Raw genomic sequence first — 70,352 nt, 5'->3', positions numbered from 1 at the left:
ATGTGCAAAGCACTGTTCTAAGCGCTGGGGAGGTTACAAGGTGACCAGGTTGTCCCACAGGGGGGCTCACAGTCTTCATCCCCATTTTACAGATGAGGGAACTGAGGCACAGAGAAGTGAAGCAAGCACATAGTACAGTGCTCTGCACACAGTAAGCGCTCAATAAATAAATACGATTGATGAAGCGACTCACCCAAAGTCACGCAGCTGACAATTGGCGGAGCCGGGAGCAGCGCTTAGAGCAGTGCACATAGTAAGTGCTTAATAAATGCCATTATTATTATTATTATTTGAACCCCTGACCTCTGACTCCAAAGCCCGGGCTCTTGCCACTGAGCCACGCTGCTTCCTCTCTGGGCCTCGAGGTCTCCTGCTGTAAAATGGGCTAGAAAGAGACCTCAAAGCAAGTAGCGAGGCAGCCAGCCCCCAGAGGCAGGGGGGCTGGGAGAGGTGTCGTCCCTCCTCCCCGTCCCACCCCTCTCCCCAGGAGGGAGAGATCTCCAGGCCAGGGAAAGACCTCTGTCCGTCTCCCTGCCCTTCCGGGTCGCTTGCTTTTAGACTGTGAGCCCACTGTTGGGTCGGGACTGTCTCTATGTGATGCCAATTTGTACTTCCCAAGCGCTTAGTACAGTGCTCTGCACATAGTAAGCGCTCAATAAATACGATCGATTGATTGATTGATTGATTGATGAAGGCAATATGAACTTTCTCTCCCTCTGGGGTCAGCCATCCAGGTCCGGTCCGGCTGGGGATTGGGGGGTCCCCGCCTCTTCGGGGTCCTTCCTCCCTCCCGCCCCTTCCCACCCCGTCTTCCCGCAGGGTGGAGAGGGGAGGGCGGCGGGACACTGTTCGCAATCGCGGTGCTGAAACGGTTCCTCCCGGTTGCCCAGCTCGGTGGGGGCACTGCCAGGGGGCAAGGAGGTGTCGAGGCAGCCACCCAAGCCCCTCTGGGGGTCGGGGGCTTGTGAGGGGTGAGGATGGGGAGGTCTCAGGACCAAGTCACGTCTCTGTCTCCTCTGGCCGCCCCATCTCTCCCCCAGGGAGCTGTTTGGCCTCCACCCGCAGGCTGAGCACGACCCCCTTCTCTCCCTGCCCTAACCCACTCCCCAGATGCCCCCCACGACCCCCGGGAGCTTCACAGGGGCGCCGCAGTCTTGGTGCGGTCTGCCCTCCCTTCCAGCTGGGAGTCTCAGCAGGAGCCAGGAGAGATGCCGATGGAGATGCGGCCAGGCAGCCCGTCCTCCCCGGAGCCCCCCACCCATTTGCCCCCCGTCTCCTTCCACCCCCCAAAAAAAACCGCGCCTTCCTCTCCCGCTGCCACCGTCACTTGCCTGGAGTCGAACCACCAGCCAGGAGGAGGAAGAGGAGGAGAAGGAGGAGGAGGAGGAAGGGGTTGGGGGGAGGGCGGTGGGCGGTGGCGTTGCTCTGAGGAGGGGGCCCAGCGAGGTCAAGGGTGACGAGGGCCTGAGCAGTCAGGGGACAGCTCCAATGGTGAAAACTTTGGTGGGGAGGGTCTGGGGGCGAGGGGAAAGGGTTAAGTCTCTTTGGAGTTTGGAGAGGGGCGAGGGAGGGGTAGCTGGGCCAGCCCCGAGGCCGAGTGGAGTCCAGTTGGGAGGCAGGTGGGGTCACTGCGAAGTCCTCCGGCCTCTTGGAGATCTCTCTTGGCTGGACTTGTCGGTCCTTGGAGAAGATCAGCCGGAGACACTCCGCGCCTGGTCATCCGCACCCCTTCTGCCCAGCCCCGGGCCCCTGAAAGGGCGTTTAGGGGGGCTGGAGCCTGGGCAGACGGTCCGGGGGGATCCAAGCCGAGAGGAAGGGACACCTGCTCATAGAGGGGGAGCGGGAGAGACGGGGAGAGGGTGGAATGTAGGGGAGAGGGTGGGAAGAACAGAGGGAGAGAGAAAAAGAGAGGGAGAGAGACCCTGATCTTTCTCCGCCCCTCACAGCAACCAGAGTGGGGAGGGGCCGCCTGTGAGGGAAGGAAAAGGGGGCACAGAGAGACACTGTAGCCCCCCACCCCCCTCTTTCCCAACTCACCCCCCCACTTCTCTCTCCAGGGCCTCTTACTTCAACCCGGAATTTTTTTCCCTCCCATCTCTCCTCCAGGGCTTTCGAGCAGCCTTGAAAAGAAATACCAGGCCGGATTAATCCCGGCGGGGCGACGGGGTGGGGTGGGGGGCCGGGGAGAGATCATGCTAGCTGGGCCGTTTTGGTTTTCACCCTCTGCCGGGCTGGGCAGCTCGTATTGCCGGGCCTCGGTGTAGCCTTCTGCAAAATGGGGATGCGGAGGGGAGAGTCAGAGGTGTTGGAAGGTCTTGGGAGAATCGGGGATGGAGAGGGGAGGGTCGGGGGGTGTTGGGTGGTCCAAGCTGGGTCGTCAGGGGAGAGTCAGGGATGGAGGGGGGGGGAGTCAGGAGGGTTGGGTGGTCCATGCTGGGGCGCCAGGGGAGAGTCAGGGATGGAGAGGGGGGAGTCAGGAGGGTTGGGTGGTCCATGCTGGGGCGCCAGGGGAGAGTCAGGGATGGAGAGGGGGGAGTCAGGAGGGTTGGGTGGTCCATGCTGGGGCGCCAGGGGAGAGTCAGGGATGGAGAGGGGGGAGTCAGGAGGGTTGGGTGGTCCATGCTGGGGCGCCAGGGGAGAGTCAGGGATGGAGAGGGGGGAGTCAGGAGGGTTGGGTGGTCCATGCTGGGGCGCCAGGGGAGAGTCAGGGATGGAGAGGGGGGAGTCAGGAGGGTTGGGTGGTCCATGCTGGGGCGCCAGGGGAGAGTCAGGGATGGAGAGGGGGGAGTCAGGAGGGTTGGGTGGTCCATGCTGGGGCGCCAGGGGAGAGTCAGGGATGGAGAGGGGGGAGTCAGGAGGGTTGGGTGGTCCATGCTGGGGCGCCAGGGGAGAGTCAGGGATGGAGAGGGGGGAGTCAGGAGGGTTGGGTGGTCCATGCTGGGGCGCCAGGGGAGAGTCAGGGATGGAGAGGGGGGAGTCAGGAGGGTTGGGTGGTCCATGCTGGGGCGCCAGGGGAGAGTCAGGGATGGAGAGGGGGGAGTCAGGAGGGTTGGGTGGTCCATGCTGGGGCGCCAGGGGAGAGTCAGGGATGGAGAGGGGGGAGTCAGGAGGGTTGGGTGGTCCATGCTGGGGCGCCAGGGGAGAGTCAGGGATGGAGAGGGGGGAGTCAGGAGGGTTGGGTGGTCCATGCTGGGGCGCCAGGGGAGAGTCAGGGATGGAGAGGGGGGAGTCAGGAGGGTTGGGTGGTCCATGCTGGGGCGCCAGGGGAGAGTCAGGGATGGAGAGGGGGGAGTCAGGAGGGTTGGGTGGTCCATGCTGGGGCGCCAGGGGAGAGTCAGGGATGGAGAGGGGGGAGTCAGGAGGGTTGGGTGGTCCATGCTGGGGCGCCAGGGGAGAGTCAGGGATGGAGAGGGGGGAATCAGGAGGGTTGGGTGGTCCGTGCTGGGTCCTTGGGGACAGTCCATCTCCAACCATGAGGGGGGCTGGAACCTGGCCAGACGGTCCGGGGGGGAGCCAAGAGGAGAGGAAGGGACACCTGCTCATAGAGGGGGAGCAGGAGAGATGGGGAGAAGGTGGAATATAGGGGAAAAGGTGGGAAGAACAGAGGCATCCAGTTGTAGTAATTGCACAAGCTTTCTTCCAGCATCCCGGTGGGCTAGAGATGAGATAATTGGGTTGGACATAGGCCCTGCCCCGCATGGGGCTCAGTCGTAATCCCCATTTTACAAATGAGGTAACTGAGGTACAGAGAAATTAAGTAATAATTCTGGACCGTGAGCCCGCTGTTGGGTAGGGACCGTCTCTAGATGTTGCCAGCTTGTACTTCCCAAGCGCTTAGTACAGTGCTCTGCACACAGTAAGCGCTCAATAAATACGATTGAATGAATGAATGAAAGGAGTCCTGGGCTGGACAGTCCCGGGGAGAAAGAGGAATCCCATCCCTCCCCGCCGGACTGAGCCCACGGAGCCCTGAAACATGGCCTGGGCTCCACCCGGGGCTGAGGTGGAAGGGGTCCAAGACGTAGCGACTCTTCTTCCCCAAGGAAGCATCCTCCCAAGGGCGAGGTCCAACACCCTCTCCCAGGGTCGGTCCAGGGAAGACGGCTCTGGAGAGCAGGATGAGGCCGGGAAAGGGACGAGTGGTGTTACCTTTTGAGCAGGATTCTCCCCCCAGGAGCCAAATCGAAGCAGCACGGCTCAGTGGAAAGAGCCCGGGCTTTGGAGTCAGAAGTCATGGGTTCTAATCCCGACTCCGCCACTTGTCAGCTGTGTGACTTTCGGTCACTTGACTTCTCTGGGCCTCGGTGACCTCATCTGTAAAATGGGGATGAAAGACTGTGAGCCCCATGTGGGACAACCTGATTGCCTTGTAGCCCCCCTCCCAGTGCTTAAAACAGTGCTTGGCACATAGTACGTGCTTAACGAACGCCATCATCGTTATTATTAGAGAAGCAGCGTGGCTCAGTGGAAAGAACACGGGCTTTGGAGTCGGAGGTCATGGGTTCAAATCCCACCTCTGCCACTCGTCAGCTGTGTGACTGGGCAAGTCGCTTAACTTCTCTGCAGCGTGGCTCTGGGTAAAGAGCACGGGCTTTGGAGTCAGAGGTCATGGGTTCAAATCCCGGCTCCGACAATTGTCAGCTGGGTAACTTTGGGCAAGTCACTTCACTTCTCTGGGCCTCAGTGACCTCATCTGTAAAATGGGGATGAAGACTGTGAGCCCCCCGTGGGACAACCTGATCACCTTGTAACCCCACCGCTTAGAACAGTGCTTTGCACATAGTAAGCGCTTAATAAATGCCATTATTATTATTATTATTAGAACAGTGCTTTGCACAAAGTAAGGGCTTGATAAATGCCATCATTATTATTCTCTGGGCCTCAGTTCCCTCATCTGTAACATGGGGATTAAGACTGTGAGCCCCCCACCCCCACCCCGTGGGACAACTTGATCACCTTGTAACCTCCCCCAGAGCTTAGAACAGTGCTTTGCACATAGTAAGCGCTTAATAAATGCCATCGTTATTATTATCAGCGTGGCTCAGTGGAAGGAGGACGGGCTTTGGAGTCAGAGATCATGGGTTCAAATCCCGGCTCTGCCAACTGTCAGCTGTGTGACTTTGGGCAAATCACTTCACTTCTCTGTGCCTCAGCTACCTCGCCTGTGAAATGGGGATTAAAACCGTGAGCCCCCTGTGGGACAACTTGATCATCTTGTAACTTCCCCCAGCGCTTAGAACAGTGCTTTGCACATAGTGAGCGCTTAACAAATGCCATCATCATCATCATTAAATCCCTCCCTTTGGGTCAAATGAGACGCGCGGAGATGAAGTACCTAGTTGAGACCACAAGGGGGAGATGGCGCGCAGGACGCTGTCCTGCCGCACTGCCCCCTAGTGGTTAGAAAGAGGGACTGCAACTCCGCTCACACCGCTCTGTCAGATAAGCGATTGGGATATTCAATCAATCAATCAATCAATCATATTTATTGAGCGCTTACTATGTGCAGAGCACTGTACTAAGCGCTTGGGAAGTACAAATTGGCAACATATAGAGACAGTCCCTACCCAACATTGGGCTCACAGTCTAAAAGGGGGAGACAGAGGAAAAAAAAAACCAAACATACTAACAAAATAAAATAAATAGAATAGATATGTACAAGTAAAATAAATAAATAAATAAATAAATAGAGTGATAAATATGTACAAACATATATACATATATACAGGTGCTGTGGGGAAGGGAAGGAGGTAAGATGGGGGGATGGAGAGGGGGACGAGGGGGGAGAGGAAGGAAGGGGGATTCACTCATTCATTCATTCCATCGTATTTATTGAGCGCTTACTGTGTGCAGAGCACTATACTAAGCGCTTGGGAAGCACAAGCTGGCAGCAGATAGAGAAGGTCCTTCCCCACCAACGGGCTCACAGTCTAGAAGAGGGAGACAGACAACTGTGCATATTTATTCTAACTATTTTATTTTGTTAACATGTTTTGTTCTCTGTCTCCCCCTTCTAGACTGTGAGTCCACTGCTGGGTAGGGACCGTCTCTAGATGTTGCCAACTTGGACTTCCCAAGCGCTTAGTACAGTGCTCTGCACACAGTAAGCGCTCAATAAATACGATGGAATGAATGAATGAACCCTGAGCCCACTTTGCCACTGGGCACAGCGTCATTTATGCCACCCTCTGTGGGCAAGCCTAACGCATCATGCCGGGTCACTGGGGGAGAGTCAGCTCCCCCTCCCCATTACCCCGGCCTTACCTCCTTCCCCTCCCCACAGCACCTGTATATATGTACATATTTGTATTAATTTATTACTCTATTTTATTTGTGCATATTTACTCTATTGAATTTATTTTGTTAATATGTTTTGTTTTGTTCTCTGTCTCCCCCTTCTAGACTGTGAGCCCACTGTTGGGTAGGGACTGTCCCTATATGTTGCCAACTTGTACTTCCCAAGCGCTTAGTACAGTGCTCTGCACATAGTAAGCGCTCAATAAATACGATTGAATGAATGAACAAAGCAAAACATGTAGACAGTTGTCAAAGTCATCAGAACAAATAATAATAATAATAATGATGGCATTTATTAAGCGCTTACTATGTGCAAAGCACTGTACTAAGCACTGGGGAGGTTACAAGGTGATCAGGTTGTCCCATGGGGGGGGCTCACAGTCTTACTCCCCGTTTTACAGATGCGGTAACTGAGGCCCAGAGAAGTGAAGTGACTTGCCCAAAGTCACACAGCTGACAGTTGGTGGAGCCTGGATTTGAACCCATGATCTCTGACTCCAAAGCTCGAGCTCTTTCCACTGCGCCACGCTGTTTCTCTTAACAAACAGAATTAAAGATAAATGCACATCACTAACAAAATAGAATATAGTAAATATGTACAAGTAAAATAGAGTAATAAATCTGTACAAATTCCATAGTATTTATTGAGCGCTTACTGTGTGCACAGCACCATACTAAGCGCTTGGGAGAGTAAATTACAACAATAAACATATACATTTCCTGACCACCACGATCTTACAGTCTAGAGAGCCCCCTTTTCCCTCTCCTCCTCCCTCCGTCCTGCCCCCTTCCCCTCCCCATAGCACTAGTATATATTTGTACATATTTATTACTCTATATATTTTACTTGTACATATTTACTACTCGATTTTATTAATGATGTACATATAGCTAGAATTCTATTTATTCTGACGGTTTTGACACCTGTCTACTTGTTTGGTTTTGTCATCTACCTCATCTGTAAAGTGGGGATTAAGACTGTGAGCCCATAGTGGGACAACCTGATCACCTTGTATCCTCCCCAGCGCTTAGAACAGTGCTTTGCACATAGTAAGTGCTTAACAAATGACATCATTATTATTATTATTATTATCTGTCTCCCCCTTCTAGACTGTGAGCCCGTTTTTGGGCAGGGACCGTCTCTATATGTCGCCGACTTGTACTTCCAAAGCACTTAGTACAGTGCTCTGCACACAGTAAGCGCTCAATAAATATGATTGAATGAATGAATGGAGAGGGGAAGACAGACATGTTGCCGATTTGTACTTCCCAAGCGCTTAGTACAGTGCTCTGCACACAGTAAGTGCTCAATAAATACGAATGAATGAATGAATGAATGTTAAGGAAGCAGCATGGCCTAGTGGAAAGAGCCCGAGCTGGGGAGCTGGAGGATCTGGGTTCTAATCCGGCTCCGCCACTTGTCTGCTGTGTGACCTTGGGAAAGTAATAATAATAATAATAATAATAATAATAATAATAATAGTTGTGATATCTGTCAAGTGCTTACTTTGTGCCAGGCAGTGCATTAAACACTGGAGTAGCTACCAGATAATCGGGTCAGACACAGTCCCTGTCCCACATGGGGCCCACAGTCTTAATCCCCATTTTACAGATGAGGTAACTGAGGCACAGTGAAGATAAGTGATTTGCCCGAAGTCACACAGCAGACAAGTGGTAGAGCCGGGATTAGAACCCAGATCCTTCTGAATCCCAGGCCCATGCTCTATCCATTATGCCACACTGCTTGTCACTTAACTTGCTGCTTCAGTTCCTTCATCTATAAAATGGGGATTAAGACTGTGAACCCCATGTGGGATGTGGACTGTATCCAACCTGATTAGCTTGTATCTCCCCCAGAGCTTGGTACATTGCGTGGCACATAGTAAGCGCCTAAAGATAAAAAAGTTCAAAAAGTTCAGTGATTCAACATTATTTATTTATTTATTTTACTTGTACATATATATCCTATTTATTTTATTTTGTTAGTATGTTTGGTTTTGTTCTCTGTCTCCCCCTTTTAGACTGTGAGCCCACTGTTGGGTGGGGACTGTCTCTATATGTTGCCAATTTGTACTTCCCAAGCGCTTAGTACAGTGCTCTGCACATAGTAAGCGCTCAATAAATACGATTGATGATGATGATGATGATGATGTTGGGTAGGGACCATCTCTATGTGTTGCCACCTTGTACTTCCCAAGCGCTTAGTATAGTGCTCTGCACACAGTAAGCGCTCAATAAATACAATTGAATGATTGATTGATTGATTGATTGATTGATTGAAAGCCTACAGAAGAACACAGAGAAGCCCCAGGTTTTCGGGGGACAACATCAGCTCTTTCGAGGATCCGGAAAAAACCCCGGGCGATGTGGGATAAGGCCATGACGCCCCACCTGGATCCCCGGAATCTCACCATTCTGCGGCTGCAGCTCAACCACCGGGCTTGAGCCTTTCGAGACTCTGACTCACTGTGGCCACGCTCGGCACGTGGTTTTCCAGGCCTGGGAAGAGAGGCGGGGAGAAGGACGCGGACAGAGAGAAAGACGGGGAGCAGTTTGGAGGAGAGTCTTTCTAGGACAGGAAAACAGGTATTGACTTCCCAAACCAGCTGCCTGGAGTGGCCTGGCTCCAAGCTCAAAGGGGCCGGGTCACACCACACCCTGCGTGTCCCCCTCTACTCCCTCTCCTCCGCGACCGCTGACCTCTCCATGGTCAGTCAATTGTATCCTCAAAAATCTCCAGTGGCTACCAATCAATCTGCACATCAGGCAGAAACTCCTCACCCTGGGCTTCAAGGCTGTCCATCCCATCGCCCCCTCCTACCTCACCTCCCTTCTCTCCTTCTCCAGCCCACCCTGCACCCTCTGCTCCTCCGCCGCTAATCTCCTCCCCGTACCTCGTTCTCCCCTGTCCCGCCATCGACCCCTGGCCCACATCCTCCCCCGGGCCTGGAATGCCCTCCCTCTGCCCATCCGCCAAGCTAGCTCTCTTCCTCCCTTCAAGGCCCTGCTGAGAGCTCACCTCCTCCAGGAGGCCTTCCCAGACTGAGTTCCTTCCTTCCTCTCCCTCTCGTCCCCCTCTCCATCCCCCCATTTTACCTCCTTCCCTTCCCCACAGCACCTGTATATATGTATATATGTTTGTATATATTTATTACTCTATTTATTTTACTAGTACATATCTATTCTATTTATTTTATTTTGTTAGTATGTTTGGTTTTGTTCTCTGTCTCCCCCTTTTAGACTGTGAGCCCACTGTTGGGTAGGGACTGTCTCTATATGTTGCCAACTTGTACTTCCCAAGTGCTTAGTACAGTGCTCTGCACACAATAAGCACTCAATAAATACGATTGATTGCTTGATTGCTTGATTGATTGATTAAGTGCTTACTGTGTGCAGAGCACTGAACAGACTCTATCTCACCACCAACCTCTGGCCTGGAATGTCCTCCCTCCTCACATCTGACAAACAATTACTCTCCCCCCTTCAAAGCTTATTGAGAGCATATCTCCTCCAAGAGGTCTTCCCTGACTAAGCCCTCTTTTTCTTCTCTTCCACTCCCTTCTCATTTGCATTTATTTTGTTAATGATGCACCTCTAGCTCTGCCTCTATTTATTCTGATGACTTGACACCCCCGTCTACCTGTTTTGTTTTGTTGTCTTTCTCCCCCTTCTAGACTGTGAGCCCGTTGTCGGCTAGGGACCGTCTCTATAAGTTGCCAACTTGGACTTTGTGAGCGCCTAGTACAGTGCTCTGCACACAGTAAGCACTCAATAAATACGATTGAATGAATGAACGAATTTGTGGTTGAAGTGCGGTCTTGATAGACCAGGCAAAGTGGATTAACTCACTTCCAAGTGACTTGGATTCATGCTGAGGGGATTAGTCCTTTTAGACCGTGAGCCCACTGCTGGGTAGGGACTGTCTCTGTATGTTGCCAACTCGTACTTCCCAAGCGCTTAGTACAGTGCTCCGCACACAGTAAGCACTCAATAAATACGATTGATTGATTGATTGCTGTGCACACAGTAAGCACTCAGTAAATACGATTGAATGAATGAATAAATTTGTGGTTGAAGTGCGGTCTTGATAGACCAGGCAAAGTGGATTAACTCACTTCCAAGTGACTTGGATTCATCCTGAGATGATTAGTCCTTTTAGACTGTAAACCCACTGTTGGGTAGGGACTGTCTCTGTATGTTGCACTTAGTACAGTGCTCTGCACACAGTGAGCGCTCAATAAATACGATTGATTGATTGATTGATTAGTCCCAGGGACCTTTCGAGGAGGGGGTCTTCATGCCCCCGGGCCAATTTGGACCTCACTCCCCTCTCCCCATCTCTCTTCCCCCTACCCAGTCCTTCAGAGACAGAAGTAGGGGCTGGGACCCCCAAGTCCGTGGCCTTCTTACACTGCTTACCTTCTCTCCTTGGCCCCACTGGAGAAGGGGTCGACCCTGGACCCCCTCCGGTCTGAGGGTGGATGCGTAGGTTGCCTGAAAGGGGAAGCAACTAGTCAAGCCCCTGGGCTTTTGGGAGAGGAGGAGGGACCCCCAAATCATCTTCACTCGTGGATCCTCCACCCAGATGTCCCGGAGTCTGGCCCGCTCAACGAGGGTTCTGGCTCTCCCACAAGGCCAGGGGAGATCCCGACTGTGAGCCCGCTGTTGGGTAGGGACCGTCTCTAGATGTTGCCAACTTGGACTTCCCAAGCGCTTAGTCCAGTGCTCTGCACACAGTAAGCGCTCAATAAATACGATTGAATGAATGTTGGGTAGGGACCATCTCTCTATGTTGCCAACTTGGACTTCCCAAGCGCTTAGTCCATGGCTCTGCACACAGTAAGCGCTCAATAAATACAATTGAATGAATGTTGGGTAGGGACCGTCTCTAGATGTTGCCAACTTGGACTTCCCAAGCGCTTAGTCCAGTGCTCTGCACACAGTAAGCGCTCAATAAATACGATTGAATAAATGTTGGGTAGGGACTGTCTCTATATGTTGCCAACTTGGACTTCTCAAGCACTTAGTCCACTGCTCTGCAAACAGTAAGCGCTCAATAAATATGATCGAATGAATGAATTTAGTGCCAGCTGTGAAGGCTGGTCCCTGCCCTAGAGCGTTCCCCAGGCTGTGCCTGAAGTCCGTGGGCCACCTCTCCTGGGAATTAATCAATCAATCAATCAATTGTATTTATTGAGCACTTACTGTGTGCAGAGCATTGTACTAAGCGCTTGGGAAGTACAAGTTGGCAACATATAGAGACAGTCCCTACGCAACAGTGGGATCACAGTCTAGAAGAGGGAGACAGAGAACAAAACCAAACATATTAACAAAATAAAATAAATAGAATAGATATGTACAAGTAAAATAAATAAATAAATAGAGTAATAAATATGTACAAACATAAATACATATATACAGGTGCTGTGGGGAAGGGAAGGAGGTAAGATGGGGGATGGAGAGGGGGACGAGGGGGAGGGGAAAGAAGGGGCTCAGTCTGGGAAAAATATGGAATGCTTCATGAATTTGCGGAAGCCCTCTGGGAAGCCCTCTGAGAAGCAGCGTGGCTCAGTGGAAAGAGCCCGGGCTTTGGAGTCAGAGGTCATGGGTTCGAATCCCGGCTCCACCACATGTCTGCTGTGTGACCTTGGGCAAGTCACTTAACTTCTCTGAGCCTCAGTTACCTCATCCGTAAAATGGGGATTAAGATTGTGAGCCCCACGTGGGACAACTTGATCACCTTGTATCCCCCCCAGCGCTTAGAACAGTGCTCTGCACATAGTAAGCGCTTAACAAATGCCATCATTATTATTATTCAGTGCAAGGGACCACCCCCTGAGTTGTTCCAGTCCATCCAGTCCCACCTGCCCCAAACCCTCAGGAGAGATGGTGTGGAGAGTTAGCCCTCCCCGCCATCACCCCTCAACTCAATTGGCTCCCCACAATACCACACTGACCCTCTCCAGGGAATTCCCTTCCCTCAGCCCCTCCCGGAGCTCCTTCAGAGAGAGGGACGTAAGAGAGACTGCAAGGGGCCTCAAGGGATCATCTCTTCCCTCCCCCTCCCTCCAAGCAGATCTCCAGAGAAGACGACTCAACCCTGCTCTGCCACGTCTGCTGTGTGACCTTGGGAAGTCACTTCACTTCTCTGTGCCTCAGTTACCTCTTCCGTAAAATGAGGGTTGAGACTATGAGCCCCACGTGGGACAGGGACTCTGTCCAACCCGATTTGCTAGTATTCACCCCAGCGCTTAGTGCAGCACTTGGCACATAGTAAGCGCTTAACAGATACCATCATCGTTATTATTATTGCCATTACTAATAATCATCATCAATCGTATTTATTGAGCGCTTACTATGTGCAGAGCACTGTACTAAGCGCTTGGGAAGTACAAATTGGCAACATATAGAGACAGTCCCTACCCAACAGTGGGCTCACAGTCTAAAAGGGGGAGACAGAGAACAAAGCCAAACATACTAACAAAATAAAATAAATAGAATAGATATGTACAAGTAAAATAAATAGAGTAATAAATATGTACAAACATATATACATATATACAGGTGCTGTGGGGAAGGGAAGGAGGTAAGATGGGGGGGATGGAGAGGGGGACGAGGGGGAGAGGAAGGAAGGGGCTCAGTCCTTCCCACTCTCCCCCGCCCCCAGCACTGTTAGGAAAGCTTCTCTGACTTTTTAGACTGTGAGCCCACTGTTGGGTAGGGACTGTCTCTATATGTTGCCAACTTGTACTTCCCAAGCGCTTAGTACAGTGCTCTGCACACAGTAAGCGCTCAATAAATACGATTGATTGATTGATTCTCTGTCATCTACCTTAAATCCCTCCCACTACAGGTGAAGTGGCCATGCCCTCCTAGCTTCTCCTCAGGCCAGAAGGAAGAGGACTTGGAAAGGAAATCCCATTTCCTCTCCACTGCCGGTGGTCAATGGTGGAAAGTAACAAGTGCTGGGAGATGAAGGGGAGAGGGAGGGGAGGAAGGAAGGAGGGGAGAGAGGGGCCGCGCTCTGCGAGCGAGTCAGGGTCACCCTGGACTTTCCCAAATGACACAAGAGCATCTCCAGCAGGGCCAAGTCCTCGCTGGGCAGCCTGGACACTTGCAGCCATGGCAACGGCTGTACCTAGCAACAGCCACACATGCGCATGTACACAGGCACACACACACACACACACACACACACACACACACACACACACACACACACACAATTCCGGATCACTCAAACAACTCCCAAGCCCCAAAGTGGCTGTGAGAAGCCATTCATTCATTCATTCAATCGTATTTATTGAGCGCTTACTGTGTGCAGAGCACCGTACCAAGCGCTTGGGAAGTACAAGTCACAGAGAGACGGTCCCTACCCAACAACTGGCTCACAGTCTAGAACGGGGAGACAGATAATAAAACATGTGGACAGGCGTCGTCAAATCATTAGAACAAATAGAATTAAAGCTAAATTCATTCATTCAAGCCAGGTGACCTAGTGGTTAGAGCCAGGACCTGGGTTCTAATCCCGCTCCGCCGCTCCTCGGCTGTTACCTTGGGCAAGTCACTTCACTTCTCTGGGCCTCAGTGGCCTCATCTGTAAAATGGGGATGAAGAGCAGGAGCCCCACGTGGGACTGGGACTGTGTCCAACCTGATTACCTTGTATCTATTCCAGTGTTTAGAACAGTGCCTGGCACATGGCAAGTGCTTAACAAATACCATTACAAGAAAGAAGGAAAGAAAGGTGGTGGTCCTAAATGAGGTCTTCTAGTGGCTTGTTCTCGCTTGTCTCGTCGTCGACCCCCGGCCCACGTCCTCCCCCTGGCCTGGAATGCCCTCCCTCCACACATCCGCCAAGCTAGCTCTCTTCCTCCCGTCAAATCCCTACTGAGAGCTCACCTCCTCCAGGAGGCCTTCCCACACTGAGCCCCCTTTTTCCTCTCCTCCTCCCTATCCCCCCCCAGCCCTACCTCCTTCCCCTCCCCACAGTACAGATTTATTACTCTATTTTACTTGTACATATTTACTATTCTATTTATTTTGTTAATGATGTGCATTTAGCTTTAATTCTATTTATTCTGACGACTTGACACCTGTCCACGTGTTTTGTTTTGTTGTCTGTCTTCCCCTTCTAGACTGTAAGCCCGTTGTTGGGTAGGGACCGTCTCTATATGTCGCCAACTTGTACATCCCAAGCGCTTAGTACAGTGCTCTGCACACAGTAAGCGCTCAATAAATACGATTGAATGAACGAATGAATGAATGAACTCCAGCCCTCAAGCCCCCCCACTCCCCAACACGCACCCCAATCTCGCATGGTAGATCCAGACTGGCTTAACCCCTCCCTTTTTTAAAAAATGGTATTTGTTAAGTGCTTTCTATGTGCCAGGCGCTGTTCTAATCCCTAATCGGCAGCTCTTTCTACTCATTCTAGTCTCCTTGTTCCCTTCTCCTTCATCCACCCTGGAGTTTTGTCACCCTTCTGGCAGACTCATCCAAATCCCTCCTACTTTGGGAAGGAACTGTTCGTCCCCTGAATCACCCTAAATTGAGCCCCAGTGGGGAGGAAAGGTAAACAGTAATAATTTGAATAGGCCCAGCCCCCAAGGCGCTTACTATGTGCCAAGAGCTGTTCTAAGAGCTGGAGTAGATACAAGTTAATCAGGTTGGACACAGTCCCTGCCCACCATGGGGCTCAGACTCTTAATCCCCACTTTCCCGTTGAGGCAACCGAGACCCAGAGAAGTGAAGTGACTTTCCCAAGGTCACACGGCAGACAGGATTAGAACCCAGGTCCTTCTGATTCCCAGGCCTATGGTGTCACCCCTCCTGAAGGCCAGGGCAGAACAGGGAAAGGGTAATCAGCCCCCTCACCCGACTGTCTTCTCTTGGGCCCAGTTGGGGAGGAGAGGCAGCAGGAGGGACTGTCTCTATATGTTGCCAACTTGTACTTCCCAAGCGCTTAGTACAGTGCTCTGCACACAGTAAGTGCTCAATAAATACGATTGAATGAGTAAATGAATGAATGGAGGTGAGCTAACTCACCTAGGATGGGCAGGAGCTGGCGGAGGTGGGCTCTGGCCTTTACCACTGGGAAGGCGAGGAGGAAGAGTCCTGAAGGCTGGGGGCAGGGAGGGAGAGAGGGAGAGAGGGGGAGAGGGGGAGAGGGGGAGAGGGGGAGAGGGGGAGAGGGGGAGAGGGGGAGAGAGAGAGAGAAAGAGAGAGAGAGAGAGAGAGAGAGAGAGAGAGAGAGAGAGAGAGAGAGAGAGAGAGAGAGGAAAATGTTCAGGACAAGTTTCCCCATTTCTCAAAAAACTCCAGTGGTTGCCCATCCACCTCTGCATCGAACAAAAACTCCTCACCATCGCTTTAAAGCACTCAATCACCTTGATCCCTCCTACCTTACTTTGCTGCCCTCCTAATACAACCCAGTCTGCACCCATCACTCCCCTAATACTAAACTTCTCGCTGTGCCTCCATCTTGTCTATCTAATAATAATAATATTGATATTTGTTAAGCGCTTACTATGTGCCAAGCACTGTTCTAAGCGCTGGGATAGATACAAGGTAATCAGGTTGTCCCACGTGGGGCTCACAGTCTTAATCCCCATTTTACAGATGAGGGAATTGAGGCTCTGAGAAGTTAAGTGACTTGCCCAAGGTCACACAGCTGACAAGCGGCGGATTCGGGATTAGAACCCATGACCTCTAACTTCCAAGCCCGGGCTCTTGCCACTAAACCACGCTGCTTCTCTCACCACTGACCCCTCGCTCACCACCGGGCTCTGGCCTGGAACCCTCTCCGTCCTCAAATCTGACAGACAATGACTCTCCCACCCTTCTAAGGCTTGTTGAAGGTGTAACTCCTCCAAGATGCCTTCCCTAAGCCCCCCTTTCTTCTTTTCCCATCACCCTCACTTGCTCCCTTTGTTCTTCCCCCCCCTCCCAGCCCCAAAGAACTCAGGTCCATATCTGCCATTTATTTCACAGTAAGCGCTCAATAAATACGATTGATTGATTCTGTTAATGTCGGTCTCCCCTGTCTCTAGGCTGTAAGCTCACTGTGGGCAGGGAATGTGTTTACTGTTGTATTGTACTCTCCCAGGCACTTATTACAGCGCTCTGCACATAGTAAGTACTCAATAAATATGATTGAATGAACCCCAGCAGACCGTGTCTGCTGGACCAGGAGATCTCTGAGGTTTGGGTTGATATAAAAGTGGGGGTTTCCCTGCCTGGAATCTGGGGGGCCCCGGGAGGTTTCAGAGACAAGCCCCCGACCGGGCGGCTGGCCCAGAGATGAGAGATGGGCTGGGGTGTCCACACCCTGCCCCTAAGTCAGGGATCCCCATGGTCTTCAGCCGGCCATCTGAAACCCAATATGGCCCTGGGGGCAGCTTGGGGAAGGCAGGGGTCAGTTATCTGAGGGAGCCAGAGGGCAGGTATCCTGTCTTCTAATCTTTATGTATTCTCCCAAGCACTGAGTTTGGTAACCAGCACACCAAAGATGGTTAATCAATACTATTCACTGACTGACCCTGTCATTCCAGCAGCCAACATTAGCATCACACATAATAATAATAATAATAATAATAATAATAATGGCATTTATTAAGCGCTTACTATGTGCAAAGCGCTGTTCTAAGCGCTGGGGAGATTACAAGGTGATCAGGTTGTCCCATGGGGGGCTCACAGTCTTCATCCCCATTTTACAGATGAGGTAACTGAGGCCCAGAGAAGCGAAGTGACTTGCCCAAAGTCACCCAGCTGACAAGTGGTGGAGCCAGGATTTGAACCCATGACCTCTGACTCCAAAGCCCGGGCTCTTTCCACTGAGCCACGCTGCTCCTCCGAAAGCATCCTGCTCCTCCTCCTCCTGCTCATCCTTCCACATGGAAGGATTAAGACTTATTTACTCATTTCTTGCTGGTTTTTTCCCCCTCTTGTTCCCATTATAGCTATAGAGTTCATGGCTGCTTGTCTCTTCATGTGAGATTGTGGGTCTGCATTTGAAACCTTTACTGCACTCTCCCTGGCCACCATCCCCACCCAACTGCCCTGGTGCCAACCACAATTCCATCTTTCCCTCCCCAATGCCTCTTCCACCGTCCCAGTGCACCCCTCTTCATGCTTTCCCCCCCTCCTAGTTCCCCCCACCACCTGCTAATGGTCAGGTTCTCTGGTTGCTGTGGCAACAGGTTGCCGTGGAAGCCAACCTAGAAACTGAGTCTGGCAGGTATCTTTGAAGGGGTCCAGGCGGCGAAGATGCTTGTGGCGCTGCAAATTACTCGTTACTGAGCGCTCTCCTTTTCCTTGCTCATGGAGAGAAAGGAGAAAGAATAAATAGAGGCCAGTCCCGACCGCCAACCTCCCTTGCCCACAAATCGCCACCATCTCCGTTTCTGGATCCTTCCAGCCCCAGCCTGAGGGGAAACTCTGGGCACAGCTGGCTGCCGGACTGTATCCTGTGACTTTGAGTCCTCCCCCCTAAAAAAAAATAATAATAGTACTTGTTAAGCATTTACTATGTGCCAAGCACTGGTCTAAGCACGGGGGTAGATACAACTTACTCAGGTTTGACACAGTCCATCCCACACCGGGCTCACTGTTTTAATTCCCATTTTACACAGTCCCTTTTAGACTGTGAGCCCACTGTTGGGTAGGGACTGTATATGTTGCCAACTTGTACTTCCCAAGCGCTTAGTACAGTGCTCTGCACACAGTAAGCGCTCAATAAATACGATTGATGATGATGATGATGATGAAATGACTTGCGATACAACTTGCCCAGGTTGGACGCCATCCATCCCACACAGGGCTCACTGTTTTAATTCCCATTTTACAGATGAGCTCACTGAGGCTCAGAGAAGTGAAGTGACTTGCTCCAGGTCACACAGCAGACAGACGGCAGAGCCGGGACTAGGACCTAAGTCCTTCCAACTCCCAGGCCCAGGTTCTATCCACGAAGCCGTGCCGCCGGGGGCTTGACCACACAAGCTGGTCATTTGTGACCAGGACGGCCTGGTCCGCTCTCCAATCCCCTGGGGGTCTTGACCCCTCTGGACTGCTCCTGACAATGCTTGACACACAGTAAGCATTTAAATATAATAACAGTAATAATTGTAACCATAACAATGATAATAATAACGGAAATCCCCCAATGAGAACTTAAATCGTTTTTATTAAAACCAGCACAGTCTGTACTTATCCAACTGTCTCAAGGTATAAAAAAGTCTTAAATACGTTACGTGCATGAGAGGGCGAACTCACCCCCCCGGCCCTTTCGGTCACTGACAGGTCAGCAGTGCCCGGGGCCTGGGGAAGAAGTCAGACATCAGCCCTTACTTGGACTGATGGTTTTGGGGGAGGGTGTGCTTGCCCACTCTGGCTCCATCTTGTCTCTTTGAAGTCAGCGGATCCAGAACATCCGGGCGGCCCGGGGCTCCGAGTCGGCCTGGACCGGCGGACCCTAAACGGGCTGAGGTAAAATTCACGACTCCCTCTTCCAAAGCCGGGGTGAGGGGGCTCCACGAGAGAGTCGCCCCCTCGGCGCTCCTGCTCAGAACCCCGTTTTTCCCCCTGTGAATCTGAACTCCGTAGGACGGGAGCCAGAGACCGCCTCTCCGCTACCGGTTTCCTCAAGCTACGTCTTAACCGGCTCGAACGGCAGGAAGACAGCCGCGGATCTCGATACGCTGGGAATACTTTAGAGGTGGAAAAGCTCTGAAGTGTGAATTTTAAAAAATCTGCTCTACAAGATTTCAGAGGGGGATTAAAAAATTTACTTCAGCAGCGGCAACAATCAGATAAAAGGTTTAGAGGGAGACCCCCTCCACCCTACCTGGAAGCAGCCAGCTAAATACTCGATGCCTCCAGGGGTTCAGTGGGGGTCAATCGGTCTCTCCCCGGGATGTGAGGCAGTGTCTAAGCCTCCTCCGGTCTCCCTGAGTCGGACAGGGCTGAGCCCTGAGGTGGACAGTATGAGGAGGAGGGGGACAGGTGAGGGTGGGGTGGCCATTCTCCCGGGTCCAGTAGCCACTCCGCATTAGCAGCCTCACCTCAGTGACAGTTCTGCAAGGAGGGTGTGTAGGGGAGGGACTACGCCCTAGCAGGTGGGTGGGCTACCATTCCCAGGGGGAGATGGTCACCTTCCCCGCTCCGGGAGGGGAGATGCCCAACTTGGTGGATGGGGGGAAATCACAGGCCTGGGCTCCAGATGGGAATAGAGAAACGCTCCCTCCAGCCCGCTCTCCGTTCACACTGTCCGGAGCCAGGACCGGGGTCAGAGCTCTGCTTGGTCAGTGGCCCCCGGGCCCTCGTTGCGACTGGCCTGGGCCAGGGCCCGGCGTTTGGCTAGCCGGGACTTGGAGGGCGGGGAGAGCTTCATGGCGCAGAGCCCCACTGAAAGGAAGCTGTCCTGCTCCTCACTCTGCTCCTGCTCCTCATGCTGAGACAGCTGCCGGTTCAGGGCAATGGCCTCGGCGGCAAACAACGTCAGGTCTTTGGTGCTGCTGTTCCTGTGGTGGCAGGGCAGGTGGGGAGAGGAGGAGGGAGAGAAGCGGGAGGAGTTGGGAAGGAGAGGAAAAGGGGAAGGGGGGGGAAGAGGAGAGGAAGGGGGAAGAGGGAGGGAAAGGGAGAGGAGGAAAGAAGAAGAGGAGCAATGGGGGAAGAGGGAAAAGAGGAGGAAGAGGACAGGAGAGGAGGGAATGGAGGAGGAGGGGAGGGAAGAGGGGAGACAATCTGGTTGATAGGAGCTCAACCCAAACAAGTTTCCTCCTCACTACCCCGGTAGGTACTCATCCCTTCCTATTTTTATATGATGTCCAGAAGACGCCCCACTCTAGATGTAAGTTCTCTGTGGGCAGAGAACACTTCTACCAATTCTGTTTTGTATTCTCTCAAGCGCTTAGTATAGTGCTCTGCACAAAGTAAGCGCTCAATAAATACCATTGATTGAATGTGAGACCCTTCCCAGGAGAACGTTAGCTAGAAGAGAGCTACATTTTGGTTCGGGGTGATTAAAGTGCTGGAGATGTGGGATTCCCCCTACTCCAACTGGCTCACTCTTCCATTTTCCCTTCATCCTTGGAAACCCATCCACCCCATCCCAGGGCTAGATGCTGGGGCCACCCCATCTCCCCACCACAGCTCTGCAGAAATGAAGCTGCTAGTTAAAAGAGCCCAGTCCTGAGTTCTAATCCCGGTTCCGCCACTTGTCTGCTGGGTGACCTTGGGCAAATCACTTCACTTCTATCTGCCTCAGTGACCTCATCTATTCAATGGGGATGAAGACAGTGAACTCTATGTGGGACTGATCAGATTATTTTGTATCTACCCCAGTGTTTAGTACACTGCCTGACACATAGTAAGCAGTCAGCAAATGCCACAGTTATTAAAGCCATAGGCACAGGAAGCAAGATTTGACTTCTCCTGAGGGCCAAAGCCCAGTTGGAAAGATCTTGGGGAGATTTCTACGGATGAGGGAGTTATTGGAGGGGCTGAGTGTGGTCCCGGGGGGGTGGGGGGCGGGGGCTGAGGGGGAAATCAGGGGAGAAGACGGATCTTACCTTTGGAGAACTTGGGGGGTGGGTAAGCCCCGTTCAGGAGCCTGCTGCAATTGAAGGGAAAAGAGTTTTGATTAGTCCCCTGGCCTCTCTATAAACCAAGATAGCTAGAGAAGCACCATGGCTTAGTGGATAGAGCACAGGCCCGGGAGTCAGAAAGACCTAAATTCTAATCCCGGCTCTGCCAATGTTTGCTGTGTGACCTTGGGGAAGTCACTTCACTTCTCTGGACCTCAGTCCCCTCATGTGTAAAATGGGGATTAAGAAGGTGAGCTCCATGTGGGACAGGGATTGGGTCCAACCTGATTAACCCCTATCTACCCCAGAGCTCAGAACAGTGCTTGGCACATAGTAAGTGCTTAACAGGTACTACTATTATAATAATAATTATTATTATTGTTATTATTATTAAGGGACTCCTCTGCTCGGCTCACAGTTTTTGTTCCCGTTTTACAGATGAGGTCACTGAGGCAGGTGAAGTGACTTGGCGGGTGAAACAGGTACTCAATTATCTAGCTTGGCACCCAGATTATGCCGAGCAGATAATGTACAATTATAAGGGGCACCTTCAGATTCTGAGAGGGTTTGGTTCAATCTGTCAGGAAGCATCCTGAGTAGAGGGTGGTTCTGCCCAGAGTCCTGACCTCCTGCCAAAGGTGAGCAAGAGGGCAAGGAGGAGGCCCCAGGGCATCCTGCCCAATGGGCACTGAAGGGGCCCCCAGATGCTCTGTAAACTGCAAGCTGTTGTCTCCTGGCAGGGGCCTAAAGCCAGTTGGTCTCCCTATTCCCCCGAGGATCAGGCCCGAACTTGCTCTTGGTGGCTACCAACCGACCACCGAGGGCACCAGGCCTCGGGGAAGGCAGAGGGGTCCAGCCGGCCAACGCCCGTGGCCGACCCTGGGCCAGCGGCCCCAGACGACTTACCCCCTGGACCCAGGGGTGCAGGAGGACCTGGGCGGCACTGAGCCGTTGCTTGGCGTCTCGGACGAGTAGCCGGGAGATGAGGTCCTTGGCCTCCTGGGAGATGTGTGCCCAATCTTTGTCCGGAAACTCGTACTTGCCCTCCTGGATGCTCTCAAACAGCTGGTTCTGGATTGTGGGGAGGGAGAGGGGGTCACCCAAGCCCCTGCCCGGGGCACCCTGCAGACCACCCTCCCCCCTCAGTCCTCCGCTGGTCTCCCCATCCCACCCCGCGGCTCCTCACCTGGCACACCCTGCAGACCTCCCCCCGGTCCCAGCCGCAGTCGGCGCCGCAGTTGCCCACGAAAGGCGGGTAGCCGCTGAGCATGATGTACAGGATGACACCTAGGCTCCACAGGTCGCAGCGCTTGTCGTAGAAGGTGGCCTCCTCCGTGAAGACCTCCACCACCTCGGGGGCCATGTACTCCGCCGAGCCGCACTGGTTGGGGGGTGAGGAGGGGGTGGGGCCAGAGGGACAGAACCAAAGCCAAGAGGAGGGGAAACAGCAGTCAGGTGGGGAGATTGGAGTAGGGACGAGGAGGACAAGGCCGGAAGTCTAAAAATGAGTAGCCATCTCCCCCACGAGACTGGAAACTCCCCATGAGCACAGGCCTGGATTCAGATTCAGACCTGGGTTGTAATCCTGGCTCCACCACTTGTCTGCGGTTTGACCTTGGGCAAGTCACTTAACTCTCTGTGCCTCAGTTCCCTCATCTCCCATATGGGGATTAAGACCGTGAGCCCCGTGTGGGACAGGGACTGTGTCCAACCTGTCCACTTGTATCCTCGTTGTATCCACAACAAGGACGTGCCCCCACTTTACACCTGAGGAAACTGAGGCCCAGAGCTGGTTATCTAGGGGGTATCTCCCCCAAAGTGACCAGGGGCCAGTCTGTCGTGGAGTCTAAAATCAGGGTCGAGACTCTCACACCTTCACTTGAAGGCTTCTGGTATCGTTAGCTTGTATCCACCCCAGCGCTTAGTATAGTACCTGGCACATAGTAAGCACTTAAATACCGCAATTATTATTTTTATTACTAATTCAACTGTACTCTCCCAAGCATTCATTACACTGCCCTGCACAGAGTGGAGTCTACGCTCCCCTGAGGGCAAGGATCAGGTCTACTATCTCTATTGTACTCTCCCAAGTGCTCCTCACAGAGTAGTAAGATCCTTGAGGGTAGGGGCCACACTACTAACTCTATTGCATTCTTCCAAGAGCACTGTTCAATGCTCTGAGCACGGAAGGCGCTCAATAAATACTGTCAATCAATGGACCACACAGAAAGCACAATCCCTTGTGCTCCACCTTTCCATTTGGGTTTGATATTCCTTGTCTAGGAGGAGGGGGGTGGTGGCGGGGCAGTGAAAACTGATGGGGGCAATGGGGGCAATTACTCAACGCTCACTCTGTGCCAAGAAACAAGATCAGATCGGCTCCGGTCCCACAGTCTACGACGGAGGGACAATGAGGACGTGCCCCCATTTTACACCTGAGGAAACTGAGGCCCAGAGCTTGTTATCTAGGGGGTATCTCCCCCAAAGTGACCAGGGGCCAGTCTGTTGTGAGTCTAAAATCAGGGTCGAGACTCTCACACCTTCACTTGAAGCCTTCCAGTTGGCCTCTGGACCTAAGTCGGGCATCCCTCAGGGCGCCCGACAACAGGGGTAGTGGGAGGGTATTGGGGGGAAGCAGAGGTCAAGTTTCCCTACCGGCGTGGTTAACTCAGGGGTGGTTATAGGGGTGCAGGCATTATTCAGTTTCACGCCACTGCCTAGATCGAAGTCACAGATTTTCACCGGGGACACCTGCAAATGAGAATGACCGGTCACAAACGCTGCGGGTCTCAGGGCCCGCTGGCAACCGTCGAGATTGGAGAAACAACAGGCTTGGGATAGCTACCAACTACTGGAAATGTCCTTTCCCCAGCTCTTAACACAGAGCTCTGCACACTATAAGCACTCAAATACCACCGATTGATTGATTAGTTTGTGCGTGGGTGTAAACTCGTTGTGGACGGGGACTTGTACTTCCCAAGTGCTTAGTACAGTGCTCTGCACACAGTAAGCGCTCAATAAATATGACAACGAATGAATGAATGTGTCTGCTTATTGTTATATTGTACTCTCCCAAGCGCTTAGTATAGTGCAGTGCACACAGTAAGAGCTCAATAAATAAGACTGACTGACTAAAATCTTAGCCTGCTTCCCTGGAAGATGGCCAGGCCTAATGTTGGTCTTGCCTGGATTGAAAAAAAACAACACACAGGGAAGGGGCTGGAGAACAAGAGCAGAAGGAGAAAATAGGCATGAATTCAGAACCTACTTAGTGCAAAATCTCCCCCCACTTCCCCAAAACTCTCAATCAATGGCATTTATTGAACGCTTATTATGTGCATGTACTAGGAGCTTGGGAGAGCACAATACAACAGAATTTGCAGACACGATCCCTGCCCATAACGAGCTTACAGTCCAGAGAGGGAGACAGACAATATGAATAAATAGGCAATTTATAATATATAATTTAAAGATATGTACATAAGTGCCGTGGGGTAGGGGGTGGGGCGATTATCAAATGTCCAAAGGGACACAGATCTAAGCACGCAGATGACGTGGAGGGAGAATGAGCCAGGGAAAAGAAGGCTTAATCAGGGAAGGCATCTTGGAGGAGATGTGAACTTAATAATGCTTTGAAGGTGGGGAGAATGGTGGTCTGGTGTATATGGAGGAGGAAGAAGTTCCTGGCTAGGGGAAGGTTGTGGTCGGCGGTGAGATCGGAGCACAGTGAGTAAGCCGGCACTAGAGGAGCAGATCGTGAGGCTGAGATAGTAAGGAGGAAAATCCAGGCTGACTCGTAAGCTCCTTGAGGACAGGGATCATGTTTACTGGCTCTTCTGTACTGCCCTCTCCCAAGGGCTATTTACCATGTTCTGTTTACAGCAAGCATTTGAACAAAAGCACTGTTACCTTCTCTGGAGATTCGCACAATATGTTTTCTGGCTTCAGGTCCCGGTGAGCAATGCCTTGAAATGAGATGGAAAATGAAAGGTTAAACGTGTTCAGCGCTCCGCATGCAATTGCATTTTTTATTTCTCCTTATTTATTTATTTATTTTAACTGCTGCGGCTCCCAGATTAATTCCCAATCATGGTGCATTTAAAAATTCATTTCAAAAATTAATGAGCTACAGGAAAGCAAAGTTCCAGGGGCTGAACAGAAAAACCCAGTCGATTCAGCATGGTATTTTCAAGGAGGGGGTGGGGAAAAGGGACCGGAAAAGTTGGGCAAGGCCAAGGAAACTAGACAATTACACACATACACACACAGCCCACCCCACCCCTACAAAAAATCCCCCCACCAATCTGTGAGGAAAACTCAATTGGAAAGCAGAACCGACCCAGTTGAAAAGTATTACTGTTATCGAATTAATCAACTGTACTCATTGAATGCTTACTGTGTGCTGGGGACTGCACTAAGCCCTTGGGAGAGTACAATATAACACGACTCGGTAGTCTTCTTCCCTGTCTACAATGGGCTTACAGTCCAAAATGCTCAAGGGGATTCATTTCTTCACAGGAAAGACTCGGAACCACAAATATTAAATCCTCACTTCCTGACCAAAAGCAATCCAATTAGAAGAATGTATTGGATCATCAATAGCCCACAGATAAAGGAGCCAATATAGCTCCACCTTATCCCTTAGCATAATAATAATAATATTATTTTGTTAAGAGCTTACAATGTGTTCTCTTCTAAGCGTTGACGAAGATACAAATTACTCCGGTCAGACACAGTTCTTGCCCCACGGGAGGCTCACAGTCTATGTAGGATGGTATTGAATCCCAATTTTACAGTTGGGGAAACTGAAGTACAGAGAAGCGAAATGACTTGTCCAAGGTCACACAGCAGATAAGTGGAGGCACTGGGATTAGAATCCAGGTCCTCTGACTCCCAAACCCATACTCTTTCCACTAGACATGCTGCTCCTTAATCCCCCTGAAGCACTTTGCTCTTTTCTAGGTGGCTGAGGGGTAGGAGAAGCAGCATGGCTTAGTGGATAATAATAATAATGACATTTATTAAGCATTTACTATGTGCAAAGCACTGTTCTAAGCACTGGGGAGGTTACAAGGTGATCAGGTTGTCCCACGGGGGTCTCACAGTCTTAATCCCTATTTTACAGATGAGGTAACAGGCACAGAGAAGTTAAGTGCCTTGCCCAAAGTCACACAGCTGACAATTGGCAGAGCTGGGATTTAAACCCACGACCTCTGACTCCAAAGCCCCTGCTTTTCCCACTGAGCCACGCTGCTTCTCAGGCCTGAAAGTCAGAAGGCCCTGGGTTCTAATCCCGGCTCCGCCACATGTCTGCTGTGTGATCTCGGCAAGTCGCTTCACTTCTCTGGGTCAAAGCTCCCTCCTCTGTAAAATGGGGGTTAAGGCTGTGAGCCCCAGGTGGGATTACTTTGTATCTGCCCCAGAGCTTAGAACAGTGCCTGGCACATAGCGCTTAATAAATACCATAAAAAAAGAAAGAAAAAGAAAACTCTCCAGGGCTCCACCTCAGGTTGCCGAGCGGGGCTATCTCTCACTGAGCTTCACCAAAAACCCTAGCAGCAACCGGATTCTGTCAGGGCCTTGCCAACGTCCTGCTGGAAATCCTGCAGGCCCGAAGCCAATCGCCCAACTGCAGCCGCATCCGAGGTGCAAATGTCCCCAACCGTGACCCCCTCAGTGACTTCTCCCGGGTTCAGCTTGACCTGGGCCGAATGCACGGGGCTTAAAAGCACAGATTCGTCTCCCGGGCTGGCCGATGCCGGCCCGATCCATCTTTTCGGTAGGAGGCCGTCTGGGGAGAGGCAGCAATTCTGCCTGCCCTCATTTGTCATCACCTGAGTTTCCCCGGCCCTCAGTGGCCTGCCTGCCGGATGGACGGAAGGGGGTTAAACGGACCTTAGGGATCCCTAAGGTATTTACATCTCCCACCCCTTTCAGGACATTTCTGGGAAAAAAAACCAACAATCCATCGTCCTCAGCTATACACCTCCAGCAATGTGTGGCCCAGTTCTGTGGGCTGCTCCCTCCACTTGGGAAGAAGCTGAAGATTTCTGCTGGCAGGGGAAGGAAGGGAGGCGGGAGAGGACAGAGGGAGAGGAAGGAGGACGGGAGGGAAAGTAGGAAGGAAGGAAGGAGAAAAAGATGGAATAAGGAGGGAAAGAAGGAGGGAGGAAGGGAAAGAGTGAAGAAGGAAGGGAAGGAAGGGGGAAAAGGAGGAAGGCCCTGCAGTTCCATCATCCCCGTACCCGCTCCTCCTTGATCCGCCACCCGGAAGAAGCCTTGCCTCTGCCTCCCCTCCAGGAGACACAGACGGTGACTCTAAGAGAGGACCAGACTCTCACCTTTCGTGTGTAGAAAGTTTAAAGCAGAAGCAACGTCTCTGACCACCCTGCTGGCTTCCCGCTCATTGAAGTGCTTTCGCTTCTGAATATGGGCCAAAATGGAGCCTGTGGTGGGGGGAAGACAGAGGTAAAGGAGAAAAGAAACTATTTCATCAATCAATTAATCATCAGTATTTATCGAGCACCTGCTGGGGGCAGGGAACTGTACTAAGCGTTTGGGAAAGTACAAAGAATCAGTAGACCAGATTCAGGCTCTCAATGAGCTAACAATCTAGTGGGAGAGGCAGACCCATCAGTAAGTTATATATAGGAGGATGTGATAGACTGTGAGCCCACTGTTGGGTAGGGACCGCCTCTATATGTTACCAACTTGTACTTCCCAAGCGCTTAGTACAGTGCTCTGCACACAGTAAGCGCTCAATAAATACGACTGACTGACTGAATGAATGAATGAATGTGATAGAGCATGTAAAATATGTCCATGTCTACTAAATCTGTTATTTTGTACTCTCCCAAGCATTTAGTACAGTGCTCTGCATGCAATAAGAACTTAAAAAATATGACTGATTGACTGAAGTAGGGCTTTAGAGAAAGGCTATCTGGGCTAAAACTAAATGAAATTTTTGAGATGGGGGGGATCTGAGGGAGAAGAAGAGCTCTAAGTTACACAAAGTACCGAGAGACTCTCATCAGGGTGACTAGGCTATAAGTTCCTTGTGGGCGAGGATACATCTACCAACTCGATTGTACTGTGCTCTCCCAAACACTTAAAAGAGTGTTCAGCACACAGTAAGCACTCAATAAATACCACTAATTGAGAGGGACATTTCCAGTGGGGGAGGATATGTTCAAGGCATCTAAAGAGGGACCACCCCAATCTCATCAGGACCAGGGAAATGCTTATCCTCAGGGTGCTGAAGTCCTATGATCCCTTGGGATCAGGGGGAATGGGAATCCTCATGGTCCCACCCCTAATCCTGGAATCCCACTCCCCCATGGTCAGATGGAGGCTAATGGCCAAAGTCTTTTCCCTTTTTTTATGGAATTTGTTAAGTGCTTACTATGTGTCGCTGTGCCAAGTGCTGCAGTAGATACAAGTCAATTAGGTTGGACGCAGTCCCTTGTCCCACATGGGGCTCACAGTTGATGTAGGAGGAAGAACAGGAGAACTGAGGCACAGAGACGTGACTTGCCCAAAGTCACACAGCAAGCAACAAGCAGAGCCAGGATAGATCCTAGGTCCTCTGACTCCTATGCCCATGCTCTTTCCACTAAGCCATGCTGCCTCCCTTTCCTAATTGATGTGGCTTTCAATGCCCACACTCCCAAGCCTTTCCCTAAATGAATTCGGAGGAATGGTGAACCTATCAAGGCGAGAGATGACGACTATAAATGGAGACTGAATTGGTCTCTCTGTGATTTTTTTTTAATGGCACTTGTTCATTCATTCATTCATTCAATCGTATTTATTGAGCACTCACTGCATGCAGAGCACTGTACTGAGCGCTTGGGAAGTACAAGTTGGCATAGTAAGCACTTGCTAAGTGCTTACTATGGGCCAAGCACTGTAATAAGCGCTGGGGTAGATAGAAGCTAATCAGGTTGGACACAGTCCACGTCCCACATGGCCCTCACAGTCTTAATCCCCATTTTCAGATGTGGTAACTGAGGCCCAGAGAAGTAATGTGGCTTGCCCAAGGTCACACAGCAGACAAATGGCAGAGCAAGGATTAGAATCTGGGTCCTCTGACTCCCAAGCCCACGCTTTACACACTAGGCCATGCTGCTTCTTATCTATTCTAGGAAAGACACCCTCTTCGATGGGACCTCTTTTCATCTTCCCCTCTATCCTCCCCAGCCCAACTACTCCCGCCCCATCTCCTTCAATTAAGGCCTGGCTTTCTTGTTGTTTTTGAAAGTCCTTCAGCTTTTTGAACAGCTTAAATTTCTTAGGAGTCTTCCGGGCTCATGGCAGCTTACCCATTAAATCTGAATACAGCAAACGTCAACACAGAATTCACACAGTACCTCCTTGCAATTTCTCAAAGACGAGGTAAAACCGCGAGTCGTCTTCAAAGAATTCTATTAACTCCAAAATGTTCCTTAGAGAGGAGAAAATGGGGAAGTATGGGGATGGGGGGCGGTGGAATGACAAGGAGGGGGGAAATGGGTTAGCCTTTATTTATATTCATAGAAACACCCCACGAGAGTAAAGCATTTGTCAGGAATGTATTTTTTTGGTGGGGGGGTTAGCGGGGGAGGAAATCAAGGAGGGAGGTGCAGGCTCTGGAGACGTTTGAAACAGGTCACCCTTTCCAAACAGCCTCCAGAGCTTCCCATAAGGCCGTGCCGTCCAAGCTGGCCTCAGATCCAAAGGTAAAGATATCAAAAAAAGTATAAAAATCTGCTAATATTATACCGAAGGGAGAATAAACTCTGCAGTCGGCTGTAACCGATTGAGGTTAATAATATGGAATAATGTGTGTATCCTGGAGGCGCGTATAAAAATAATTAGTTGCCCTCCGTTTCTCCCATAAATCAGAGGGCAGCATTTACATTGCCGGGGGGAGCGGGAACATCTGTCACAGAGACGGGAGGCCGGGCGGGTCGGCGGGAGGCCGGGCATGGGGGAAGATCAGAGGACAGGTGAGAGGGAGGCGAAGCAGGTGAGAGGGTGGGAGACCAGGAGGGAGGGAGGCCAGGAAGGGCAGTGGGGGAGGCCTGGCAGCCTTCACTGGGAAAAATATGACACTGCTTGGTGCCTTGGTCGCTGCAAGCCCTTATGGCTTCCCGAGATGGGATCCCCCCGGCTTTTGCTTCTTCCCTCAGCACCAGGATACGGGGCCACCCCGAGCCCCAGTCAGCCCGGAGCTTTTCAAACTCTGATGGCCCACCCAGTCCGGGACTCCCATAGTGCCCCCGAAGCCCGGGCTGTCGTCGCCTCTCCTCAGCTGCCATTTCCCTCAGGTGGGTTTGTACGGCAAGGAGGGCTCGGGGTGAGCGAGCCCCAGCCCTGAGGAGGGCCTCAACAAACAGGATTTCAAGGCTACCCTGCCCACGAAACCTGTCTGCTTCCTCCTTCTCGCTAACTTAGGCCGGGGTCTCGAGGGGGCGGAGAGCGAGGAATCCCCTCACCCCCACCTGGTGGGACAAGAGCCCTCCTCTCCGAGGAAGACGAGGAGCCGTCAGTACGCACTTGTTGCCCTGGCACTGGTACAATGTTTCCACCTCTCGGAACACCCGGCTCCGACTGTGCCCGGCTTGTTTCTCAATGATCTGCGGGAGGGGGGACGAGAGACAGACGGTAATTCAATCCCACCCCAAGCTGAGGACCAGCTGAGCAACAGTGTGGCCCAGTGGATAGAGCATAGGCCTGGGAGCTGGAAGGATCTGGGTTCTAATCCCGACTCTACCATCTGTCTGCTGGTGGGACCTCGGCTGCTTCAATTCACTCCTTTGTGTCTCAGTTCTCTCATCTGTAAAATGGGGAGGCTGTGAGCCCCATGTGGGGCAGGGACTGTGGACAACCTGATTTACTTTTATCTACCCCAGCACTTACAACAGTGCTTGGCACATCGTAAGCGCTTAACAAGTACCATAATTATATTATTAATTATTATTACCAGAGCGGTCAACCATCATCCCCGCCCAGGGCCCTCCTCCCGAGGTCACACAGCAGACAAGTGGCAGAGCTCTTGTTAAGAGCCTTCTACCTGCCAAGCACTGCGCTCCACGCTGGGAGTCGTCTCCATGTGCCCATTTCAGACCCAATCGAGACCGGTTCTCACCTTGACCGCGTATTCCCTGCCGTTGTGGAGGCTCACGGCTCCTTGAACCCTGGCATGGGCTCCTTCCCCCAGCAGCTCCGAGGTCAGTTTATATAAATCTATCAGAGAGATGGAGGGCGGGGAGGGATCCATCAACCGTCCCTTCTCTGGAAACGGAGGCCCTTCCACCCTTGTGGAACTCAGCTCTGAGAGGAGGCAGGTCGACTCCTCACATCTGGGAAGGAAACTGAGCCCCAGAGGGCAAATGGAAGCCATTAACGAGACTCCTGCTTCCTCCCACTAATTGTGGCTGTTATCCGTGAGTAAAGTCAGTAGCTAGTGGGTAGAAACAAGTACCCCAGGATCCCGGAATCCTAATCCATCCTCTCCCAAATAAAGCCTCAATCAGGTTGGAATCCTCAAAGAGGATTTACGGATTTGGACACCGCCCTGTCCTCTCCTCCCCTGTCGTTTAATGAAAGAGTACCTCAGACTGACAGATCCCCTCATTGAGAAATACTCAGATTTTTACCACTCAAGCACGAGAAACATCATTAAGGCACAGCCCATTCTAGAACAGCAAACACCCAGTTGTTTACAACGGCAGAGCAAAACCAGACCCTAGCCTAAAAACTGGGTTTCTTTTTTATCCCCTCCGCCCCCATGCCCTCTCTGCTTCGCACAACCTGACAGTTTAGGGGGATAAAAGGAGTTAGTTTAAAAAGAGAAAGTTCCTATGCTTTTCGACTTCATTACTGCTGTGTCCATCTATGGTTTGAGAGAGACTCTGTGTAATTCCCAGCAGATCTGGCCATGGGGGGCAAAAGGGACTCATCTGACTGAGAAATTACCTGTTGCCTCAGGTGTCCCTCCCCTTGCAGAGCAGACCACGGCTCTCCCTGTCTTCAAAACCCCTCGGAGATCACACGCCCTCCAGGAGGCCTTCCCTGATTTAGCTCTCATCTCCCCGGGTTTCTGCCACCTCCAGCACTTTCATACACTTGAGCATTTGGGTGCTCAAACTTCATGTCAGGCAGAAGTGGAGATCTGCCACGCGTGAGGGCAGACTGTCAGTCAGTCAACTGTATTTATTGAATGCTTATTATTGTGTGTACAGCGCTCTACTAAGCGCGAGTACAACATAACAGACATATTCCCTGCCCACAACGAGCTTCCAGTTTAGAGGGGGAGGCAGAACTCATGCCTAAAACAGAAGTCTCCAAGCACGGAGAACACTGTGAGTTTGTTGTGGGAAGGGAATGTGTCTGTTCATTGTTATATTGTATTCTTCCAAATCCTTAGTACAGTGCTCTGCACACAGTAAACGCTCAATAAATATGATTGAAGATGACCCCAGGTGATTTCCCCGGCAGGCCCCGCCACCCCTCCCACAAGACGAGCCAAGCCATTTAGCAGCATTTGGACTGTAAGCTCGTTGTGGCTAGGGAATTTGCTTATTGTTCTCTTGTCTCTCCCAAGCACTTAGTACAATGCTCTGCACGTAAGTGTTCCCTCCCTCCCTCTGCCCTACCCCTTTCCCCCCCAACTGCACTTGTGCATATTTGTACATATTACTCTATTTTATTAATGATGTATATATAGCTATAATTCTATTTATTCTGATGGTACTGACACCTATTTACTTGTTTTGTTGTCTGTCTCCCCCTTCTAGACTGTGAGCCCGTTGTTGGGTAGGGACCATCTCTATAAGTTGCCAATTTGTGTTCCCCTTCCCATCGCCCTCCCTCCCTCTGCCCTACCCCTTTCCCCCCCCCCCCAACTGCACTTGTGCATATTTGTACATATTACTCTATTTTATTAATGATGTATATATAGCTATAATTCTATTTATTCTGATGGTACTGACACCTATTTACTTGTTTTGTTGTCTGTCTCCCCCTTCTAGACTGGGAGCCCGTTGTTGGGTAGGGACCATCTCTATAAGTTGCCAATTTGTGTTCCCCTTCCCATCGCCCTCCCTCCCTCTGCCCTACCCCTTTCCCCCACACTGACTGCACTTGTGTATATTTGTACATATTACTCTATTTTATTAATGATGTGCACATAGCTATAATTCTATTTATTCTCATGGTACTGACACCTATTTACTTGTTTTGTTGTCTCCCCATTCTAGACTGTGAGCCCACTCTTCTAGACAGTGAGCCCACTGTTGGGTAGGGACTGTCTCTATATGTTGCCAACTTGTACTTCCCAAGCGCTTAGTACAGTGCTCATTTGTCATCACCTGAGTTTCCCCGGCCCTCAGTGGCCTGCCTGCCGGATGGACGGAAGGCGGATGGGGGTTAAACGGACCTCAGGGATCCCTAAGGTATTTACATCTCCCACCCCTTTCAGGACATTTCTGGGAAAATGAACACAGTAAGCACCCAATAAATACGATTGATTGATTTGTACTTCCCAAGCGCTTGGTACAGTGCTCGGCACACAGTAAGCGCTCAATAAATATGATTGATTGAATGAATGAATGAATGAATAAATACAACTGCATGCCGGACGAGTTTGTGGAGGGCTCTAACTGCCCATCCCCGACACCCTCTCGCCCACGGCGCGGGCCCCTCTCAACCACGAGACGGGACCGGCTTCTCAGGATCTTTCTGGCTGGGGCCTTGACCAACCTTCAAACTTTCCGGGACAGGCGTCAGCGGGCCGGGTTCGACGTTTCTTCTTCTTCCTCTTGCCGCCATCGGCGATGGACAGGGGCTGGCTGCTCCCCATATCTGCTGGGGTGGGCAGACACAAGGCTTGCTCTCCATATGGCACCCGAGGGGAGGGGGTGCCCCGACCCTCACCCACCTCCACACACCATCCCTCGGTTTGGACCGAGAGGCAAAATCATCAATCGTATTTATTGAGCGCTTACTATGTGCAGAGCACTGTACTAAGCGCTTGGGAAGTACAAATTGGCAACATATAGAGACAGTCCCTACCCAACAGTGGGCTCACAGTCTAAAAGATAATAAATGATGGTGCTATTTGGTAAGCACTTCCTATATCCCCCCCAATCTCCCAACCCCACATCACTTATGCCCACAGCTGTCTCCCCCTCTAGACTGGAAAGTTGGACCCCGGCTCCCAGAAAATGGAAGCGGCGTGGCTCAGCGGAAAGAGGACGGACTTTGGAGTCAGAGGTCAGGGGTTCAAATCCCCGCTCCGCCAATTGTCAAGTGTGTTGGGCAAGTCACTTCACTTCTCTGTGCCTCAGTTACCTCATCTGTAAAATGGGGATGAAGACCGTGAGCCCCCCGTGGGATAACCTGATCACCTTGCAACCTCCCCAGCGGTTAGAACAGTGCTTTTAGACCGTGAGCCCACTGTCTTTTAGACTGTGAGCCCACTGTTGGGTAGGGACTGTCTCTCTATGTTGCCAACTTGTACTTCCCAAGCGCTTAGTCCAGTGCTCTGCACACAGTAAGCGCTCAATAAATACGATTGATTGATTGATTGCTTTCTGTTGACTGAATACGACTGAAAGAATACGACTGAATGAATGAATGCTTTGTACATAGTAAGCGCTTAATAAATGCCATCATCATCATCATAATTATTATTATTATTATTATTATTAAAATGGGGAGATGACATTGCAATTTCTGGTAGGAGAAGCCCACCTGGCGGTCAGGTGACAGAGAGGGGAGGTACGGTTACCTGATCTATTTTGCATGGATTTCAACGGAGGGGAGAGGTCCCGGAGCATTGAGGCGGCTGAAGATTTTCCCCCGGAAATGGATGTCTGCAACTAGAAAAGAGAAAAGCGGAAGAGAAATTGGATGCTCCAATTTGGTCAGTCGGTCGATCCTACTTATTGAGCGCTTATTGCGTGCAGATCACTGTACTACGCATATAACAGTAAGACAGACACATTCCCTGCCCACAACAAGCCTACAGTCTAGAGGGGATTTAGTACGATGACGGATCACTCTTCTTCCACATGAGACCATTTCCCTCAGACCCGATTTCTCCTTCCCTTCGTCATCGCGTACTGAGGGCCTCTGAGTACTACAGGAAGCATAATGGTCTGGTGGAAAGAGCCTGGGCATCAGAGGATGCGAGTTCTAATTCCTGCTCTGCCACATGTCTGTGGTGTGACCTTGGGCAAATCACTTCAATTCTCCATACCTCAGTTTCCTCATCCGTAAAATGGGGAGGAAGACTGTGAGCCCCATGTGGGACAGGGACTGCGTCCAACCTGATTAGTTTGTGTCTATCCCAGCACTTAGAACAGTAAGGGCTTAATAAATCAGTCAGGTGATCGGTAATCAATCAATCATCATATTTATTGAGCGCTTACTGTGTGCAGAGCACTGTACTAAGCGCTTGGGAAGTACAAGTTGGCAACATATAGAGACAGTCCCTACCCAACAGTGGGCTCACAGTCTAGGTAAATGCTACTGATGACTAAGTGAATTGATAATAATTTATTAATTGGTGTTCCTGGTGTCAATCAAGCAGCGTGGCTCAGTGGAAAGAGCACGGGCTTGGAAGTCAGAGGTCATGGGTTCAAATCCCGGCTCTGCCGCTTGTCAGCTGTGTGACTTTGGGCAAGTTGATTCACTTTTCTGTGCCTCAGTTCCCTCATCTGTAAAATGGGGATGAAGACTGTGAGCCCCCCGTGGGACAACCTGATTACCTTGTATCCTTCCCAGTGCTTAGGACAGTGCTTTGCACATAGTAAGCGTTTAACAAATGCCATTATTATTACTGTATTTATTGAGCACTTATTAGGTGCAGAGCACTGTAAAATGGGGACTAAGACTGTGAGCCCTAGGTGGGACAGGGACTGTGCCCAACCCAATTTGCTTGTATCCACCCCAGCACTTAGTACAGTGCCTGGCACATAGTAAGCGCTTAACAAATACCATTCTTATTATTACTGCTATGCGCTGGGGAAAGTACAATACAAAAGAATTAGCAGATATGCTCCCATAAAAAAAATGAAAATTTAAAAACATCCCAAAGCAATTAGCTAAGAGAGAGCACAAGACTGGAGAGAAATAATAATAATAATAACAATAATGATAATCAGGAACACATAAACAGAAAAGTGGTGTCAGTGCCAAGGGAACAGGATCAGAAAGGTGAGTGAACTCCCCCTTGGAGAGTCCCCAGTGCATACCATACCCAAGCCATGCCTACCCCAGGAATACCCATTAATAAATGAATGAACCACAATCACTATCCTAGCATCCCCAGTGTACATAATGTACACACCCCAGGAACACCAATTAAAAGTAATAAACAACAATTAATCCCCTAGGGTCCCCAGTGTACACTATACACAAAACAGGGAGGCCCCAGGAACACCAATTATGATGAATAAATAACAATACCCCAAGGTCGTCGGTGCCACAATTTATAAAATATACATACTCCAGGAATATTAAATAAACAAACAATTAATACCCACTGATCATATCCAACATACAAGCCAAGCGCACACCATGTGCACCTTTTATTCACCCCCCTCAGCCCCACAGCACTTATATACACATCCATAATTTATTTATATTAATATATGTCTCCCCCTCTAGACTCTAAGCTCGATGTGAGCAGGGAATGTGTCTACCAACTCCGTTATATTGTATTCCCCCAAGCACTTAGTACAGTGCTTTGCACAAAATAAGTGCTCAATAAATAAAATTGATTGGCACCAGGAACACCAATTAATAAATTGATATCAACTCACTTAACTGATCATCAGTAGTAATTATCAAGCCCCTAACTGCGAGCCAAGCACTGTGCTAAACACTTGGGAGAGTTCAAACACTCAACAGGCGTGACCGCTGCTCTCGAGAAGTTTACAATCTACACTCCAAAGACACCTCAGTAATATTAATCCCGGCCCCACCACTTGTCTGCTGTGTGACTTTGGGCAAGTCACTTCTCTGTGCCTCAGTTACCTTCTCTGTGATTTTATTTATTTGTATTCATTCAGTTGTATTTATTGGGTGCTTATTGCGTGTCCGTCTTAGAACAGCGCTTAGAATAGCGCCTGGCACATAGGAAGTGCTTAACAAATACCATTAAAAAACCCCAAAAAACCCTGCTCTCCTTCCTGCTTAGACTGTGAGCTTGGTATGGGACAGGGATTGCATCCAACCCGCTTCAGGGAACATGTCTACTAACTCTGTTGCATTGTACTCTTCCAAGCACTTGGCACAATCAATCAATTGTATTTATTGAGCGCTTACTGTGTGCAGAGCACTGTACTAAGCACTTGGGAAGTACAAGTTGGCAACAATGCTCTGCACACAGTAAATACCATTGATTGATTGTATCATCTGCCCCCAGAGCCTACTGCAATGCTTGGCACATAAGAAATGCTTAACAAATACCATAATTATCCTCATTATTATTATAATAATTACCCAAGGATGTCCTAATGCCCTGGGAGACTTAACGAGAGGGTTGTTTATTCTGGAAAGAGTTTTCTTCCTCTTGATTCACCATATCACTGGTTGGTAATTCTAGCGCTGGGGCAGGAAAAATTTGAATTAGGTTGTACACAGTCCCTGTCCCACATGGGGCTCACAGTCCAACAGGAGGGAGACCAGGTAACCCCATTTTACAGTTGAGGCAGCTGAGCCCCAGAGAGGTGAAGTGACTTGCCCAAGGTCACACAGCAGACAAGCGGCAGAGCCGGGATTAGAACCCAGGTCCTTCCGACCCCCAGGCCCATACTCTCTCCACTAGGCCAGGCTGCCTCTCAAAGATCGAACATATCCCAGTGAACTATATAATGCTGGCAACTTCATTCTGGCCTGAGAAGGCAAGCGTTTTTTGGATGGGACCACTAAATTGCCGGCCTGGGCTTCAATAGAGCCGGTAATTTATTCCAATCATTCCAAATCTGAATTTTAGCCAGGGACTAAAAGACAGAGCAGAATCCGTGGACTGAAGAGGAGCTACCACATACTATAGAGAAAAATAAAACCCCTGCAGAGGTGATAAATATTTGTGTCTGGCTTGTGAGCTCCTGAAAGGCAAGAACCCCAAGTACAGTGCTTGGCACACAGTGGGTGCTCTAAAAATACTGCTGATGACAGTAGCTAAATTAAGTTCTGAGGAAAATCAAAATTACGGAAAGAAGCACCATCACCTGTTGACTGTAAGCTACCCTGCAGACTATTATTAAATGTCATTTATAGATTGATGACTTCTGGGTCTTCATACCTTTGCCAAATCTCAAGCCCATGGAAACCCTGTAAAGACTCCCCTCAAATTCAATAGTAGAACACATTTTCTGCTCCGATTTTTCTTTCCCCCCCGCCAAACATACAACCGGCCCCACCTAAGATCACAGAACAACTTTTCCTGGAACAAAATGGACTAGATGTTTCCAACAGAGAAAACTTGAAGATTGTCACGACCCAGATATTACGATCCAAGTCAGGGTCTGTAATGGAAATTTTAAAAAGAGCAATAATAATAATAATAAAAACAATCAACTAACCTTCCCTAGGGTTTCCAGCTGGAAGAAATAGCCAAGGAACAAAAAGAATTCTTTTCCAAGTCAAGAGACGGAAGCAACAGGGTGTGTCTATCTCTATCTTTTCCTCCCCGTCTCCCTCCCTTTTTCCTTCTCTCCTTCCTTCTCCCTTCCTCTCCTGATTGATCCTCCTCCCTTCCTCTCCCTCTCCGTCTCCCTCCAGCCCGTCTTCCAAGGTCAGGGTAGGTTCCAATGGCTTAGATATTTTACTTTCAAAGCCCAGCAGATAATCTTAGTTCTGCAATTTGGTCTTGCTTCACCCAGCCTGGCAACTGAATGTGAAAAAGCATTTCCTGAAACAGAAAGCCAACGTCAGTCGTATTTATTGAGCGCTTACTGTGTGCAGAGCCCTGTACAAAGCGCTTGGCAGAGGACCATTCAACAATATAACAGACATATTCCCTGCCCACAATGGGCTCACATTCAACGTTTTCCCCTCTGCTGAATGACCGGAGCCGCTACGGCCGAAATCCACTTGGGCCGGGACCACGATCCTCCCATTGCAGAACCATGGATCCACTCAGATCGGCTTCCCTGCCCACGCTCCTACATTCAATGTGGCTTATTGGCTAGAACCCGGGCCTGGGAGTGAGAAGGACTTGGGTTCTAATCCTGCCTCCTTCGCCTGCCTGCTGTGTGACCCTGGGCAAAGTAGCTTAACATCTCTGGGCCTCGGTGACCTCATCTGTAAAATGGGGATGAAGAGTGTGAGCCCCATGGGGGCCAGGGACTGTGTCCAACCTGCTTAAGTCGTATCTACCCCAGTGCTTAGAACAGGGTTTGGCACACGGTAAGGGCTTAATAAGTACCATAATTATGATTATTATCTTCCAGAGCAGGTCTAAGAGATCCCATCTCGGCAGAGCAGGGGGAAGAAAGGACGTTGGATTTCAGTCTCTGGGCTGTACAGTGCTCTGCACACAGTAAGCGCTCAATAAATACGATTGAATGAATGAATGAATGAAACAGGGCAAGGTTTTGTAACCAACGTCCAAGTTTTATTCAGATGTTCGTCTTGTGACATCCGCTGCCCCGGTCATAAAGCCACACCCCAGCCGGAGAGGATCAGGCCAAAAAGCCGCTTGGCCATTTGCTTCTCTCAAAAACCCACATGCTTGCAATCAATCAATTATATTTACTGAGCACTCTACTAAGCGCTTGGGAGAGTACAACATCACGGAGTTGTTAAGACACATTCCCTGCCTACAACTTGCTTACAATCAGTGGGTGGTATTTACTGAGCGCTTACTGTGTGCAGAACACTGTACTAAGTGCTTGGGAGAGTACAACATAGAGTTGTAGACACGGTTCCCTGCCCACGATGACTTTACAATCCATCAGTCAGTGGTATTTACTGAGCGCATATGGTGTGCAGAGCACTGTACGAAGCGCCTGGGAGAGTACAATACAATGAAGTCGGTAGACACGTTCCCTGCCTGCAGCTTGCTAGGATTTTTTCTTTTATTTTTGAATCAGTCCAAGGGCTTTTCATTTCCAATTGCTCAGGAAACAAGCTTCCTAGGAGCTTGGATTCTCTCTAGCACAGGAGGAAAGCTTTATATTTTTTAAAAAACACATACATACACGCACGTAACAAAATTAAAAAAAAAAAAAACACCGTAATTCTCCTCCTTCTTTTTCAATGGCTGATTTGCAATGGCCTGTCTTTGCGTTGGTCCAGTCAGAGTCCCTGCCCAGAGCATGGTATGCCCGCTCTCTCCGCCTCTGGAACATCCTCCCTCCTCATATTCATTCATTCAGTAGTATTTATTGAGCACTTACTGTGTGCAGAGCACTGTACTGAAGTATAAACCGTCAACATAGAGACGGTCCCTACCCAACAGTGACTCTCCTCCCCTTCAAAGCCTCACTGAAGTGAGAAGCAGCGTGGCTCAGCGGAAACAGTGCGGGCTTTGGAGTCACAGGTCGTGGGTTCAAATCCCAGCTTCGCCAATTGTCAGCTGCTGTTTGACTTTGGGCAAGTCACTTAGCTTCTCTGGGCCTCAGTTACCTCGTCTGTAAAATGGGGATTAAGACTGTGAGCCCCCTGTGGGACAACCTGATCACCTTGTAACCTCCCCAGTGCTTAGAACAGTGCTTTGCACATAGTAAGCACTTAATAAATGCCATCATTATTATTATTATCTCCTCCAAAAGGCCATCCCTAAACCCCACGTTTCCTCTTCTCCCACTCCCTTCTGTGACCCTGACTCACTCCCTTTATTCATCCCCCACTTCCAGCCCCACAGCACTTACGTCCCTATACGCCATTTATTTATTTCTATTGACGTCTGCCTCCCCCTCTAGACTGTAAGCTCATTGCGGGCAGGGAATGAGTCTGTTCATTGTTTTATTGTATTCTCCCAAGTGCTTAGTGCAGTGCCCTGCACACAGTAAGCGCTCAATAAATACGATTGAATGAATGAATGTATGAACCACTTGACTAGGTGTGGGGGGGTCCGTGGGAGAGGAATCTATTCAAGACTGTGGAGTTTCAGAGAGGACGTACGTTCATTAATAACCTTCTGCATCAGCTGCATTTTACCTTGAAGTGACACCAAGTTTTTTGGTCTTGAAAAGAGAGTCAGTAAATCGATCACATTTACGGAGCGCTTACTGTGTGCAGAGCACTGTAGTAAGCACTTGGAAGCGTACAATATAATATAACAGACACATTCCCTGTGGAGCATTCAATTGTATTTGAGTGCTTACTGGTGTGCAAAGCACTTTACTAAGCGCTTGAATACTGTACTAATTGTCAAGAGTAAAAATGAACTTCTCCCACTGACAAGCGGGAACAGGTATATCATGACGCCTTCCCGTTGTCATAGAAATTCCAAGGCCATCCGCACTACCAGCTCTATAGGATATCCTCGAGAGGAAATTGATTCACTGTATGAAAGACAGCTTAATGCTAAATTATGCACACACAATGTTTGACTTCATTATGGGCAGGGAACATCTCTAGAGGCTACTTCTGTTGCAGTGAACTCTCCCAAGCACTGAGTACAGTGCTCTGCGCATAGTATACATTCAGTACATAGCACTGATTGAGTCCAGGCCACTCACGGTGGTGGTCAAAGAGGCCAAGAGGCTCGGCCACGATGGCTGTCAGTGGCCCGGAGCTGGCCGGGTGACTCTATGTCTCTCTCCTGTGGTCCCTCCCTCCACACCCCAGCCAAACCAAGTTAATTCCCAAATACCCCTCAATCTCACTTCACCCTGCTTCTCCCTCCCCGGACAGACGGACCAAACCAGACGCCCTTCGCCATCATCCAAATCCTCCTAAGCCCACTCCTCCGGGAGGCCTTCCCTGATAAGCCCCCCTCCTCCCTGTCACGCCTCATCATATTAGCCAGGTGATTAGCGCTCAGGAGCAGACGCATCTCTCCGATGGCTTACTTAATTCACTAATCGATGGTATTTATGGAGAGCTTACTGTGTGCAGAGCACTTATTAAGCGCTTGGGTGAGTGCAATAAAACAACTTTCCTGCCCACAAGGAGTGAACAGTCCGGGGGCGGGGGATAGATATTAAAATAAATCAATTACAGATATGTACAAAAGTGCTGTGGGGCTGATGAATATCAAGTGCTCAGATCCGCGGAAGGCGGAGGGACTAGGGGAAATTAGGGTTTAGTCAGGGAAGGCCTCTTGGAGGAGATGAGATTTTATTTTATTTTTATTTATTTTATTAATTTATTTTATTTTATTGGTTGGATCTACACTTTTCCTTTTTAGCCTAATACCTACTTATCTCCCTCCTCAGCTCCTTGAAGGCAGAGGGCTGCCTCTGACTTAAAGCAGCATGGTCTAGTGGGTAGAGCACCGGCTTGAAAGTTAGAAAGACCTAGGTTCTAATCCCGGCTCCGCCACTTGTCCGCTGTGTGACCTTGGGCAAGTCACCTTGCTTCTCTGAGCCTCAGTTCCCTAATCCGTAAAATGGGGATTGAGGCTGTGAGCCCTATAAGGGACCGTGTCCAACCTGATTAGCTGTTATCTACCCCAGCGCCTGGTACATAGTAAACACTTAAATACCATTAAAAAAAAATAGCATCAAGCGTCTAGACAGGGGCCGGCCAAAATCCACTTCCACGCACTCCGCCAGGGAATCTGACAGTTTAAATTTGGAGTCTGAGCTCGAAATAGGACGTCAGCAAGCAGGGAGGTGAAAGGGCGCTGATTTCCAGGAGCACTGGCGGCAGCCTGACTCCCAAAGAAATCGGAACGGCCCGGCCCCAACTTCCAAAGAAAGCCGAGCTTCAGAAAAGGCGGGCACCGGTTCGCCCTCCGTGAGGTGCCGCAGCAGGGTTGCAGTCTTTTAGACTGTGAGCCCACTGTTGGGTAGGGACTGTCTCTATATGTTGCCAATTTGTACTTCCCAAGCGCTTAGTACAGTGCTCTGCACATAGTAAGCGCTCAATAAATACGATTGATGATGATGATGATGACGAGCCCATGATGACCCTCGAGATCAGAGTCACGAGGGACAGAACGTCTCGCCACTCCTAAGCTAATCTGGCCTTGCTTGTTGCTCCGGCCTGGAAGGATCGGATTTTCCCTCAAACTTCACATCTCCTGACCCCGAATGCCGTGAAGGGGCTGACGAATGGTGGGTAACCTCCTCTAGTGTCCTGGTTCTTCGATGTGCTAAGATGGTGCAGGAAGTGGGGTTTGGTTATGTCAAACCACCATACCGCAGATCGTCTTGGGCCCTGCATCTGAGGGCTAGGGAGGACAAGTTGGAGCAGAGATAAAGAACATCATCATCAATCGTATTTATTGAGCACTTACTGTGTGCAAAGCACTGTACTAAGCACTTGGGAAGTCCAAGTTGGCAACATATAGAGACAGTCCCTACCCAACAGTGGGCTCACAGTCTAAAAGGGGGAGACAGAGAACAAAACCAAACATACTAACAAAATAAAATAAATAGAATAGATATGTACAAGTAAAATAAATAGAGTAACAAATATGTACAAACATATATACATATAAACAGGTGCTGTGGGGAAGGGAAGGAGGTAAGATGGGGGGGATGGAGGCGGGACGAGGGGGAGAGGAAGGAAGGGGCTCAGTCTGGGAAGGCCTCCTGGAGTAGGTGAGTTCTCAGTAGGGACTTGAAGGGAGGAAGAGAGCTAGCTTGGCGGATGGGCAGAGGGAGAACAGACGTGCCCATGCCAATCAGTCCAATTTTTTTTTATGGTATTTGTTAAGCACTTATTATGTGTCAAACGCTGTTCTAAATGCTGAGGTAGATACAAGTGAATTTGGTTGGACATAGCCCCGGTCCCGCATGGGGCACACAGTCTAAGTAGGGGAGAGAACAAGAAAACTGAGACCCAGAGAGGTGATTTGCCCAAGGCCACACAGCAAACACTTGAAAGAGCCGGGATTAGAACTCAGATCCTCTGACCCCCAGGCCCTCACTCTTTCCGCTAGGCAACGCTGCTCATTGAGTGCTTACCATGTGCAGAGCACTGTACTAAGTGCTCTGCTAATCACCGTCTTCATTAACCTGAAGAGCTCTCCCTCCCTTTTAAGCCATGAGCCTAAAGGGTTAACTAGCTCTCTTCCTCCCTTCAAAGCCTTACTGAGAGCTCACCTCCTCCAGGAGGCCTTCCCAGACTGAGCCCCCTCCTTCCTCTCCCCATCCCCCCCCCCGCCTCAACTCCTTCCCCTCCCGACAGCACCTGTATATACGTTTGTACATATTTAATACTCTATTTTACTTGTACATATTTACTATTTCTTTTATTTTGTTGATATGTTTTGTTTTGTTGTCTGGCTCTCCCTTCTAGACTGTGAGCCCGCTGTTGGGTAGGGACCGTTTCTATATGTTGCCAGCTTGTACTTCCCGAGCGCTTAGTACAGTGCTCTGCACACAATAAGTGCTCAATAAATACGATTGAATGAATGAATAAAGGGTGAAGAGGGGGGCTGACTTGGAACAGAAAACCGTCCCTGCCTCCCCAGTGCCAGGGAGTCGGGTGATGCAGGTTCTAGTCCTGGGTCACCCCGATGCCTCCATTTCCTCATCTGTAAAATGGGGATTAACTTCCTGTCCTTCCTCCCCCTTACACAGCCCCATGGGGGACAGGAATATATATGTTTGTACATATTTATTACTCTATTTTTTTTACTTGTACATATTTATTCTATTTATTTTATTTTGTTAATATGTTTTGTTGTCTGTCCTTCCCTTCTAGACTGTGAGCCTACTGTTTGGGTAGGGACTGGCTCTATATGTTGCCAACTTGTACTTCCCAAGCGCTTAGTACAGTGCTCTGCACACAGTAAGCGCTCAATAAATATGATTGATGATGACGATGATGAATAAATATGATTGAATGAATAAGTGCTCCTTTTTCTCCCCCTCGTTCCCCTCTCCAACCCCCACATCTTACCTCCTTCCCTTCCCCACAGCACCTGTATATATGTACATATGTTTGTACATATTAATTACTCTATTTATTTATTTATTTATTTTACTTGTACATATCTATTCTATTTATTTTATTTTGTTAGCATGTTTGGTTTTATTCTCTGTCTCCCCCTTTTAGACTGTGAGCCCACTATTGGGTAGGGACTGTCTCTATATGTTGCCAACTTGGACTTCCCAAGCGCTTAGTACAGGGCTCTGCACACAGTAAGCGCTCAATAAATACGATTGATGATGATGATGATGAATAAATACGACTGAATGAATATGTTCCTCCTCCTCCTCCTGCCCATCCCCCCCGCCTTACCTCCTTCCCCTCCCCGCAGCACCTGTATATGTTTGTACGTATTTATTACTCTATTTTACTTGTACATATTTATTTTATTTTGTTAATATGTTTTGTTTTGTTGTCTGTCTCCCCTTTCCAGACTGTGAGCCCGCTGTTGGGCTCTATATGTTCCCCCTCCTCCCCCCCCGCCCCGCCGCCGTCTACCTCCTTCCCCTCCTCACAGCACCTGTAAATATGTATATATGTTTGTACGTATTTATTACTCTATTTATTTTACTTGTACATATTTATTCTATTTATTTTATTTTAATATGTTTTGTTGTCTGTCCTCCCCTTCTAGACTGTGAGCCTGCTGGGTAGGGACCGTCTCTATATGTTGCCAACTTGGACTTCCCAAGCGTACAGTGTTCTGCACACAGTAAGCGCTCAGTAAATACGATTGAATGAAAAGGAACTGTGTCCAACCTGTTTATCTTCTCTCTTCCGCACCTAGTAAACACTAATTAAATATCTGAACCCAGTACAAAGAGCCTGAAGCCTGGTTTCTTTGAACTCTTGAAGAATCTGCCCCTAGGGTCATTAATGAACCCCAAGAGGATGTTGGAAATATCTATTAATGTCGGTGACGCTGATGAAGCAGGGGGGAATAAAGGATAAGACCTGGGCACTATAAGAGAGGAAGCTCACCAGCTTGGCCTTCAATCAATCAATCAGTCGTATTTATTGAGCGCTTACTGTGTGCAGAGCACTGTACTAAGCGCTGAGAACATCTGACTCAGTGCTCATCAAAGAAGAGGGGCAAACCTCACCCTTGGCTGGCTTTGAAGTGGAATTGGGGACCTGGGGGCCGCTTGGTATCTGGTACTAGATTAACTGTAATAAATAAGCACTGTTCTAAGCGCTGTGGAGGATACAAAGTGATCAGGTTGTCCCACGGTGGGCTCACAGTCTTCATCCCCGTTTTACAGATGAGGGAACTGAGGCTCAGAGAATAATAATGGTGGCATTCATTAAGCGCTTACTATGTGTGAAGCACTGTTCTAAGCGCTGGGGGGATACAAGGTGATCAGGTTGTCCCACATGGGGCTCACAGTCTTAACCCCCATTTTCCAGATGAGGTAACTGAGGCACAGAGAAGTTAAGTGACTTGCCCAAGATCACACAGCTGACAATGGGCAGAGCTGGGATTTGAACCCATGACCTCTGACCCCCACGCCCGTGCTCTTTCCATTGGGCCATGCTGCTTCTCATTCATTCATTCAATCGTATTTGTTGAGCGCTTACTGTGTGCAGAGCACTGTACTCAGCGCTTGGGAAGTACAAGTACGACAGGTGCTCCAGACACATTCCTTGCTTCCACTCTAACATTTGTAGAGAAGCAGCGTGGCTTGGTGGAAAGAGCCCAGGCTTTGGAGTCAGAGGTCATGGATTCAAATCCCGGCTCCACCCCTTTTCAGCTGTGTGACTTTGGGCAAGTCATTTAACTTCTCTGTGCCTCAGTTCCCTCATCTGGAAAATGGGGGTTAAGTCTGTGAGCCCCCCGTGGGACAACTTGATGACCTTATAACCTCCCCAGCGTTTAGAACAGTGCTTTGCACATAGTAAGTGCTTAATAAATGCCATCATTATTATTTTTATTTTCTGCACCTCAGTGACCTCATCTGTAAAATGGGGATTAAGACTGAGAGCTGACAGTTGGCGGTGCCGGGATTTGAGCCCACGACCTCCGACTCCAAAGCCCGGGCTCTTTCCACTCAGCCACGCTGCTTCTCAATCAATCAATCAATCGTATTTATTGAGCGCTTAGCCCACCTTCTAGACTGTGAGCCCATCATCATCATCAATCGTATTTATTGAGCCCTTACTGTGTGCAGAGCAATTGATTAATTAATTAAGTGATTGATTACTGTGTGCAGAGCAGTGGACTAAGCGCTTGGGAAGTCCAAGTTGGCAACATATAGAGACGGTCCCTACCCAACAGTGGGCTCACAGTCTAGAAGACTCCCCAGCGCTTAGAACAGTGCTTTGCACAGAGTAAGTGCTTAATAAATGTCATTACTATTATTATTATTACTTTAGAATTAGAACATAGACCCTTCTGAAGCCCAGGCCTAGGCTCTAACCACTAGGCCACGTTGGTTTCCCTGGGAGCAGCCCCTCCCTCAGGTCTCCCCCACTGAACAAAGAGTCCCCCTCCCCAAAAGAGGCGGAAGAGGACATTGCTACCCCCTCCCCATCTTCAGGGGTAGAGGGCCATCACACCCCGCATCACCCTTGCCCAGGGGCAGGACTACGGGGCCGAAGTGTGGGCGAATCGCCCACCCAGCGCGGAAGGACACGAACTTTTTGTCTCATCACCCCCTTACCTCAGCGACAGCTCGACCAAGTGGGCCGAATCTCCAGCCTCCCGGATCGCTCCGCCGACGACGCGGAGGGAAGGAGATGGGGGGGGGGGCCCGCGCGCCTGCGCCGTGCGTCCCGGCGGCGCCTCCCCGAAGGGCGAAAGAGGGCGCTCGCGGGGCCGCGCAGGCGCAATAGCGTCCACAAGAGCCCCCCCCCCCCCACACACACACACACGGGAAGACGATGACTCTAAAATGGAGGAGGTGGTTTGGTGGGGTTTGAAGCTTCTGTCTCCTTTCAGTTCAAACCCAGCCAAACTGAGGGAGACGAGAGGGCCAAGAAACTTCCAAGCCACTTCTCACAGTATAAGGGGGAGTCCAGCAGGACAGATTTTTAAGGAGACATCAAATTTTCTCTCATCTCACCTTAGTTTTGGGGGGGGCTTATTTAAGGAGACATCAAATTTTCTCTCATCTCACCTTAGTTTTGTGGGGCTTATTTTTAAGGAGACATCAAATTTTCTCTCATCTCACCTTAGTTTTGGGCGTCTTATTTTTAAGGAGACATCAAATTTTCCCTCATCTCACCTTAGTTTTGGGGGGGCTTATTTTTAAGGAGACATCAAATTTTCTCTCATCTCACCTTAGTTTGGGGGAGCTTATTTTTAAGGAAACATCAAATTTTCCCTCATCTCACCTTAGTTTGGGAGGGGCTTATTTTTTAGGAAACATCAAATTTTCCCTCATCTCACCTTAGTTTTGGGGAGTTTTATTGTATTTGTTAAGCAGTTACTGTTGTCCAAATGTCCTGTTACTAGTTACTATTGTATTTGTTAGCAGTACTGTACTAAGTGCTAAGTACATATTTATTATTCTATTTATTTTATTTTGTTAATATGTTTTGTTGTCTGTCTCCCCCTCTTAGACTGTGAGCCTGCTGTTGGGTAGGGCCCATCTCTATATGTTCAATCAATCAATCAATCGTGTTATTGAGCGCTTACTGTGTGCAGAGCACTGTACTAAGCGCTTGGGAAGTACAAGTTGGCAACATTCTATATGCTATTCTATAGCGCTTCGTACAGTGCCCCGCACACAATAAACGCTCAATAAATACAATTGAATGAATGAATAATAATAATAATAATGATAATGGTATTTGTTAAGCACTCTCCCTCCTCCCCCTCTCCATCCGGCCTTAGTACAGTGCCCTGCACACAATAAATGCTCAATAAATACAATTGAATGAATGAATAATAATAATAATAATGATAATGTTGGTATTTGTTAAGCACTCTCCCTCCTCCCCATCCCCCCGGCCTTACCTCCTTCCCCTCCCCACAGCACCTGTATATATGTATATATGTTTGTATGTACTTATTACTCTATTTTATTTGTATATATTTATTCTATTTATTTTATTCTTTTATTGTTTTGTTCTCTGTCTCCCCCTTCTAGACTGTAAGCCCACTGTTGGTAGTGACTGTGAGCCACTTCCCACAACAGGGAAGGGAAGCCAGCAGGGCAGATTTTAAGGGAATCTATCAAGTCTGGGATTGGGACCCATGTCCTTCTGGCTTCCAGGTGTGTGCTCTGGCTCTCCCACTTGTTTTCTGTGTGACCTTGGGCAAGTCACTTCCTTTGTGCCTCAGTTGCCTCATCTGTAAAATGGGGGTTAAGACTTTGAGCCCCACATGGGTCATGGACTGTGTCTGACCTGATTATATCTAGCTAGTGCTTATTACACAGCGCCTGGCACATAGTAAACATTCAACAAATACCATAAAAAAAGAAAGTTCAAGTGCCGTGAGCCCATTGTTGGGTAGGGACCGTCGCTATATGTTGCCAATTTGTACTTCCCAAGCACTTAGTACAGTGCTCTGCACACAGTAAGCGCTCAATAAATACGATTGAATGAATGAAAGTGACTTGCCCAAGGTCACACAGCAGGCCAGAAGCACAATTGGGGTTAAAAACCCAAGCCTCCCAGTCCTGTACTCCTTCCACTAGACCACACTGCCTCTGCCAGCTGTGTGACCTCCAGCAAATCACTTAACCTCTCTGAGCCTACATCTACTCATTTGTAGATGGAGATAATAGTAAAGCTGCCTCTCCCCAACTCGCAGGGATGTTGTGAGGACAAAAATGAGATAAGTACTTTGGGAATCAAATCAAGGTATAATTTAAGGGAGAGTGAATCTGCTGCCTTCAAATGAAATCAAGAAATCCCTTCTGAAACTCCCTTTATTTTCCCGGGCTTGGCACCAAATAATTAACTGTCATCTGACAAAGTGCTAACTGCTTTGTGGAGGGAGAACTCTATTCTGCAATCAGCTTCATGATCTGATTGATTCCCTTAATGACTCCTTAGTTCCTTAGCTCTCCGGAGGCATTGCAGAAATCAACATTCCTCTCAACTTGGGGCAGAAATTGAATGAGACAGAAGAAACAGGTAATTAGCAAAATTAGGTTTGTTTTTCAGGCACTTGTTCTCATTGTCCTTGCTGCTGAGCTCATTGTTTTTTGTTTTTCTTCCGGATCTTTGCCTCCAGCTGAGAAACCAGGATCAACTCAGCTGAGACCCCTTTGGTTTTTATTTGATTTTGTGTTGTTTTGATGGTATTTTTTAAACGATTACTATGAGCCAGGGACTGTTCTAAAGAGCTGGGGTAGATACAAGGACATCGGGTCGGACAGAGTCCATGTCCCATATGGGGCTCACAGTCTTAAATACCATTATTATTATTAATCCCCATTTTCCAGATGAGGTAACTGAGGCACAGAGAAGTGATTTGCCCAAGGTCACCCAGCAGACAAGTGGCAGAGATGAGATCAGCGCTTAGAACAGTGCTTTGCACATAGTAAGCGCTTAATAAATGCCATTATTATTATTATTATTAGAAATCAGGTCTTTCTGACTCCCAGTCCTGTGTTCTAGCCACTAGGCAGCAAGGATTGAGAAAAGTGACAAGCTATTTGGTTTATCATGAACCTTTTAATTTATTCAAGCTTATTTATTGAGCGCTTACTGTGGGCAGAGCACTGTACTAAGCGCTTGGGAAGTACCCAGATCTCCAGGGTTATTTCCCTTTTCTCACCTGTCTACATGTTTTGTTTTGTTGTCTATCTCCCCCTTCTAGACTGTGAGCCCATTGTTGGGGAGGGATCGTCTCTATATGTTGCCGACTTGTACTTCCCAAGCGCTCAGTACAGTGCTCTGCACACAGTAAGCGCTCAATAAATACGATTGAATGAATAATGATCTCTCCCCGTTCTCCCCAGCGCCTTCACAGCTCAAATCCCTTTAACCCCAAATTCTCGATGTGTTTCTCCCCGTCTTGGACTCCCACATTCTTCTCCCCTCCTTCATCTTTCTCACACATACCCAATCCTGGAAAAACAGTTGGAAAGATTTGGGAGGCAACGGGCCTTTGGCTTTCAACACTCACATGTTTCAACAGTCCAATCAATCTGATATTTACAGAGCATCTACTTTGGGCATAAAGAGCGCTGCATTGGGTGCCTGCTGTGTGCAGAGCACTGTACTGGATGCCCCCTGTTTGAAGAGCACTCTACAGATTGCAGAACCCTGGATTGGGTGCCTACTATGAGCAGAGCGCTGTACTAAGCTAATGGGGGATGGCAAATAGCTAACAGATTTGCTCCCTTTCCTCAAGGAACTTACAGTCTAGCTGGGGAGACAGTCCCGGCCTAATTTACAGACAGAAGGAGGAAGACCGAGACATGTAGTGAACGTCATAATCCCAGTGTGATCTGGATTCCCGCGGTCGCTTTCATCTGCGCTTCTCCAAGCGCTTCTCCAATGGTAATTAAAGCGCATTTGTCTTTCAGCCTCATAGTTACTGTCATCATTATTATAATGGTACTCCTCCCCCATTCCCCCCCCGCCCCACGTGGGAGAGGAAACCAAAAGCTGGAAAATTTCCTCCCTGGAGAAATTGCAGTGTCCTGTCCATATTCTTCAGCCCACGGGGGAAACTGAGGCACAGAGGAAGAGCCTTTGTGCTCCCAGAAATGTGGATTCTGGACAGACATCTTTGCACAGAGGAAAGCGTTGGGGATGTCAAGGCCGGGGAGAGATGAACCCTAGATGTTTTTTCCCTCTTGTCCTTCCCTCAGGGTCTCAGGCCACAGAATTTGTTTGTATCCTCAGGCTACTTTTTTTTTAATGGCATTTATTAAACACTTACTATGTGCAAAGCACTGTTCTAAGCGCTGGGGAGGTTACAAGGTGATCAGGTTGTCCCCCTGGGGGGCTCACAGTCTTAATCCCCATTTTACAGATGAGGTAACTGGGGCACAGAGAAGTTAAGTGACTTGCCCAAAGTCACACAGCTGACAATTGGCAGAGCCGGGATTTGAACCCATGACCCCCGACTCCAAAGCCCATGCTCTTTTCCACTGAGCCACGCTGCTTCACTGCACATTAATAATCGATCATATTTACTGAGTGCTTACTGTGTGTAGAGCACGGTACTGCTTGGGAGAGTCCAAGAACAGTGCTTGACACATAGTAAGTGCTTAATAAATACCATTATTATTATTGCAATAGAGTGGGTAGACATGTTCTCTGCTCACAAAGAGCTAGCAGTCTAGATTGGGGGACAGACTTTAAAATAAATTACAGATATGTACATAAGTGCCGTGGGGCCGAGGTTGGAGTGAATAAAAGGTACAAATCAAAGGGCGAGGGAGGAGCAAAAGGGGGAAGAGAGTTGGGGGAAAGAGGGTCTAATCTTTTGGAGATGTGATTTTAGGTTTATGATACTCTCCCAATAGCTCAGGACAGTGCTCTGCATTTAGTAGACTATAAACTCCTTGAGAGCAGAGATCATGTCTACTAACTGTAGTACTAACTCTATAATACTCTCCTAAGTGTTCAGTATAGTGCGCTGTCCTCGGAAGGCCCTCAATAAATATGACCCATGAGTTGGTTGTCTGCTGTGGAAAGAGGTGGAAAGCGTTGGGCAAGGTGTTTTTCTTCTCTGGACCTCAGTTTACTCATCTGTCAAAGGGCAACAGTCCAGCTATTCCCTCCCTGCCACAATCACTCCATAATAACAATAATAATAATAATAATGGCATTTATTAAACGCTTACTATGTGCAAAGCACTGTTCTAAGTGCTGTGGAGGTTACAAGGTGATCAGGTTTTTAGACTGTGAGCCCACTGTTGGGTAGGGACTGTCTCTATATGTTGCCAATTTGTACTTCCCAAGCGCTTAGTACAGTGCTCTGCACATAGTAAGCGCTCAATAAATACAATTGATGATGATGATGATGATGATCAGGTTATCCCACGGGGGGGCTCACAGTCTTAATCCTCATTTTACAGATGAGGGAACTGAGGCCCAGAGAAGTGAAGTGACTTACCCAAAGTCACACAGCTGACCGTTGGCAGAGCCGGGATTTGAACCTGTGACCTCTGACTCCAAAGCCCGGGTTCTTTTCCACTGAGCCACGCTGCTTCTCTGCCATAAATGGTATCGGCTAAAAATCCACTGTCCCCAGAACACTGTTCTAAGTGCTTGGGAGAGAAGAACAGTGACAAAATAGGGGTTCCCTGCCCTTACCATGGAATGCATTTTCAAATCAAGGGAGCAGGGAGAGGGACAAGGATATAAAGAGAGTAGTGCAAGTGGGTCAGGATAAAGTGACAGACTCAACAACTGAATATATCCTACATGATGGTTGAAAGTGGGTGTATTTAACTGTCGGGGCCAAGGGTGGATGCTTGACTGGTATGATGGGGGGGTGTTGGCAATTAATCAGGGAAGGCTTCTTGGAGAGGTGGGAACTGATGGGGAGGAGGGAGTTCCAAGCAGGGGGAATAGCCCTCACCCCGTCCTGTCCCGACTCCATCCCATCCTACCCAGCAGCCTCTCTGCTCTGGTATTCCCAGCCCTCCCCTGGGTCCGGGCCCCACCCTGCTGCTCCCAAGATCTGCCTGGACCCCCTGATCCCACCCACCCATCGATCCCACCCTCCCTACCCCCATCCCCGGGACTTTAATCGGACCGCACCCAAAGACCTACCCACGGCCTTCGACTCGGCCAGGGGCAGCACGGGGCCTTACCTCGTCTGCTCTCCGGCTTTAAAAAAAATAATTTCCTCCGCGTAATTAAAATAGATTCTCCCTCCCGTCTCCCACCCCCAACCCGGAATAAGTCCGGGAGCACCAATCGGAGCCGCGGCAGGGGCGGCAGAGTGAAAAGAACGACTGCTTCGTGGATCCTGCGCTGGCTGCCGGAGAGATCGCCGCACGGGTGCCACGGTGGCTCAGAAGCAAGGCCGTCGACTCGGCCCGAGTCTCGAGGCTCAGAAGGGTTTGGCGTCCATCACTTCTCCAGAGGGATGCGTCTCTGCGCCGTGGCTACCGCTGCAGTAGCTGTTGCCACAGTCCTGCAGCTGCGGACTCTTGCTGGCTTCTAGAACAAGCGTGCACGCGGGCCTGGGGAAACCGAGGCCGGACGTGCGTCCCGTGCCCTGCCGGTCCACCTACGGCCGGGCCCTAACACCCAGCGGTCTCCCCTTCCCCGATTCGGTCAGCCAGCCCAGAGTCAGGCAGCGACACAGGCCGCACCGCAGGGACGGATCAAGATGGCAATTCCTTCCTCCGAGCCGGCTTTGATTCTGAAATCTGCCGATCCCGAGATCCATAGGGAACGCCCCCGAGGGCGGGAGCGTTCCCGGGGGAAGGCAGATGGACCTGTCTCTGGTGAGGGAAACGGGGATCCCTCCTCTTGGCCTCGGGATATCTTCATGCAGCCCTGAAATGGCTGCTTTATCCGGTGGCGTCTCAACAGCCCAAATGGGGACTGTTGGAGCGTAGTCTCATCAATGCAAAGTGGTTTTTCCCCCCTCCACAGACGTTCAGGTGGCAAAGCAGGAGGCAGAGAGGAGGTCTGACCTCTTCCCTGATGCTCAGATGGGAGACTGAACTCCATTCGGGAGACGGGTGGCTCAGGAAGCCAAGGCACAGAACAGGAGAGATTCTTCCCCTGGCTGGAGATGGCTTGGAAGCAGGGGGATGGACCAAATGACCTCTCTAAGGTCCCCGCCCACCCTGGGACTCGGCGAGATGCTCGGAGCTCGGCTTGACCGATCAGAAACCACCCCAGTGGACTGGGGGAGGTGGCTCTTAGCCTTGGCTCTGTGTCCTCCGGTCCTGGTTTCCACAGCAATGGGGACAGGGGTTCACAGCATCACTAGTGGCTCAGTGCAGGGAAGTACGACAGGCCCGGGTAGCCCTTGGAGAAACTGGGGGGAAGACGGGGCCCCGGTCTTCGGCTGGAAACCCAGGCTTTCCCCAAATCACTACTGTTGGTCCGAACGACCAGGGCCGGCTGGCCCCCGTCTCCCACTCCGTCCACAAACCTTGGAAAAGGGGAGATTGCCCAGGGAAGGAAGAAACCCCCTGCTGTCTGTCCTCAGCGACCCCCTCGCTGCTTCAGTGAGGGCTGGGGGAGGGTGGTCCAGGGCCCTGAGGTGGGTGGGGAGAAGCTCCGACAGGTTATCCCGACTGCCCCCGGCCTCCAACCGCTTTTGGTCCTGAGGGAGGCTGGTCCGATGCCGGTGGTTGGGGGGGTCCCAGGGCTCTGTCCATGTCCAGGACGCCCCCACCCCGGGTTGCGGGGTGGGTGCTGAGGTCCCGGACCCACTCTGGATGCTCCACAGACACTGCCTCAGTGGCAGATCCTTTCCGTCATTTCTCTCTGCAAGGAGGGAGACCGACTTTTAGACTGTGAGCCCACTGTAGGGTAGGGACTGTCTCTATACGTTGCCAACTTGGACTTCCCAAGCGCTTAGTCCAGTGCTCTGCACACAGTAAGCGCTCAATACGATTGATTGATTGACTGACAGCTTGTCAGGTGGGCACCCGGCCGGCCAGAGGGTCCAAATCCGCCCGCCAGTTCCCGATCCCGGTCTCAACCGCTCCCCTCCAGGCTGTCCCAATCTTCCACCCAGGCCCCGGTGATTCCAGAAACACAGGCTCAGAGAACAGAGGGAAGAATGCCCTGTCCGCTTCAGGGAGCTGGGAACCGGAGCCGCTGTGAGCTCACTGTGGGCAAAGCCTGTTTGTCTCCCAATCAATCAATCAATCATATTTATTGAGCGCTTACTGTATGCAGAGCACTGTACTAAGCGCTTGGGAAGTCCAAGTTGGCAACATCTAGAGATAGTCCCTACCCAACAGTGGGCTCACAGTCTAAAAGGGGGAGACAGAGAACAAAACCAAACATACTAACAAAATAAAAGAAATAGAATAGATATGTACAAGTAAAATAAATAGAGTAATAAATATGTACAAACATATATACATATATGTTGCCAATTTGTACTTCCCAAGCGCTTAGTACAGTGCTCTGCACATAGTAAGCGCTCAATAAATACGATGGAATGAATGAATGAATGAATAAATACGATTGATGATGATGATGACATACAGGAGCTGGACCGATCAGAAACCACCCCAGTGGGCTGGGGGAGGTGGCTTTTAGCCGTGGCTCTGTGTCCTCCGGCCCTGGTTTCCGCAGCAAGCGCTTAGTATGGTGCTTTGCACACAGTAAGCGCTCAATAAATATGACTGAATGAGGGAATGACTGCTGCTTGCCGCCCCTCGGCTCCCCCTACTCCTCCAGGCGGGGGGCAGGACACCGGAGGAGATGTCTGTGGGGGTAGGGAGGCCATCCCGGAGGGGACAGGGCTGCTACGCTTAGCACAGTGCTCTGCACATAGTAAGCGCTCAATAAATACGATTGATGCTACGGCTTCCCCGATAGATCCATGGGCACATGGCACCGGTGTCGGGGCAGGACGAACCCGGCTGCTGCCCCGTGACCCAAGAGAGGAACCCCAAACTCCCTGGGCTCGGGGCTCGGGACGGGGGACGGGGGGGTCTCACCAGGGGCTCCAGCTCGCGGTGGTCCACCAGGCTGAACTCGCGGATGAAGTAGTAGAAGTGCTTATAGCAGGTGTTGACGTGGGCCTCAGCCCCCAAGGAGATGATGCTGTCGAAGTGGTGGATGTAGACGTGGACGAAGACACGGAAGAGGCGGGTGAGGATCTTGGTGCATACCTGCTGGAAGTTCTTGGGGAAGGGCACACCTGCGAGGGGGCGGCACCCGTCAGGGGTCCCCTCCGCCTCCTGACGCCCCCCTCCCCAAGATCCTCCGCACATCCTGGCCCTTACTAAGTACCCCCCAGAGACTGTAAGCTCGTCGTGGGCAGGGAATGTATCTGTTTATTGTTCTGTTGTGCCTTCCTAAGCGCTTAGTACAGTGCTCTCAGAGAAGCAGCTTGGCTCAGTGGAAAGAGCCCGAGCTTTGGAGTCAGCGGTCATGGGCTCAAATCCCGGCCCTGCCGCTTGTCTTCTCTGTCTCCCCCTTTTATACTGTGAGCCCACTGTTGGGTAGGGACTGTCTCTCTATGTTGCCAACTTGGACTTCCCAAGCGCTTAGTCCGGTGCTCTGCACACAGTAAGCGCTCAATAAATACGATTGATTGATTAATAATAATTGCACTACGTGCCAGCACTGGGGTGAATACAAGCTAAGCGGGTTGTACACGGTCCCCGTCCCACATGGGGCTCAAAGTCTTAATCCCCATTTTGCAGATGGGGGAACTGAGGCCCAGAGAAGTGAAATGACTTGCCCAAGGTCACACGGCAGACACGGGGCAGAGCTGGGATTGGGACTCAGGAACTTCCACTGCCAGGCCCAGGCTCTTCCAAGAGTCTACAGCCTACCTTCTAGGAGAAGCAGCGTGGCTCAGTGGGAAGAGCCTGGGCTTTGGAGTCAGAGGTCATGGGTTCAAATCCCGGCTGTGTGACTTTGGGCAAGTCACTCCGCTTCTCTGCGCCTCAGTTCCCTCATCTGTAAAATGGGGATTAAGACTATGAGCCCCCGTGGGCCAACTTGATCACTTTGTATGTGCCCCAGCACTTAGAACAGTGCTTTGCACGTAGTAAGCGCTTAATAAATACCATTTTTTTAAATCACTTTGTATCTGCCCCAGCACTTAGAACAGTGCTTTGCACGTAGTAAGCGCTTAATAAATACCATTTTTTTTTTTTACCCACTAGACCACGCTGCTTCTCAAGCAGCCACAAAGCAGGGCGAGTTATGAAAAGGACCATCTTCGCCGACCTGCAGGGCCCCTTTTCCAAGCGAGGCCATCATCATCATCATCATCAATCGTATTTATTGGGCGCTTACTGTGTGCAGAGCACTGTACTAAGCGCTTGGGAAGTACAAACTGGCAACACATAGAGACAGTCCCTACCCAACAGCGGGCTCACTGAGGCCAAAGAGCCGGGGCCCAGCCGAGCCTTATCGGAGCCGGAGAGGGGGGCTCCCACAGAAAATCGGGGGGGAGATGGGGGGAGAAGGAGGGCAGGAAAGGCTGTGGGCCTCTGATAAGATAAAGGGGACGGGTGAGGGAAGGAGGGAGGAACAGAAAAATTTCCCTGATCCAGCCCCTCTCCCCTGACACTTCCCGAAGGCATTTGTCCCCAGCCGCGCTCCGAGGCGACATTTCCGTAGGAGGGGAAAGTGCTCTCCCCGCTTTCAAGGCAGTGCGGCTCAATGGAAACAGCCCGGGCTTTGGAGTCGGAGGTCACGGGTTCAAACCCCGGCTCCGCCAGCTGTCAGCTGTGTGACTTTGGGCAAGTCACTTCTCTGGGCCTCAGTATCTCATCTGCAAAATGGGGATTACGACTGTGAGCCCCCCCGTGGGACAACCTGATCACCTTGTAACCTCCCCAGCGCTTAGAACAGTGCTTTGCAGATAGTAAGCGCTTAATAAATGCCATCATTATTATTATTATTACTACTGAAGGCTCATCTCCTCCAAGAGGCCTTCCCTGACTAAGCCCCCCTTTCCCCTTCTCCCACTCCCTTCCGCGTCACCCTGACTCGCTCCCTTTATTCATCCCTTTTAGACTGTGAGCCCACTGTTGGATAGGGACTGTCTCTATATGTTGCCAACTTGGACTTCCCAAGCGCTTAGTACAGTGCTCTGCACACAGTAAGCGCTCAATAAATATGATTGATTGATTGATTGATCCCCCTCCCAGCCCCAAAGCACTTACATCCGTATCTCTAATTCCTTTCTTTCTATTAATGTCTGCCTCCCTCTTTAGACTGCAAACTCACTGTGGGCAGGGAATGTGTCTGTTTATTGTTAGATTGTACTTTCCCAAGTGCTTAATACAGTGCTCTGCCCACTGTAAGCACTCAAGAAATACGATTGAATGAATGAATGAAAAGGGGTAGGATTTTTAGGGAGGGACTGGGATGGGACTGAGGCCGACGGGCTCCAGAAACCCGACGTGGCGTCTTTCCTCTACGGAAAGGATCACGTCTAGCAGCGTGGCTCAGTGGAAAGAGCCCGGGCTTTGGAGTCCAAGGTCATGGGTTCGAATCCCAGCTCCGCCAACTGCTAGCTGTGTGACTCTGGGCAAGTCACTTCACTTCTCTGGGCCTCAGTTCCCTCATCTGTAAAATGGGGATTAAAACCGTGAGCCCCCCGTGGGACAAGCTGATCACCTTGTAACCTCCCCAGTGCTTAGAACATAGTAAGCGCTTAACAAATACCATCATTATTATCTCCCCCTTCTAGACTGTGAGCCCGCTGTTGGGTAGGGACTGTCCCTATGTGTTGCCGACTTGTGCTTCCCAAGCGCTTAGTGCAGTGCTCTGCGCACAGTAAGCGCTCAATAAATACGACTGAATGAATGAATGAAAAGGGGTAGGATTTTTAGGGAGGGACTGGGATGGGACTGAGGCCGACGGGCTCCAGAAACCCGACGTGGCGTCTTTCCTCTACGGAAAGGATCACGTCTAGCAGCGTGGCTCAGTGGAAAGAGCCCGGGCTTTGGAGTCCGAGGTCATGGGTTCGAATCCCAGCTCCGCCAACTGCTAGCTGTGTGACTCTGGGCAAGTCACTTCACTTCTCTGGGCCTCAGTTCCCTCATCTGTAAAATGGGGATTAAAACCGTGAGCCCCCCGTGGGACAAGCTGATCACCTTGTAACCTCCCCAGTGCTTAGAACATAGTAAGCGCTTAACAAATACCATCATTATTATCTCCCCCTTCTAGACTGTGAGCCCGCTGTTGGGTAGGGACTGTCTCTATGTGTTGCCGACTTGTATTTCCCAAGCGCTTAGTGCGGTCATGGGTTCGAATCCCAGCTCCGCTAACTGCTAGCTGTGAGACTCTGGGCACGTCACTTCACTTCTCTGGGCCTCAGTTCCCTCATCTGTAAAAATGGGGATTAAAACCGTGAGCCCCCCGTGGGACAAGCTGATCACCTGGTAACCTCCCCAGTGCTTAGAACATAGTAAGCGCTTAAATACCATCATTATTCTCTCCCCCTTCTAGACTGTGAGCCTGCTGTTGGGTAGGGACTGTCTCTATGTGTTGCCGACTTGTACTTCCCAAGCGCTTAGTGCGGTCATGGGTTCGAATCCCAGCTCCGCCAACTGCTAGCTGTGTGACTCTGGGCACGTCACTTCACTTCTCTGGGCCTCAGTTCCCTCATCTGTAAAATGGGGATTAAAAGCGTGAGCCCCCCGTGGGACAAGCTGATCACCTGGTAACCTCCCCAGTGCTTAGAACATAGTAAGCGCTTAAATACCATCATTATTCTCTCCCCCTTCTAGACTGTGAGCCTGCTGTTGGGTAGGGACTGTCTCTATGTGTTGCCGACTTGTACTTCCCAAGCGCTTAGTGCGGTCATGGGTTCGAATCCCAGCTCCGCCAACTGCTAGCTGTGTGACTCTGGGCACGTCACTTCACTTCTCTGGGCCTCAGTTCCCTCATCTGTAAAATGGGGATTAAAAGCGTGAGCCCCCCGTGGGACAAGCTGATCACCTGGTAACCTCCCCAGTGCTTAGAACATAGTAAGCGCTTAAATACCATCATTATTCTCTCCCCCTTCTAGACTGTGAGCCTGCTGTTGGGTAGGGACTGTCTCTATGTGTTGCCGACTTGTACTTCCCAAGCGCTTAGTGCGGTCATGGGTTCGAATCCCAGCTCCGCCAACTGCTAGCTGTGAGACTCTGGGCACGTCACTTCACTTCTCTGGGCCTCAGTTCCCTCATCTGTAAAATGGGGATTAAAACCGTGAGCCCCCCGTGGGACAAGCTGATCACCTGGTAACCTCCCCAGTGCTTAGAACATAGTAAGCGCTTAAATACCATCATTATTCTCTCCCCCTTCTAGACTGTGAGCCTGCTGTTGGGTAGGGACTGTCTCTATGTGTTGCCGACTTGTGCTTCCCAAGCACACAGTAGGCGCTCAATAAATACGACTGATTGATTGATTATTATCACGTCTACCGCTTCCGTTGTGTGTCGCGCTCTCCCAAGTGCTCAGCACAGAGTAACCGCTCAATAAATTGCGATCGACCCCACTCTCTCGGAGCCCCTCGGGTCCCGGCCCGCGGCTTTGCCCCCCCGCGACCGACACCCGGGGGGGGTGGGGGTCTCCTCACCGACGCGGGTGGGAAAGATCTCCTCGTTGTTGATGAGGGTCTCGATCCAGTCCATGAGCATGGCCATGTACTGGGGGGCCGGGAGCTTGGCCGGTCGCCTGTAGCGGTGCTCGTCCTGCCAGCGGTACTCGTAGCGGAGCCCGCCGGCCATGACCGGGCAGCTGAGGGCCGTGCAGGACTCCGCCATGGTGCCGTAGATGAGGTTGATGCGGTTGAAGAAGTCCACCACGTGCACGGCGATCCAGTCGTTGATGCTCTCCCCGGGGGGCAGCTGGACGGCGGCGCGGAGGTCCAGCCCGGACTTGAGGGAGGCCTGGGCCTTCTTGTACAGCTCGAAGCGCTGGGTGCCCGGCTCGAACTTCTTGCGGGGGCGGAAGGTCTTGTCTTTGTTGAACACCTGCTTCAGGCAGAGGGCCATGGTGGGGCCGCGGAGGGTCCTCGGGGGCCCGGCTGAGGGGCGCCTAGGCTGCGATGGACATGAGCCTCGCCTGCGAGACGAAAAAAAAGTCGTCAGGGGGTTGGTTACTTGTTTTTCTATCGTATTTAAGGTTGGACTAAGGGTCAAACACCGTCTGAGCGCCGGGGAGAGGCAGCGTGGCTCAGTGGAAAGAGCCCGGGCTTCGGAGTCTGTGGTCTTCTTCTTCCTCCCTTCAAGGCCCTACTGAGAGCTCACCTCCTCCAGGAGGCCTTCCCAGACTGAGCCCCTTCCTTCCTCTCCCCCTCGTCCCCTTCTCCATCCCCCCCCATCTTACCTCCTTCCCTTCCCCACGGCACCCGTATATATGTATATATGTTTGTACATATTTATTACTCTATTTATTTTACTTGTACATATCTATTCCATTTATTTCATTTTGTTAGTAGGTTTGGTTTTGTTCTCTGTCTCCCCCTTTTAGACTGTGAGCCCGCTGTTGGGTAGGGACTGTCTCTATATGTTGCCAATTTGTACTTCCCAAGCGCTTAGTACAGTGCTCTGCACGTAGTAAGCTCTCCATAAATACGATTCATGATGATGATGATGGTCGTGGGTTCAAATCCCGGCTCCACCCATTGTCAGCTGGGTGACTTTGGGCAAGTCGCTTAACTTCTCTGGGCCTCAGTGACCTCATCTGTGAAATGGGGATTGACAGTGAGCCCCCCCCGTGGGACAACCTGATCACCTTGTCACCTTCCCAGCGCTTAGAACAGTGCTTTGCACACAGTAAGCGCTTAGTAAATGCTGCTTTCAAAGCAGTGTGGCTCAGTGGAAAGAGCCCGGGCTTTGGAGGCAGAGGTCCTGGGTTCAAATCCTGGCTCTGCTAACTGTCAGCTGTGTGACTTTGGGCAAGTCACTTCCCTTCTCCGTGCCTCAGTCACCTCATCTGTAAAATGGGGATTAAGACTGTGAGCGCCGCCATGGGATAACCTGATGACCTTGTAACCTCCCCAGCGCTTAGAACAGTGCTTTGCACATAGTAAGCACTTAATAAATGTTATTGTTATTATTATTAATCCCAGCCCCACCACTTACTTTGCACATAGTAAGCACTTAATAAATGTTATTATTATTATTATTATTAATCCCAGCCCCACCACTTTGCACATAGTAAGCACTTAATAAATGTTATTATTATTATTATTAATCCCAGCCCCACCACTTACTTTGCACATAGTAAGCACTTAATAAATGTTATTATTATTATTATTATTATTAATGAAAGTGCTTACTATGTGCCAGGAACTGTACTAAGCACTGGGGTAGAGACAAGCTAGTCAGTTTGAACGCAGTCCCTGTCTCGCATGGGGCTTGCAGTCAATCAATCAATCAATCATATTTATTGAGCGCTTACTGTGTGCAGAGCACTGGACTAAGCGCTTGGGAAGTACAAGTTGGCAACATATAGAGACAGTCCCTACCCAACAGTGGGCTCACAGTCTAAAAGGAGGAGACAGAGAACAAAACCAAACATACTAACAAAATAAAATAAATAGAATAGATAGGTACAAGTAAAATCAATCAATCAATCAATCGTATTTATTGAGCGCTTACTTTGTGCAGAGCACTGTACTAAGTGCTTGGGAAGTACAAGTTGGCAACATAGAGAGACGGTCCCTACCCAACAGTAGGCTCACAGTCTAAAAGGGGGGAGACAGAGAACAAAACCAAACATACTAACAAAATAAAATAAATAGAATAGATAGGTACAAGTAAAAATCAATCAATCGTATTTATTGAGCGCTTACTGTGTGCAGAGCACTGTACTAAGCGCTTGGGAAGTCCAAGTTGGCAACACAATCTCCATGTTACAGATGAGGGAACTGAGGCACAGAGGAGTGAAGTGACTTGCCCCAAGGTCACACAGCAGACGAGCGGTGGAGCCGGGATCTCCCCCAGTGATGCAGAATGGAATATTAGACGCCCCCGGACCCTCTCCCAGTGAGCCCTCATGGACATTCATCCTTGGATTTACCCACCTTCCTCTGGTGCCGGAGTTCCTGGCCGCGATCGGCTTCTTCCTGACAGGGGAAGAAGCGTTTCCTTCCTCCAGTGGGTCCCTGGGTGTCAGCGGCCGGCCGGTGTCTCTGTTGGGAAGGCCCGAGCCTATCACATATCCTCCCCCACAAGCCCAACCGTGAGGGCCGGACAACAAATCTACCCATTTCTCGGAAGGGAAAAACCGAGTCCGGGCAGATGTCCGTGGGGCCCCTCCCAGGTGGTGGACTCACTGCGGGGGCGTTTCCTCTTCCACAGGGGCTGGGGTTGGGACGAATCCCAAGCGCTTAGTATCAATCAATCAATCGTATTTATTGAGCGCTTACTACGTGCAGAGCACTGTACTAAGCGCTTGGGAAGCACAAGTTGGCAACATATAGAGACAGTCCCTACCCACCAGTGGGCTCACAGTCTAAAAGAGCGCTTAGTTCAGCGCATACGATTGAATGAATGAAGGAATGGGGGGACACAGTAACCGCTCAATAAATACGATAAATACGATTGACTGAATGGAGGAATGGGGGGAAGCTGGGGGGCTGGAAGTGGGAATTTCCAGTTCGGCATGGTGATTTGCAGTTGGGCCTTCCCTCTCCCCCAGGGCCGGAGAAAAGCCCCTTCCTCAGGGAGATCCCACGCTCTCACGTGTGGGTGGGGAGAGTCCTCAGCATTGGGCAAGCGAGGGCCTTCCCGCGCCAGACCGTCATCAATCGTATTTATTGAGCGCTTACTGTGTGCAGAGCACTGTACTGAGCGCTTGGGAAGTACAAATTGGCAACATATACACACAGTCCCTACCCGACAGTGGGCTCACAGTCTAAAAGGGGGAGTCTAAAAGGGGGAGACCATCATCATCATCATCATCATCAATCGTATTTATTGAGCGCTTACTATGTGCAGAGCACTGTACTCAGCGCTTGGGAAGTACAAATTGGCAACATATAGAGACAGTCCCTACCCAACAGCGGGCTCACAGTCTAAAAGGGGGAGACGGAGAACAAAACCAAACATACCAACAAAATAAAATAAATAGAATAGATATGTACAAATAAAATAAATAAATAAATAGAGTAATAAATATCATCATCATCATCATCATCAATCATATTTATTGAGCGCTTACTATGTGCAGAGCACTGTACTAAGCGCTTGGGAAGTACAAATTGGCAACATATAGAGACAGTCCCTACCCAACAGGGGGCTCACAGTCTAAAAGGGGGAGACAGAGAACAAAACCAAACATACTAACAAAATAAAATAAATAGAATAGATATGTACAAATAAAATAAATAAATAAATAGAGTAATAAATATCATCATCATCATCAATCATATTTATTGAGCACTTACTATGTGCAGAGCACTGTACTAAGCGCTTGGGAAGTACAAATTGGCAACATATAGAGACAGTCCCTACCCAACAGTGGGCTCACAGTCTAAAAGGGGGAGACAGGGACCAAACATACTAACAAAATAAAATAAATAGAATAGATATGTAAAAATAAATTAAATAAACAAATAGAGTAAAAAAATATGTACAAACATATATACATATATACAGGTGCTGTGGGGAAGGGAGGGAGGTAAGATGGGGGGATGGAGAGGGGGACGAGGGGGAGAGGAAGGAAGGGGCTCAGTCTGGGAAGGCCTCCTGGAGGAGGTGAGCTCTCAGCAGGGCCTTGAAGGGAGGAAGAGAGAGAGCTTGGCGGATGGGCGGAGGGATTGGGGGCATTCCAGGCCCGGGGGAGGACGTGGGCCGGGGGTCGATGGCGGGACAGGCGAGAGCGAGGTACGGTGAGGAGATTAGACTGAAGGCGCAGAGCACTGTACTGAACGCTTGAGAGAGCACGGCTGCCGCATGCCTCCACGGTGGGCTGGCCCCGGTGGTCTCCCGGAGAGAGGGGGATCCCAGCCCCACCCAAGCACCAGGGTCAGGAAGCTAACCTAAATCCGTCCGGCTGCAGTGTCAGCCCACTTCCTATCCTAGGCGTCCGTTTTCCTCTGGAAAATGATTTTAACTCTCACGGCTACAGGCGCCTAATGGTTTACCCGTGTGGCCCCAACTGGTCCCCGGTTTCCATCTCTCTCCGCAGCCAAAGAGTTTCCCCTCGGGGACCCCATTCACTCCTTCATTCATTCAACCGTATTTATTGAGTGATTGACAGTGCTCTGCACACAGTAAGCGCTCAATAAATACGATTGATTGATTGATTGAGTGCTTACTGGGTGCAGAGCACTGGACTAAGCGCTGGGGAAGTCCAAGTTGGCAACAGCTAGAGACGGTCCCTCCCCGACAGTGGGCTCACAGTCTAGAAGGGGGAGACAGAGAACAAAACAAAACATATTAACAAAATAAAATAAATAGAATAAGTATGTACAGATAAAATAGAGTATCTTGTATCTCAGTGCTCTCAGTAAGCACTCAATAAATACCACTGATTGATTGATTGACTGATGGACTGGAAGACAGGATACAATGGCTCTAATAATAATAATAATAATGGCATTTATTAAGCACTTACTATGTGCAAATCACTGTTCTAAGTGCTGGGGAGGTTACAAGGTGATCAGGTTGTCCCACGGGGGGCTCACAGTCTTAATCCCCATTTTACAGATGAGGTCACTGAGGTGCAGAGAAGTTAAGTGACTTGCCCAAAGTCACAAAGCCGACAACTGGCAGAGCCGGGATTTGAACCCATGACCTCTGACTCCAAAGCCCGTGCTTTTTCCACTGAGCCATATTAAGTGGCTCTAATCCCACCCCAGCTATTGAGCTACTGTTTCATCTTGGGCTAAACACTTAATCTTGCTGTGCTGCAGTTTCCACATATCCACAGAGCTCTGAGGAGACCCCTTACAATAATAATAATAATAATAATAATAATAATAATAATAATAATAATAACTGTGGTATTTATTAAGCGCAAGTTCTGCAGGGAATTCAAGCAAATCGGATTGGACACAGTCCCTGCCCCACATCAGGCTCACAGCCTTAATCCCCATTTTACAGATGAGGCCCAGAGAAGTGAAGTGACTTGCCCAGGGTCACGCAGTAACAAGTGGCGGAGCCAGGATTAGTATTGACACCTGTCGACTTGTTCTGTTTCGCTGTCTGTCTCCCCCTTCTAATAATAATAATAATAATGGGGGTATTTGTTAAGCGCTTACCGTTTGCAAAGCACTGTTCTAAGCGCTGCGGGGGCTACAGGGTGATCAGGTTGTCCCACTTGGGGCTCCCAGTCTTAATCCCCATTTTCCAGATGAGGGAAACTGAGGCCCAGAGAAGTGAAGTGACTTGCCCGGGCTCTTTCCGCTGAGCCACGCTGCTTCCTCTCTGCGGCTAAACAGAAAGGTCGCTGGTTGATTGGAAAGAGATATTCATTCATTCATTCATTCAATCGTATTTATTGAGCGCTTACTGTGTGCAGAGCACTGGACTAAGCGCTTGGGAAGTCCAAGTGAGTGGTCAGTGCAGCACAGGGCCTCAGAGGAGGAGGGAGAGGGTGACCGGAGGCCTTCCTCAGAGAGATGGGGGTCCCTCTGGTCGACGCCAAGGCCGCTTGGGTTGAGCGGCCCGGAATGGTGACGATGGGTGAAGAGTTAATTCCCTTTGGCACGGAGCCGAGGGTGGATATAGGGAGGGGGGGATTTCCTCTCCAGCAGCGGAATCGGCTTGGTGGGGGCAGAGGCCGGGGTCACCAGAAAGGCAGAAAAAACTGGACCGCTCACACTACGTTGGGAGGTGGCTTGGGCCTGTATATATATGTACATTAAGCGCTTAGTACAGTGCAAGCGCTTAGTAGAGTGCTCTGCACATAGTAAGCGCTCAATAAATACGATTGATATGTACTCTATGTACATCTATATAGATATGTATATATGTATATATACATATACATATATATGTATATACATATATGTATATATATGTACATATGCACTCAATTTATTTATTTATTTATTTATTTTACTTGTACCTATCTATTCTATCTATTTTATTTTGTTAGTATGTTTGGTTTTGTTCCAAAGACCGAGGAACGGCATGGAAAGAGCCAAGGGCCGGGTGGCAGGAGGCTTGGGGGCCAATCTCACCTATAATAATGATAATAATAATAATGGTCTTTGTTAAGCGCTTAATATGTACCAGGCACTGTACTAAGTGAAGGGGTGGATACAAGAAAATCGAGTTGGACGCAGTCCCCGTCCCATGTGGGGCTCAAAATCTCAATTCCCATTTTACAGATCAGGTAAAGGAGGCACAGAGAATCAATCAATCAATCAATCGTATTTATTGAGCGCTTACTGTGTGCAGAGCACTGTACTAAACGCTTGGGAAGTACAAGTTGGCAACATATAGAGACGGTCCCTACCCTGTGAAGTGACTCGTCCAAGGTCACAAAGCAGACAAGTGGGGAAGCCGGGACCTGTGCCCCTGGCCTGCTGGTTGACCCGTGGACAAATGACTTCCCCTATCCGGGCCTCGGTTTCTTCATCTGCGAAATGGGGATAATGCTCCTGTATCTCTCTTCCTCCCTTCAAGGCCCTACTGAGAGCTCACCTCCTCCAGGAGGCCTTCCCAGACTGAGCCCCTTCCTTCCTCTCCCCCTCGTCCCCCTCTCCATCCCCCCATCTTACCTCCTTCCCTTCCCCACAGCACCTGTATATATGTATATATGTTTGTACGTATTTATTACTCTATTTATTTATTTTATTTGTACATATCTATTCTATTTATTTTATTTTGTTAGTATGTTTGGTTTTGTTCTCTGTCTCCCCCTTTTAGACTGTGAGCCCACTGTTGGGTAGGGACCGTCTCTATATGTTGCCAATTTGTACTTCCCAAGTGCTTAGTACAGTGCTCTGCACATAGTAAGCGCTCAATAAATACGATTGATGATGATGATGATCTCTGCTTTCCCTACCACCATGTGGGTCGGGGGCTGTGTCCGATCTGATCACCTTGTAGTGAGCCCAGTGCTTAGGACAGAGTAAACGCTTAATCAGCGCTATTATTCATCCAATCATTCATTCAATCGTATTTATTGGGCGCTTACTGTGTGCAGAGCACTGTACTAAGCGCTTGGGAAGTCCAAGTTGGCAACATATAGAGACGGTCCCTACCCAACAGTGGGCTCGTTATCATCGTTGTCTGGCAAGGTGGCAGGCGCGAAGGGAGTCAGGGCCGGGCCCGTGGGCACACCCCGTAAGAACTGGTGTGCGGAACTGCGTGGCCTAGAAAAGCAGTGTGGCTCAGTGGAAAGAGCATGGGCTTTGGAGTCCGAGGTCATGGGTTCAAATCCCGGCTCTGCCAACTGTCAGCGGTGTGACTTTAGTCACTTCACTTCTCTGGGCCTCAGTTACCTCCTCTGTAAAATGGGGATGAAGACCGTGAGCCCCCCGTGGGACAACCTGATCACCTTTCATTCGTTCATTCAATCGTATTTACCGAGTGTTACTGTGTGCAGAGCACTGTACTAAGCGCTTGGGAAGTCCAAGTTGGCAACATATAGAGACGGTCCCTACCCGACAGTGGGCTCACAGTCTAGAAGATCGCCTTGTAACCTCCCCAGCGCTTAGAACAGTGCTTTGCACATAGCAAGCGCTTAATAAATGCCATCATTATTATTATTATAGTAGATAGACCCTAGAGCACAGAACGGTGTCTGGCACAGAGTCAGCGCTTGACAAACCCATTAAAAAAAAGAAAATTAGCAGACATTCCCTGACAATAACAAGCAACACCAGGTGGGGATGGGGGAAGTCAAAGGAAAATAGAGGCAATTCCAACATCCCCTTCCACATACACACCTACGCAAGGAACAAACACACAGAGAGACGGACCCTCACTTCCACTTCGCCTTTCCCATCATTGTTCCCCGCCGGCCGGCCTTCCTCCATTCACCATTCGGGATGGATGAATGGGAGTAGTTGGGAGCCCGGCTCAGTCCTCCGCTCCTTTTTCCGGGAGGAACCGAGGTCCCTGGACACCCTCAATTACATCCTGGACGTTACCCCTCCGTCCGGCCCTGTTCTGCCCATCCCCGACCCCAACGTACGGCTCCCCTGCTGCCTCCTGGTTCTCCCTCCTTCGACTGCAAGCTCCTGGCAGGCAGGGAATATAATATATACAATACCATATAATAAAGTTGGTAGACGTGCTTTGCCTACAAGGAGTGTAAATTTGGCATTATCCTTGTCTCCTCTCTCCTTCAACCCACAGAGAGCTCACCTCCTCCAGGAGGCCTTCCCAGACTGAGCCCCTTCCTTCTTCTCCCCCTCGTCCTCCTCTCCATCCCCCCATCTTACCTCCTTCCCTTCCCCACAGCACCTGTTTATATGTATATATGTTTGTACATATTTGTTACTCTATTTATTTATTTATTTGACTTGTACATATCTATTCTATTTATTTTATTTTGTTAGTATGTTTGGTTTTGTTCTCTGTCTCCCCCTTTTAGACTGTGAGCCCACTGTTGGGTAGGGACTGTCTCTATATGTTGCCAATTTGTACTTCCCAAGCTCTTAGTACAGTGCTCTGCACACAGTAAGCGCTCAATAAATATGATTGATGATGATATACAATACGAGTTGGTAGACATGTGCTTTGTCTACAAGGAGTGTAAATTTGGCATTATCCTTGTCTCCTCTCTCCTTCAACCCACGGAGAGCTCACCTCCTCCAGGAGGCCTTCCCAGACTGAGCCCCTTCCTTCCTCTCCCCCTCGTCCCCCTCTCCATCCCCCCGATCTTACCTCCTTCCCTTCCTCACAGCACCTGTTTATCTGTATATATGTTTGTACAT

At 49.9% G+C, this 70,352-nt stretch overlaps 2 protein-coding genes and 1 long non-coding RNA gene across 4 annotated transcripts; 1 reads left to right on the top strand and 2 right to left on the bottom strand.

The window, feature by feature from the left end:
• Positions 1 to 18,519: 18,519 nt before the first annotated feature.
• Positions 18,520 to 47,626, bottom strand: MKNK1 (MAPK interacting serine/threonine kinase 1). 2 transcript variants are annotated; one of them, XM_038760331.1, is made up of 13 exons: positions 47,593 to 47,626; positions 34,656 to 34,746; positions 33,626 to 33,730; positions 31,011 to 31,108; positions 30,419 to 30,498; positions 29,251 to 29,324; positions 27,223 to 27,327; positions 24,791 to 24,846; positions 23,537 to 23,632; positions 22,068 to 22,262; positions 21,788 to 21,952; positions 20,867 to 20,910; positions 18,520 to 19,816 (listed from the first exon to the last, which is right to left on the bottom strand). In XM_038760331.1, exons 2-13 carry the CDS (start codon positions 34,702 to 34,704, stop codon positions 19,582 to 19,584), a joined length of 1,302 nt encoding a protein of 433 aa, XP_038616259.1. In that variant the 5' UTR covers positions 34,705 to 34,746; positions 47,593 to 47,626; the 3' UTR covers positions 18,520 to 19,581. The 2 variants fall into 2 exon arrangements, with proteins under 2 accessions (XP_038616259.1, XP_038616260.1); XM_038760332.1 differs by having other exon boundaries at positions 33,626 to 33,727.
• A 2,256-nt stretch (positions 47,627 to 49,882) lies between these two features.
• LOC119940410 lies at positions 49,883 to 51,416 on the top strand. The gene is made up of 2 exons (XR_005454916.1): positions 49,883 to 50,017; positions 51,243 to 51,416. It is a non-coding gene; the product is annotated as an uncharacterized LOC119940410 (long non-coding RNA).
• A 2,594-nt stretch (positions 51,417 to 54,010) lies between these two features.
• On the bottom strand, positions 54,011 to 63,636 carry MOB3C (MOB kinase activator 3C). Its single transcript, XM_038760393.1, has 4 exons — positions 63,537 to 63,636; positions 61,083 to 61,570; positions 56,491 to 56,693; positions 54,011 to 55,300 (listed from the first exon to the last, which is right to left on the bottom strand). Exons 2-4 carry the CDS (start codon positions 61,498 to 61,500, stop codon positions 55,271 to 55,273), a joined length of 651 nt encoding a protein of 216 aa, XP_038616321.1. The 5' UTR covers positions 61,501 to 61,570; positions 63,537 to 63,636; the 3' UTR covers positions 54,011 to 55,270.
• Positions 63,637 to 70,352: the final 6,716 nt, after the last annotated feature.

This window comes from Tachyglossus aculeatus, chromosome 18 (assembly GCF_015852505.1).
Source record: "Tachyglossus aculeatus isolate mTacAcu1 chromosome 18, mTacAcu1.pri, whole genome shotgun sequence".
Taxonomy (NCBI): Eukaryota; Metazoa; Chordata; class Mammalia; order Monotremata; family Tachyglossidae; genus Tachyglossus; species Tachyglossus aculeatus.
Note: the sequence above shows the minus strand (reverse complement) of the source record. Positions and strands in the feature narration are given on the sequence as shown.

What these genes read in the sequence shown, in the direction of transcription:
- MOB3C (XM_038760393.1), bottom strand. Translation starts at nt 61,500, where the DNA reads ATGGCCCTCTGCCTGAAGCAGGTGTTCAACAAAGACAAGACCTTCCGC. An exon ending in GATCTTTCCCACCCGCGTCG is followed by an intron (nt 56,694 to 61,082) that starts GTGAGGAGACCC and finishes GCCCCCTCGCAG; the next exon opens with GTGTGCCCTTCCCCAAGAAC. An exon ending in ACCGCGAGCTGGAGCCCCTG is followed by an intron (nt 55,301 to 56,490) that starts GTGAGACCCCCC and finishes CCCTCCTTGCAG; the next exon opens with AGAGAAATGACGGAAAGGAT.
- MKNK1 (XM_038760331.1), bottom strand. Translation starts at nt 34,704, where the DNA reads ATGCTCCGGGACCTCTCCCCTCCGTTGAAATCCATGCAAAATAGATCA. An exon ending in ATCCATGCAAAATAGATCAG is followed by an intron (nt 33,731 to 34,655) that starts GTAACCGTACCT and finishes TGCCCACCCCAG; the next exon opens with CAGATATGGGGAGCAGCCAG. An exon ending in CCCCTGAGTTAACCACGCCG is followed by an intron (nt 22,263 to 23,536) that starts GTAGGGAAACTT and finishes CCCCCCAACCAG; the next exon opens with TGCGGCTCGGCGGAGTACAT.